Here is a 72,089-nt window from a genome sequence, read left to right on the forward strand (position 1 = left end):
AGAATGAATATACGGCATAATATATAGGATATTTAGAAAACGTAAATATTCTTTAAATAGAATCTGTTTCTGGATCTACACGTACAATGAGAAAAAAGTATGTAAAAATAAAAATTGGTTAATTGTTTATCTAATTAAGTTATTTATTGTCTTTGTAGTAAGGCTTCAATACATGAAAAAATAGTAAAAAATTTCTTGAATACTTTTTTATTTTTGAATATTTCTCATATTATTTTGAAATATAAGGAACCTTCGGCTAAAACCAAAGTGAAACTAAGTATATTTTTTTAATAAAATTAAGAAGAAATCAAAATATTTTATTGCTTTATTTAAAACAGAGGAAATGACAATAAAATACCTTGAAATATATAAATGATAAATAGGTATCATGAAATATGATAATTATTTTGTAGTTTCTAGGGACTTAAAACAATTTTCTATGAAATGGCATGTTTACCCCTAGCACCTCTCTCCCTCTGCTTCCTTCTCCATCCGCCATCGCTTTTCATTATTTTGTCTAATGCTCGAATCTTTACAAGTCATCAGACATTGAGGCTGTAGCCACCGGTGCCGAAAGAAGCTTCCATAAATGACGTGTTGCCGGACGGGGCATTTGTGAAGGAAGGAACGAGAGTGGCGTATTATTTCTTCTTGAAGCTCTTTTTCAAGTCTCTTCATCCTCCCACTTCTTCACTGAATACCCTCAATCTGGCAATAGCAGAGATGCAGCACGAGAAGACAACGAAGAAGGTTGAAAGGCAAAGTCATGAACTACGGAGAAGGAAGCAGAGGGAGAGAAGGAATGGGGACAAATATGTCATTATACAAAAAAAACTGAAATGCTATTCAAGTCCGTAAGGACTACAAAATCATTATCACATTTTGCGGTGCATATTTATCATCTGCATATTTTAAAGTATTTTATTGTCGCTTTTGGTTTAAAATATCTCCATAAATTAATGATTAACCTGGTATTACTTTGTTTTATTTGCATACTTTATTTATTAACACGAAATACAAGATGGAGTCTCATATAGTAAAAATGCACATAAAAACAACAGCAACAAAAATAAAACCAAATATCCGCATACAAGCACATATATATGCAAGCATGTGTCTGATACATCAAGGTAAACGGGTTTTCATTTAAGCCACACACAATCATCTGTACGTACACACGTGTATGTATTATTATACTTCTCCATCCTTGTAAAACACAAACTTTCATCGATGTTTCTCATGATGAATCTTTTTCACCATGAGCCAAATGCTGGTAACAATATCATTATTGTCGGTGAACATGATCACAGCAGCTTCTCGTCCTTTGTTCTGCAGAACCATTGATGGCGTGCCTTTCTTCTTCACAGTTATCGTCGCAAAAGGGATCGCTTTCTGCACTTCCATGGTTGCTTCCTCAACTTTCTTCCCAATCAGCTCATGCCATAGATTCCTCACTGTTTCGATAATCCATACAAAACCACATCATAAAGTGACCAAAATTCTGTTACTTTAATTTTTTTGGACATCCATGAATCAGTTTATTTTAATTAATGACAATATGTAGATACAAATACGTACACACATTAATTTCTCCCAATACTAAATCATTTCTGAGCACTGCTATATATGTTAAATTAAAATATTACAACTTGTGATAATTTGGGTATCATTTGGATTCGTGAATTTGAATTTAGATTTAAAGTCTTCAATTTAAAATCTAACATTAAAATTCATGTATTTAAAATTCATTGTCATTGATTGCCATGTTATTTCACTACTCAAATGTAGAATTTCCTATGCAAAGTTCTTGCATGGTATTGTGAAGCTTTGAGTTGGTGCAGATTTAAAGTTGTTAATTCTTACTTTTTTAAAAAATAAATTCACTTTTAAAAGTAATGACACTTAGAAAGTAGATTACATCTCTATTAGAAATATAAGAATGAAACCAGTGCAGCAGATGGGGATCATTTAAACATAAAGACTCAAGTTTAAGTCTGTGTGAATGTAGAAAACATTTTTAGTAGAGTTGCTACAAGTGGTAGAGCCAGGATCCAAGATCAGGAGGTGTAATATTTTTTTAGAATAAATAATTATATAAAAATTATACACACAAATATATGATTTATAATTTAGAAGGTCTTCCATGATAAATATCTCATATTAATCACAATTTATTATGATTGAAGATTTAATACATCATGTCAAGAAAAATAAAAGATTTCATATATAAATTGTATATGAATATTATTACTTTCACAATAACAGTTTTCTCTTATATTTTAAATACACATATTGTATAAAAGTAGGACAAGTTAGTATTGAGATCTAAAATAACAATGTTCAAATGCTGTTGGATGAAAAGAAAGAACGTACTACTAATTTAAATAATGGTTATTTATTATTCAATATTAAGAATGTTCACGAAAGGGTGCAAATTAAAGGAGAAGCGGGGCATGAGATGAAAATTAATACCTACATATACATAGGTTTTAAAATCTAAGGGGGTGCTTTCACCCCCCCCCTCAATTATACCTACCTCCGCTAGTGGTTGGTACCCCTAATTAGTCCCAGCAATATTCGAATTACATGACCCAATATGTTTTTTTATTCTAGATGTGTTGTTTACAAATGAGTTAAAGTTGAAGAGAGAATCCATACCTTGTATTAGTTTGGAGACCAATTCGTGAGAAGAGAAATAGTCAGTATCATCTGAAAAAGAAGTTGGAGTGATGGAAGAAATAGAATGACCATGCATAATTGTTTGAGGAATAGCGTGCTGCTGGGAAGGAATAGACATTGAATAATGAATAGGAACAGGAAAATAGGGAGGAAGAAGAATAGGAATAGCATCACGGCGAGGGATAGGAGTAGGATCATGGGGAATTTGAAGAGGAAGATAACGGGGAGGGATAGGAATAGGAGAAGGAAGAATTGGCCTACAATGAACTTGAATTGCTAAGAAGGTAAGCATAATCATAATCATCATTTTTACTAAAGCACCACTACCAATCTCCATTATTTTTCCCCCTATAGATTTGGGCTGTTGAATGAATAGCTATGCGAGGCCAGATCCTGATTTATAAAATCTTGATCATTAATTTATTATAATTAAACGTCACATTCAAATATTTTGGTTTAATTAACTTATATTGGACCTTGTATGCAGAGTTTCAAAAGTCTGACTGGATCTTAGATTAGAAAGGTTAAACGATCTAGGTTTTAAATTTTATGGTCTAACTACTTGGACCAATATTAGCTGAATAACCAGTAACATAATAGTTTAATAATAAATTACTAAAAGTTGTTTTATCCCAATAATATATTACAAAATGTATATATAAAATATAAGTATTAAATGCAAAATATGTCTAGTTATTAATAAAATAAAATCACATAACATGATCGCAAATCAATAACATTATGAATTATGATTTTATAACTTCTCAAATATAGGTAGGTTTTGTTAGTTATATCAGATGTTAATAGACTTAGAAATAGATGTCAACATCTTGTCTAAAAGTGGTCTCAAATAATATATTATATAATTATGAAGGGTTTGAAAATTAAGTTGGGCTTTTAGAATAGTCTAGTTTTTAGATTTTTTCTATTCTTCGAGAAGTTTTTAGCCATCTTTTATTACCTACATGTCTCTTTTTATTGAAAATAACTATGTTTGAAACACGGTTAGGCACTAAAAATGAGCACCTTCCTAATAAGAATTCAAATCTTAATTCACCGCATTGCGAGGAACTAGCCCTTTATGTTATATCCAACTCTATAAGAGGTTTAAACTCATTCATTTTTCTAAAAACTGTTTTGGTTTCTGACTTAACTCCAATTGAGTTCTGGCTTAATGAAAACTCTACTCTTGTCCAACTTGACTAAATTGCATGAAAACAATTTCTTACTCTAAATCGAGCCATATTAATGAGTCCGGTTGACGATTTGACCATCTAATCCAATTCTTAAAACAATAACAATGCTTGTAAGTTGTAATTGCAAGTATAGATGAATATCATTATCCTTAAATGTAATCAAGTTGTATATTAATATCGATGAGTGCTAGCTTTAATGGAAGATGTTATAAGTATTTAATCATGGGATCTCGTTTACATGACATGTAAAATCGGGTTAATTACAATGGGTATTATTGATTAGTCTCTTTTTAATGTAACAAATTCCTTAGATAATTATTCATGTAAAAAAAATCTTTGGATAATTATGTTGTTTGTTGTTTTTATAAGAACTTCAAATACATGTAAAGTCCCATTTTACAATATGGGATGCCCCTTCGAACACCTCTAATCTGTAATTTTTTTTAATTATATGTTATGTATGTAATTTTTCTGCTGGATGGGGGGAAAATTAACTAACCGGTTCACATGGCTAGTCAATTTTCGATGAAACATTAATGTTATATAGACAATTTTCCTATTTTAAAAAATAATTTTTTATTAATAAAGATTGATTACATTATTTTGAAATGCAAGCAACCTTCCACTAAAACCGAAGTGAAAGTAAATATATTTTTTTATTAAAAAATAAGTAGAATCCCAAATAATTCATTTCTTTATTTAGAATATCTCCATAAATTAATGATTAACTTGGTCTAACCTGAGGCCATGACCATTGTTTATATGTTGAGAAGAAAAACAAAATTGGTGGGTTAAGTCCGAACAAAAACAGAATAAAGAATATATTATAAAGACAATCAAAAGTTCAAAACTAGTATAAATTATATTGGACCTTGTATGTAATGAATACCCTTAGCTTTAATTTATCTGTAATAAAAGTTGTTTATTCATATAAGTAAATGCTAGCGCTAGTGCATTACCTAAAGAAATGCGAGTTCTAGTGAAGGAGATTATACTCACTTATTCCAAAATAAAGCCTATCAAGTAATTTTTATAATTATTTTTTCAATCACAATCCTATATGTTTATTTATTATTCTTTTTGAAAAAAATGATGTAGTGAAATTTTAGTTATACGTCATTATCAAGGCATTTATACTGGATATTTAAAATGATGAAATAATTACCAATTCCCTATCTGTTATGGTTCAAAGGGAGTAACTATTAAAGTGTGAGATTTGAAGTTTTAGGTCACATTAGATTATTAAAAAAGAATGGAATGGATTGAAAAAATAAAGATAAAAATGAGATGATAAAAAAGGATGATGTAATTTAGTTTATGGAATTAAAAATCATGATTCATGAGATTTTTGGAGGGTATAATGATTCCTACATTTGTAGTATATATTAATGAGTTTTGTTATACTTACTATAAGGGAAAAGGGTGAATTAATTCATTTTTGTATTGATTTTTTTGATTCATTCCATTTTATTCTTTTTTAGTAACCAAATGATATCTTAGTTTATATAATTCAAAATCGGTTAATTCAAGTGTGTTAGCCTCGTTTTCATGTAACAAAAAGTTTAGTAAATTACTAAGTTGTTTATTATTATTTTCTTTACTAACCTTCCAAATCCAATATATTACGCTGTGGGTTGCCCTTTCAACACCTCAATCTGTGATTTGTTTATAAATATGTATAAAAAAACACCACTTAGGGGTTCAAATCGCCAGCCAATTTTCTATGAAACATTAATTAACATTATAAAGACAATTTTTAATTTTAAAAAATAGCATAATATTTCATGAACCTTGTTAAAATGATATGATTTTTTATTTTTAAATATTTCTTATATTATTTTGAAATATAAGCAACCATCTGAAAAAGCCAAATTGAAACTATGCATATTTTTTAAAAAAAATTAGGAAGAAATAAAATAATTTATTCTTTATTTAAAATATCTCCATAAATTAATGATTAATTACAAGGGAGGATCGCATCCAAGGATCTCCCAAAGATCAACAAATTATACCATTAAAAAAAAAACCTCTATTATCATTTAACATCAAACAATTCCATATTAGTTATTATTTGTGAATAATTCTTTTGAGAGATATTTAAATGTAATTCTCCCTAATTACAATCCCACTTCCATGAGCCCATGGCCATTGTTTATATTTTAAAAAGAAAAATGAATTTGGCTTCATGTCAATAAACAACAACATAATAGGGAGAGAGAGAGAGTGTGTGTGTGAGCAATCATCAAAACTAGCAGTATTTCAAAGACCAGATCTGGAATTACGTTTGGTATATTGAAAATATTTAAAAAGAAAGAAAGAAAAATAGAATTGAAAAGAGATTAAAATGAGGATGAGTAATGTATACGAACATACTTCTCCATCCTTGTAAAACACAAACAAACTATCATCAATGTTTCTCACGAATTATTTTCACCCAGGTGGTTGTAACAATGTCATTATTGTCGGTGAACATAATCACTGAAACTTCTCGTCCTTTGTTGTGTAGAACCTTTGACGACGTGCCTTTCTTCTTCACAGTTATCGTTGCAGAAGGGATCGCTTTCTGAACTTCCATGGCTGCTTCCTCAACTTTCTTCCCAATTAGCTCACGCCATGGGTTCCTTATCGCTTTAATATCCCAACAAAACCACATCAACGACTAAAATTCCGTTACTTTAATTTTTTATACTAGATCTATTGTATCAAGTGTTTATTTTTACTAATGATTATATATAGATATTCTAATTTAATTTCTCAATTCCAACATTAATAAATCACTTTTGAGCACTATACTATACTCTCTCTAGTGACTGGTCCTTAATACAAGGGAAAATTAGTATCCTTAAAATTATTGTTTTTCACTTTTACCCTTTGATTATTTAGTATCATTTGAATTTTTAAACAACAATTTCTTATGATCATTGATTGCCAAAAAGAGTAATATTGGAAAATTATATAATTTTTTATAATTTTAAGGATAAGACTATCATTTCTTAATATAATAAGTACCAAATTTGTTAACTTTGCCTTACATTAAAGATCGAAGAGAGTATATATATTAACTTAAAATGTTAGAATTTATAACGAACATCGAATCATTTTAATATATACTGGTAATCTTATTATCATTGATTAAAATGTCATTTCACCACTCCAATATGTAGAATTCCATATGCAATGCTCATGCATGGTATTGATTATTTTTTAAAATAATAAATTCATTTTTAAACGTAATGACACCGTTAATTAGAAAGAAGATTATCCCTGTCTTAAACTCTGCATTTATTTCAAATATAAGAATAAAATTAAATGACTTTAAGTTGAAGATGCACAATATCATTTGTACCTTTAGGGATCCATTTATCCCCAGAGAGAAATGATCACCATAAGCATCTGAAGAAGAGACAGACTGATTACAGGACCAGGATAAGGACGACACACTTTACCATCACTATCGATTGGCTGACAATGAACATGAATTGCTAAAAAGATGAGCAAAATCATAAATATCATTTTTACTTGAAGTCCATGACACTGTCCATTGTTTTTTCTTTCCCCTCTTGATTTTCCCACTCTTTATATTCTGTTGAATGAAGAGCCATGCCAGGCCAAACCCCCAATTTATAAGATCTTGATCATCTTTTATGAAAGTGATGACATCTTGCAATTTTGGTCTCTTTAAAATATTTTGGATCTTGCATGTGAATATCTTTACCTTCATCTGCAGTAAAACTGTTAACAAGTTGAAATAAATATGCTAGTCCTAGTGAAAGGGACACTACTTCAAAAATATGGATGTAAGATACCAACAAAAATAACAGTTAAAAAAATATGGTAGGTTTTTGAAAATACTCATTATATCAGTTTTTGCGATTTAAAAAATTTTAGACTTTATACGACCGGTGTTTAAAACACCCCTCATATAATTTTCAAATTCTGAATATTAAGAAAATAAGAAAAAAACTTCAAATTATGGATATTTGAAACACCTATCATTTATTAAGGATGCTCATCATTTATTCTATTTTAAAACTCTATTTCTGTTTTCATTTTCATTATCATGTTGATAGTCTCACTTCTTCTCTTCTCTTGTCCACTTGCATACAAAATCAAAAAAAAACTCTCACAAAGTCCCTCCATTGTTGTTATTGACCACCATGCATTGCTCTGACATGAAGCTGCCGCCTACATCGTCATTTGCCATCTTGGGTTCGTTCTCTTTAGGTTTCAATCCTTCTTAGTTCAAGGTGACTTTTCTTTCTTTCTTTCTTTCAATATCCATTGATTTCTTTGTTGGGAGAATGATTTATTCGTTGTTTTGGATAGTTTTATTGATTGATTTTACTTGTTTAACTTTTTTCTCATTTGTTGCTTGATTTTGGAATTGTGTGTTGTTAAAAATTGGTAATATTTGATATGTTCTTAACTTGAGAATGCTAATAGATGATATGGGTAGCCTTAATTAGGATGATTATGAGAATGAAAATGAGTAATCAAAATAGATATTTATGATGACTATATTTTTCTATGAATTTTGAATGAATTTTTTTGAATAATTTTTAGTTTAAATTAGAGGGGTAATGGGCACAATGAACCTTAAAGTATTGCATGAAAAGTATTCTAAACCTTAAACTCTTGAAATGTGAAAAATAGATTTTAAACTTTCAAATTCATAGCAAATTAAATCCTATCATTAACTCTTTTTAACATCATTATTGTTCATTTGTTAATTAACACCACAGATTCTAAATTATTACGCTAGTAGTATCTTGGATCCTAAGCTTTGAGATTTCTAGCAAGTTACTCCAATCGTTTATATATAGAACGTTGAATATTATATAGATCGAATTAGCTTCAGCATGGTCCATTGTAGTGAACGCATCATTAGCTATGACGAATGACCCATAATTTTGTTAAATGACATTTTTGCTTCTTTTTTTGCAATATTTTCCAAACGATTGGTATCTCACACTTTTGTATATTCTATAACTCTAATTTAGTCTTATTTTAAATAATGTTTATTTATTTAATAATTAAAACTTGGGATTCCATTGAAAAAAAAATTAAAATATTGAGGATTTTAATTAACCGGTTAATTTGATTTTCAAATTTGTTGAAGAAATCGTTAACTTTTGCATCCATCATCTACAAAATTAGGGTTGAGTCAGAATACAAGGTTGAGTCAGAAGGAAGCCGTAATACATACACTGAAAAATTAATGACAACAGAATATAACCAAACACCCACATACATGCATCTATATGAAGCCACATCGGGTCTTGACCAATCCAAATGGGACAAGTAAAAACGCACACACGCATCTATATATAAATAGGTGTGTGTATTATTCTCCTTCTCCATCCTTGTAAAACACAAACAAACTTCCATCAATGTTTCTCATGAATTTTTTCCACCTAAATGTTTGTAACAATGTGATTATTGTCGGTGGACATCATGACTGCAACTTCTCGTTCTTTGTTGTGTAGAACGATTGACGACACGCCTTTCTTCTTCACAGTTATCGTTGCAGAAGGGATTGAATTGCTTTTTGAACTTCCATGGCTGCTTCCTCAACTTTCTTCCCAACCAGCTCATTCCATGAATTCCTCATTGCTTCAATGTCCCAACAAATTAAACCACATCGATCAATTGGTAAAATTGTGTTTCTTTACATCTTTTTCGAGATCTATATATACATCAGTTTAAATGTAGAAGAATTTCATATGCAATGCTCAATCATGGTATTGATGAAGCTCTGACTTGGAACAGATTTACGGTTTGTTTGGATAGAGAAAAAAGTGAGAGAAAAAAAATAAGGAGCAAAGAAATAAAGTTATTCATTCTTATTTTTTAAAAATGATAAATTCGTTTTTAAAAGTAATGGCACAGTTATTAGAAAGAAGATTATATATGATATCTCTTTCTTAAATTCTACATGTATTACAAATATAAGAATTAAATTGAATAAAATTTGGATCGTCCAAGTAATCCTAATCGGGACGATTCCATTTTTCATTCTAGATAGTTTGTTTACTAATGACTTGAATTAAGTTGAAGACATTTTTCATATCTCTCCATATTGCTTTGGGGGTCCATAACTTTTCATATCTCATCATATCATCCGGAGAAGAGAGCAAGCCGACATTCGGATCAGGGTTTACAGGATCAGAAATATGTTCACGATCACGAGACCTTGGATTTTCATGATGATTAGGATCACGATGATGACTATGATCACGAGACCTTGAATTATGATTTTCAGAAGCAAGAAAGGTAATATTTAAATTGGGCTGACTCACAACAAACTTGAATTATTGCTAAAAAGCTCAGCATGCTCATGATTATCATTTTTACTTGAAGCCCATTCACATTTTATTGCGCTTTAGATTTTCCCACTCTTTGGATTTTGTTGTCGAATAAAGAGCCAAGCGAGGCCAGAATCTAATTTGTAAGATCTTGATCATCCATCATGAAAGTGACATTTTTGTGATTTTGGTTGCTTTGAGTTATATTGGACACCGTCGCTTACATTTATATGTAATAAAGCTGTTAATTAATAGCAATAAATTAAATGCTAGTTCTTACTACCTTTAAATAAATGTTAGTTCTAGTAAAAGAGGCTATAGCTATTTAAACATGAATTTGGGCCTGTTTGATTTATATTCCTATTTTTTGTTTTTTAAAACTTTTTTTGTATAATACAATTTTAAAATTATTTTTCAAAAAAATAAAATAAAATTATGTTTGGTTATATTAATTTTAGATAATGTAACTTTTAATCTCTCAAGTTTGCCTTAATTATTGATTTGATCTCTCAAATCTAATTTCTATTAATTTACTCCCTTATGTTTACTTTGATAATCAATCTAGTCTTTATTGTTTAAAAAATAAATTACATTTTCAAAATTTGCTAACTTGGATGGCATAATATTGATATCAGCCATGTGGATTAATGAAACAAATTATGACTATTTAGGTAAAAAAAAAAAGATACTCTAAAATTTTAAAAACAAGAGAACAAAACACATTATAAGTGATTATATTGATAGAAATTAAACTCATTTGTGGGCTATTGATAAAAATGATTATCTTGTAAGGTTGATCATAAATACTTGATAGGTTCTCCTCTTTACACGTCAATTAAAAAATAGGGTGATAGTGATGGTTGCATGTAGTTAATGATGGTGGTTTATCATAGAAATTGGTTAAGCTATTTATATATTCCAATAATTAAATATAGTATGTTTTGAAAATAAGAAAAATAAAATAAAAATAACTTTAAGATATTTTTATTTTTTATTTTTTTAAAAAATGAGAACAATTTTAAAAATAATTAAATCCAAAACATTATTAAAATGAGTTTTTATTTTTAAAAATAGAAAATAGTTTTTCAAAACAGAAACCAAACAAGCCTGAAATCTCTAGTTTTAGTTTATGCAAATGCAGAAACAAGTTTAGTAGGCATTAGCCTCTTTTTTAATTATGTATATACGAGTATCTTATTATTGTAAATAATTTTTTTGAGATATGGCTATTTACTAAATATAGGTACCTCTCTCACATTTATCTTACAAAAAGTTTAGGAAATTATTAAGTTTTTAATTTTTGTAGGTAGAAAGGTAGTTATTTGTATTTATAATAATTGTTTTTTGTATTCAAAGGAAAAAAATGAAAAAAATATTTGGATAACTGTTTTGAATTTAATTGTTTTCAAAATATTTTCAAATTTTTGTTATTTAAAAACAAAAAAATTGAAACATCTTAAAGCTGTTTTCTTTTCTTTCTTTTTTTTCAAAAGAGTAAGGCTTAGGTACTTAGCCTTATATATTTAATATATATTTATTCAATCAAATCAAGACAAAAAAATTATAATGTGTCAATAATATTAATGACAAGAGCTTGTTATAGAATAAATAATTCATAAGAAATACATATGTTTTAATTTAATTGAAAACAAATACTTTAAATATATAAGGTTAAGTATATAAATTTTTTTTCTTTTTCAAAATACATTATATTTGATTATTGAAAACTGTACACAGTTACATTGACCATTTACCATCATAAACTGCCACCACTAACCATCAACAACCATATCTGTCAGCCAATTTTTAATTATAAAACTTATTTTTAAATCAATACAACCAAACAGATTTTTTTTAATTTTAAAAAGCTATTTAAAAATTATATTACAAAACAACTTTAAAAAAACAAAACAAAACAGAAACCAAACAGGTCCTAAATTGTTTATTCTTTTTGGAATAACTTTATCTGTGACTTGTTTACAATATGCGTATCAATATGCATGTAACCTTTCTCTTCGATAAACACAACTTAATAATGGTTATGGGTTCACATCACTAGCCAAATTTCTATTGAACATTAACATTATAAAGACAATTTGTTCATTTTAAAAAATAGTATAATATTCTTGAGCCTTGTTAAAATGATATAATTTTTTATTTTTAAATATTTATTATATTATTTTGAAATATAAGCAACCTTCTGCTAAAATCAAAGTGAAACTAAGTATATTTTTTTAATAAAATTACGAAGAAATCAAAATAATTTATTCTTTATTTAAAATATTTCCATAGATTAATGACTAACCTGGTAGCATTATATATATATATATATATATATAAAGACGATTATAAGTAGTAGCATTCCAAAGATGATCAGATCTAGAGTTGCGTTTGGTATATTAAAAATATTTAAAATGGAGAGAAAATAGACTTGAAAAGAGAATAAAATGAGAATGTGTATACAGCATAATATATAAGAGATTTAGGGAAAAAATAAAATATTATTTAAATAAAATCAGTAAAATAGAAATAAAAATAAAGATGTATAAATGAGAGAAGACCATACCACTTCTAGAAATAAAGTGAGAATGAATATATTAGGAGCAAAATGTTGTTTAACCAAAAGTTAATTTAAAGTTAATAATTAAAAGTAAATGTCTATTAATAAGACGTGACATTGTAATAATTTTGATGTCTAAGGAGAAATCATATTTTAATTGGTTAAATAGTCTTTTAACTATTCTTTATTGTTCATTTACCTGACTCTTCCTTCATGCCATTTTTTTTAAAGAATAATTATTACATGCAGTCCGTGAAAGTCACTTTACTACAGTTTCCCGTCTCATATAATCGTCTATTCGATGATGTGACATAGAATGACTTTGGTCCTTAATTAATTTTAAAACAATATGTGTGCGGATCAAAATGGTCTTTGCTCAGAAATAATATACAACTTATGTTTTGTGATGTACAAGTTCATTAATAATTATTTATAACTAATTTCTTAGATTTTACTACTCATTAAACAAAAATCTAAAGTAAGGTTTTATAATAACTTGCAACTAATTTTAAAAATCTTTTTTAATAGAAATAAAAAAAGAGACTTGAGATAATTTACAACTCATTTTCATAAATAAACTATTATTTATAACTAACTCTCCCAATTTCAATAAAGAGAGTTTTATTATTTTTTGAATGCAAGATCACGACTAAGTGTTAGTAAAGACACAACAAAACTATATTAGATTCTAATCAGCACAACCAATAATATTAATTTCTCTAAATATGTGATTAAAGGTGATAATCTAATCCTGTATTAAGAGATCTATAATCTTTTTTGATGGAGCTGTAAAGAGAGTGATTTGTAAAAAATTCATTATTTATGGATGAGTGTAAAGTCTCTATCAGATCAGTGAACACATTAATTTTGGAATAATTCTTGCTTGACAAGGTATAAGCCTTTCTTAGACACTTTAAAGTTTTCCATAAGAAATCAAATTACAGAAAAATTTTATGAAATCATAAAATTACTATGAAATTCTAGATCGTTTTTTGAAGTTGACAGTTGGCTATATTGAAATTGTCAACGCTAAATAGTTGTTAATGGATATCAGTTAATAATTAAGCGACAATAATTAACAACTATCCAACAATAATTGACAAATTCAGTAAACAACATGAGATTTTAAAATTTTATAATTTCATGAAAAAATTTTACTATTTAAATTTATGTTTTGACTTTTTTTTGCCAATTATGTTTTGGTACCTCAAAGTATAACAAAGGGTCGCGCATGCATAATGAGAAACGGGGAAGGGAGAAGAGAAGAGAAAGGAGAGAGAAAGAGATCACAGAACAAAAAAGATTAGAGGAAAAAAAATAAAAACTTGAAGAAAAAAGACAATTCAATATTTAATTCATTCAACAGATGTATATCAAGTAAATGAGTTAAAACGCTATTTATATGTTTTAATCTAATTCTAGAATTACGAAAATGTTGATAATAAGAAATTTTCTTATGTTTCTGAGGAATGCATGATGAAGCTTTTCATCAAGGGACCATCTCAATATCCTCGAAAGAGTGGAGGCTCTTCGTCTTCGGACAAGAAAAACGGGTTCAGGGATATGTTTGTTTCTAAATTATTTTCCAAACTATTTCATGAAAATATGAATTTTTTTAAGATTAAATGATAAATTAAACTCTAAATTATAGGTCTAAAAATGTCTAGAATCTTAATTTTTTTTTGATACAATATTTTTCTTTAACTTTGAAAAATGATATCATTAGGTCCCTACCATTAACAAAATTTAATTTTAATTATTAATTGATCAAAAAATGATAAAAAAATTTTAAAAATTACAAAAAATGATTAAAAATTATAATATAAGTTCAAAAGTCATAGAAAAGGACAAAAAATTTCTTGATCCTTTAATGTCATTTTTAGGTCAAAATTACAGTAAGAGTCAAATTAATGAAATATTATATAAAAAAATATTATATAAAAAAAATGAAATAAGAGTCCCCGACGCTCTTGGATACATAATTTGGACTTTGGAGGTCAATTGGCACATTTAGTCATTATTTTAAACTGTTCATCGCATCAACGTCACTTTTTAAGTGTCAAAATCATGGAAACAACTTGCTGGACTAGATTCCTAACAGACATAATTAATAATACTTTATTTAAAATTTGAAAAAAAATTGGCGATTATATTTTGCACCCGTCTCCTGCTCGCGATCAAACTCTAATTATATTCTAGGTACAATATCTTATTATTGTTCACACTTCACACATTTGATTTGAATTAATGATAAAAATAATAATTTACTATTAACATTAACTTATTGGTGTGAGAATCACAGATGAATGATGGAAAAATCACCTTCTACATGTTTAGTTTTTTTCAGCAAACCCGTCATATTTTTATCCACAAAAAGTATGCTTTATTAACGTGAAATACCAGGAGCCACATAGAAGCCAAAATGCACATAACAACAACAGAAAATAAAACCAAACACACACACATACGAACACGCACGTGTATATCCATAACTGTATATCTTCCAACAAAGCCACATTGGACTTCGACTAATTAACGAGATTTATATTTAATCTTATATACTTAATGTAATTGTTTTTAATTACATCAAGACAAGTGAATTTTTTGTAGATTATTTATTCACAAACTCTTATTATTATGATTATTATTATTAACATATTAAAATTTACTTATCTTGATTTAATTGGATAAAAGTATATTAAGTGTGTAATACTAAGTATATAAGTCTTAGTCTTATTCTATTTCTCCATGCCTTTGAAACACCAACAAACTATCATCCATTTTTCTTAGAAATTCTTTTCACCAACACCCTAACGTTAGTAACGATGTCATTGTTGTTGGTGAACATAATCACTGTGGCTTCTCGTCCTTTGTTTTGTAGAACCATTGATTTCTTCTTCACAATTATTGTCGCAGAAGGGATCGCTTTCTGGACTTCCATGGCTGCTTCCTCAACCTTCTTCCCAATCAGCTCATTTTTGACATTGGTTTTTCCTGATGAAAATATTCAGGTTCATATTAATTCAAACCATAAAAATGGTTGCAATTAAATCCACAAACTTGAATAAAGTCCCATATCAATTTAGAAGAATAGAAGAAATTAAATGCTTTTATATGGATTTGGCCCCTTACCAAATTATGAATATTCCTCCAATATCTTTACACATTAATTTCATGACAATTAAACCCCTGAATCTAAGAACTTTAATTTAAACAAATCCCTTTTTTTAGGTTTAATTAAATAATGGCCCCACGTTTTTAATATTTACATATGTGGCTTGATATTTTGAATTTCACTTCCAACATGATATTATTCTTATAAATCCTCACTTCAACAACCTCTATCATTGCACGACCTAATTTCAATCCTTTTTATTCTCTACCAACTCATTTTTATTCCATTGTATTTTATTTCTTTCCAATAACAACACACACACACACAAAAAGGAACACTTAAAGTTGAAGAGAGTACTATTGGTACCTCTCCCTATTACTCTGGCAATCCCTGGGCGAGGAGTGGAATGATCAAAATCATCCGAAGAAGAAATATGAATGAATGCTCCAGGCTGCCGGTGGGTTGGATAAGGATCTTCGACATCTCTAGAAACTTCAATAATAGAATCACGACGACTAGGCGCAGGAAAAGGAGGAATAGGTTTAGGATCCCATGGAGATGGAGGAGGAGGAGGAGGAGGATGAGGATCGGGACGTACTATACCAGAAATATCCAAAGAGAGGGGATTGACTGAAGAAGAAATAGTAATTTCTGCAGATTGGGTCGGCCAGCACAGAGCATGATGAATTGTTAAAAAGGTGATAAGAACAGTCATACTTATCATTTTTACTAGAACACCATTCCCAATGTCCATCTTAGATTTTCCCACTGTTTGGATTATTTTCTTGTTGAATGATGAAGAGCCAAGCCAGGCTAGACCCCAATTTATAAGATTGATCATCCTTCATGAAAACGACATTTTGTGATTTTATCGGTTGATTTAAATTATTTGTGTTGGACCTGTCTGTGAAATGTGAATATCTTTGCTTTTATCTGAAATAATAAAGCTGTTAATTAACAGTGCTAAGTGCTAGTTATAGTGAAAGAAGGCATAACTTTTTAATGAAATCTCCAATTTAAAATCATGTGAGGTAATAGCATTTGAATGGATGGATTTGGGTTTAAATTTAAATTTTAAATTTGAAATATTTTATATTTAAAATTATTTGTTTGAGTAGTTTAAAAAAATTTAAATGAAAAGGAGAGATTAGTAGAGATTCAAAATAATAATGAAAATTTGGAAATAACAAGTTTATTTATATTTTTAATGGACAAGAGATAAGAAAATATATGAGAGTCATGGAGATGTCAATAATAATAAAAAAATAAAATGTTTGAAATAATTATAATTTCAAATAACTAGGATGTATAAAAAATTTAAAATTAGGAAAAATTATGATAACATCCCTCCTTGGGAGGAAATTGTTTTAAAGGACCAAGAGTAATTTAAAAACCAAATGCATAATGGGCCTACAATTTTACATACCAAGCATACAACCTTACACATTAAGCCTATTGGTGCAGGGTGATAATTGGCATGGTGTACAAGGTGATATACCTAGTGTGCTTTTGGTCTTTAAATTGATCTTAGTCTCTCAAAATAATTTTCTTTTGAAAGAGAGATTTTATGGCAATTTTCTTTTGAAATTATAAATGAATTATAATTTAAAATGAATTTAAATCCCTATTAATCTAATTGCACCATGAGTGCAATAACGGGTTAATTAGTGCGTATTAACTTTTTTTAATGTTTGTTGTTTTTGTTTTTGCTTTCGCCGAAAAAATGTTTATTGTTTTTGGAGTAACCTTCCAATGCATGAAAAGTCCCGCTCACATTTTGGGTCTCCCTTTCAAAACCCACACGTATTTATGTACATAACCGTTATATTCGATGAAAAAACACGACTTATGGTTTCTTTCAAACACTAACATTATATAGAAAATTTTATTTTTAGATATCTGTTATATTATTTTGAAATATAACCAACCTTCTGCTAAAGCCAAAGTGAAACCATATCTTTTTAATAAAATTAAGAAGAAATCAAAATAGTTTATTCTTTATTTAAAATATCTCCATAAAGAAAAACAGAAATAAAAAGAGAATAACATAAGAATGAGTATACAACATAATATTTAAGAGATTTAGAAACAATAAAATATTCTTTAAATAACGTGTGTTAAATAAAAATAAAAATAAAAATAAAAATAGTAATGTATAAATGAGAATAGACCATATTAAGATAATAAAAATACATCATGAAATTTTGAAGTTGGTGTATGAAATTGGAATGCGCAGACTTAGAGACATAAAATGATGATGTCATCAAGGGGAATGAAGTGATATTGTTACCAAGGAAAGACTGCGGGGAGTAAATATCATGTTGTACTCTTTTTTTTCTTTCTAAAGTTTTGCCCCATTGAGTTTTCCTAAAAAGGTTTTTAATAAGACAATATTAGTTAATGTTTAAAAATATTGTGTACTCTTTTTCCTTTATTAAGTTTTTATCCTATTGAGTTTTTTCTAGTAAGGTTTTAATGGGGCGTAATATTTGTTATGGACATCCAAGGGGGGTATTATAAATATTATGTTATGGTTGTCCATAACTCATAGCCCTTAACTAGGATTCCTTTACCTTTAATGTCTTCATGGATGATATGGAAAGGAGTTTCTTAGTCTTAATAGCTTATAATCTTCAAATGTTATATAATGTACCATTTATGTCTCATCATATCTTTGTAATATTAAGATAGGACTTGAATGGTTAGAGGCCTATAAATAAAGATTATGTCTAAAGCATATGTACACTAGTAAATGAGAATTCTCCTCCATTATTTTCTCTCCATTTCTTGTATTATCTTGTCCTTTTCTACTTTTCATATTAACTATATTTTATAACAATGACATAGTTTAATAAAAACAAAGTGTCAATTGTTCCATGCTAGGCAAAATAGCGTTTAATCCACAGTTACTTAAAGTTAATGGTTAATGGCTATGTCTGTTAATCAAGAAGTGACGTTGTAACAATTTTAAAATTTGAGGGTTAATATTGTTTCAATGAATAGTTTAAAATAATAAGTACGCTTCAATAAAAAAAATTAACAAAATAACCTCATAAATTAACTAGTTATTTTAATTGGATTATATTGTCAGCATCATAGACTTTTAAATATTTTTTTAATATTCATTTAACTTGACTCTTCCTTCGTACTTTACAAAGGAATAATTATTACATGTACTCCATCAAATGCACTTAACGGTTTACCAGCTTGTTATCATTTATTTAATGCTTGGTTGCATGCATTAAGAGATCTCTGATCTTTTTGATGACGCTATAAAGGGAATAATTCAAGAAGAATTCGTCATGTATGAATATGAAATTCTCCATCAAACTAATAAAGATAATTTTAATTTGAAATAATTCTTCCCTTGACAAAGTATACCATAAACCCTTCCAAGACTCTTAGAAATTCCACTACCATGCTTAGCTGAAATCCAATATGTTTTGTGAAAATTTTCATGATGGCAAGGAGAGAATTATTTTTAAGCAAAGGTCATTTTGGTTTTGGCCCACAAGCATTTTTTTTTAATACTAGTTATAAGGTTTTTCTCTGTTATTTTAATTAGACATATGGATTATAGGGAGTATGAATAATAAATTTCGTTGTTAATAAAAAATGACTCCCGATACAAAGTTTATTTTTATAAATTATCAATGAATGAAGAATAAATTACATATTACTTATGGGTTATAACCATATAATTTTTTATTAGATAAAAGAGTAAATTAACTCATAAAATTCAGCAACTACCGTCGGAACTCCAGGTTGAAGAGTTACATAATTAGAATATTGCCAAGATATCACTATATATCTTTGGTTTCATAATCAAAAATATAATAAGTCAATATATAATCTTTAATGTTAGCTTTGAACCCAACACTTTCTTCAGTTTCTGTTTGTGATGACATAAAACCTTTCCTACAATTCATGAATTAAGAATTCTTACAACAATAAAGTCTACGCAACATGACTTAAGAGTTAATGAAACCTTATATAGGAATCTTTCACAAAATTATCATATCAATTAATTAAAATGGTTTGTTATTAAGCTATGGTATTTAATTTATTAAATACATCATTATTGTATATTATTTCGTATGTATAGCACAACTCAATCTTTGATTTTCTTTTCAAATTTCAAATTTCCTATAGTTATCCCTTTTTTTAACCGAAAAATGTTATTCCATGAATATCTAGACTTTAAATTTATTTTTATGTAACATTATCTTTTACCTTTTAAAAATAATATAATTTGATATTTATTATTAATTAAAATTAAATTTATTAATTAGTTAATTATAAAATGAAAGGAAAAAAAATCTCAAGATTCTTGGATGAAATTATGTTGCTTTTTATCATGATTTTCACGTTTCTAATGTTCCTTTCAAAAATTGCAAAAACAAGAAACGAGAGGCTGTTGCTTTGCCGGCGCGACCCCGTGGGAGAGTAGAACTGTAAAAGTAACAGATTTGTGGTCCCTTCGGCGACATCCCATAAAATTGGAACCATCCAGAGAAGATTAGCGCAAGGAACAAATCAAGAAGGTCATTGAGTCATGGTTGTGGAGGCGCCGACGTGAAGGCCAACGATGGCCGGAAATCTCGTCGGTGGCGGGGAATTCAGGAATAAGCAGGTGCTATTCAAGGAATTTGTCTCTGGTGTTCCAAAGGAGTCCGACAGGCTCATCACCACTTCCTCACTCAATTTGAAGCTTCCAGAAGGTTCCAGTGGTGTCTTAGTGAAGAACCTCTATCTTTCTTGTGATCGCTATTTGCGGAACTGTATGACCAAACAATTACTTGCTTCATCCATTGATTCTTTCCAGCCTGGCTCGGTCCGTACTGTCTCCATTTCACACTCTTCTTTTAAATTGAATCGTTGTTAATTATCCATATGAAATTGAAATTGTTGATTCTAAAACCTCCCAAACTAGTTTTTTTGGGGTAGTAATGGAAAGAAATTCTTAGTTTACTACTCCCTCCATTTCTGGGAGGAGCTAGTTGGCTTGTTTTAAACCTTAAGACCCAATTTTCTTTGTCTTCTATATCTATTATCTTCTCTCATGTAAACTATGCCAATAGTTCTTTAATCCAAATGATTAAAAGGTGGGATTATTTTAGGATAACCAGCACACAGATTTTATAAATAGTTAATTTACCCAATTTTCCCTTGATGTGTGTGAATTAGTTAACTATTTCATATATTTAAGATTATAAAGAGTTTTAATTATTTTTTCCCTGTATGACCGATTATTCATCCTAATTTTTATTTTTTTTTGCTACATACTGCTCAGTTTTCCTTAATCTGTGACTATGCGTATTGTTTTGATATTTCTTAAGCTATGTATTACTGTTCTCTGCATGTTTCCGACATAACATAAGACCATGTTTAGAGTTAAGAGACTTTGAGTGGTCAGTTTTAACTATTAGCCTTTCTTGGTTTAAGTTGCATTCCTGTTAAGTGTAGCTAACGATGCGTCTTTGCGTTTGTGTTCACAGCCGATAAGCGGATTTGGAGTTTCAGAAGTTATTGATTCTAAGAATCAAAACTTTAGCAAAGGTGATCTAGTCTGGGGAGGAACTGGGTGGGAAGAATATAGTGTGATCGATTCACCTGAGTCCCTGTTTAAGATGCAACACACAGATGTACCTCTTTCCTATTGTACTGGTATACTTGGTAAGCCATTTTCTTCATTCTTTTGTATACATTAATCATGAAAATAGATCTTTATATATATATATAGGGGTGGGGCGATTTGTCCAATTGTTACAGAGGTTTGCGACCTCACTGAAATAACTACTATCATCAGTAAGTGTCTTTGTTTGTCATTTGTTTTTGCTTAAAGCTTCATTTGACAAGCACCAACCTAAACATAACATGCAGGTATGCCTGGTATGACTGCTTATGCTGGATTTTATGAGATATGCCCCTAAGAAAGGGGAGACTGTATTTGTATCAGCTGCATCTGGAGCTGTAGGTCAGCTTGTTGGCTAATTCGCTAAGTTGACGGGTTGCTATGTTGTTGGAAGTGCAGGATGCAAAGAAAAGATACGTAGAGATAGTTTTAGCATATGAAGAAAATCTAGATGAGTCAGGTTTACTTTTACCCTATGAATTTAGAGGGAGATTATTCTATGTTGCGGCTGAAGAATGCTTCTAGTGTCTCACTCAAGCGATTAACTTTTGTACTTAACTACAAGGTCTGGCCATTTGTTGCAAAATCACAGAAGCATACTTCTGCAAAAACTGCAACTCTACTGAGATTGAACCACATGGTTTATTCACAATTTTTGTGGTGCTCATTATGTGAGTACATCATGAATATGCATTAGTTGTTAAATATATTTGTTAGTGCAAGTGTTTCCCCTTGATCATCTCTGTAACACAGGTTGACCTTCTCAAGAGCAAGCTTGGATTTGATGAGGCTTTCAACTACAAAGATGAAACTGACTTGGATGCTGCTTTGAAAAGGTTTGTGGTTATCTGTTTTCTTATTAGTACTATTCAAATATTTCTGTCTTTCTTCTTTGTTCTGTTCGCTCTGTGACTCTATAAAAGAGAAATTCAAGAGGTGGTATTCTTTTCTCTACTGGAGAATTTCTGGGGGTGGAGGAAGAGAAAAGGTGGGACATACAGTCCCACTAACCCTCTCTTTCAAAAGTCCTATCCCAAAGATTCTATGGTTAAGATTCAAGGGTGAGTTCAGATGGAAGATTATAGTTTGCATTTTACGTTTTTCAAAGCCTTCTCTTATAATTCTGTCCCATCATTGATTAAGTTATTGACATGTACTCCTTATTTTTGCTTCTCGATTGTGTTCTTAAATGAAAATAATAAAAATATTCCTACGATCAAGCAATGATATTTGGACTATGATATTGTATACCTTATTTTTATGCAAAAGAAGAGAATGCTTATTTTATTTGCTAACCAAACAGGACAAGTTTCTACAATCTTGGAAAAATAGGAGAGACTATTTATTTACGATTATTTAAATTTCTTTTTGAACTTCCAATATAGAGAAAGTTAGCCACTTTAATGAATCAGTTTCTTTCATTTTCCCTTATATTAATATCCATTCATTTTCTTGTATGCTTAAGCATCCAAATAGCCATTGAACTTAAGCAGAAATAGCTAAGCAAGGGAGAAGACATATTGTTATCTTATTATGTTTTAATTTGGCAGGTATTTCCCAGAGGGCATTGATATATACTTTGACAACGTTGGAGGGAAGATGCTGGATGCAGTGTTACTCAACATGAGGATCCATGGCAGAATCGCGGCATGTGGAATGATTTCACAGTACATCCTTGATGAGCATGAAGGTGTGCACAATCTGATGCATCTTGTGTACAAACGCATTCGAAGGGAAGCGTTCCTGCCTTTTGACTATTATCATCTTTACACGAAGTTCTTAGATATGGTGATTCCGCTGATCAAAGAGGGCAAGATTGTTTATGTGGAAGACATTGCTCAAGGCCTGGAGAGTGGCCCTTCAGCCCTCATTGGCCTCTTCTCTGGCCGTAATGTTGGCAAACAAGTTATAGCAGTTGCTCGACAATGACTCTGCATCCTCTATCAAATAATTCGTTGTACGTAGTGTTTTGAGGAAGAGAAACAGGGGGGGGGGGGGATTAGATGTGTGTAAAATCCTTTGTAGTAAATAGTTTCATGCATATAGTGTTGTGAGGAAGAAACAGAGTCCATAGTAACATACTAAATTTTCACTAAGTTAGACATGCACGTGATTAGGAGCCTGCTTTGTTATATGACCTCCAAAGTGAGGCGGATATTTGGCTTGTTTTTTGTAATATGTTTTAAAACAAGAAGATTCTGATTTATTATGATTTGTTGATTAAGATTCTGATTAATGCATTGATTAGTATTGTTAGTCAAAAGAAAGTGTGAAATTAGTTAAAAATACTTTATAATATTGGATACATGGAGTATCTTGAAAGTAATTAGACTTACGTTGTACAAAGTATGGACGGTAAACTACCCTGTTGTAATATAATTTGTTGTGAATTTTGTCTTATAAATTAAATTGATGAATAATTATGGAAATATTAATATTAAATTGGGAAAATTAATTAATTGATCTTTATAGTTTGATTGAGTTATCAACTCAGTTTCTAAATTTAAAATACATAACTTGGTTGTTATAGTTTTAAAATATATGCAACTCAGGCTTTTAACTAATCTACCATGCATGTAATAACTAAAAGGTTAGAAGAGTGCTGACATTGAAACCACATCACTACCAAGCATGACTAAAATGCCACATCACGTTGCTTCCCTGTCATCCTTGCCGTGCTCAATTTGCAGATAAATAAGTACAAAATCAGTTTCATCAAATGTACAAGATAAAGTTCTGTTGCTGGAACTTCTTGTAAATAGAAAAACATGACGCTTGATATCTTCATGCTAAAAGCAAGGCATACAAATTTTTTTCTTTTTTATCTTTAATTGTTTTAAAAATAATATGAATTAAATGAGCCAACACTAACCCATCAAAGTTAACCTATATGATTTATAAGTTATATGATCCGAGTCAGAAAAATTCATTTTTATTTTGGTTAAGCTTTTTCCAACCCAACTTGACCTTTATTATTAATTATTCAGGCCAACCCATATAACCCGACCTATTCCTAACTCTAAAATTGAGTGCCAAGAAATTGGAGACAAGCCCATAATTTTCATTTTTTACGAGAGTAAAAGGTATAGCATGGTGCGGTGAAGATAACTAACAAAGCCACCAGCTAATATTCCGCTTGGAAAACAAATGGAGGGTGCGGACAAAAAGATTAGAAACAGAGTGCCTTGGGATTAATGTGAAGCATGATTAAATCTGGGCTAGGCAAGGGTGACATGGAACAGGGTGATGTGGCATTTTAATCTTACTTGGCAATGATGTGGTTCCATGTAAATGCTCTTTTAACTCCTTAAGGGGTGATTGAAGGAGAATAAAAGAAAAAATGCCTCATTGTAATGTTTTATGTATATTCAAATAGAGCCCATTATCTCTTGAGTTAACCTCCATTCCATCAGTACAGTCAGTAAACCATGAAAATGAGTTCATTTATTGGGAATGGATTTTTGGGTGACCGAATTCTCTTTGATTATGAAAATTTTGGGCAACCTACCATTTCTCACTTTGCCCTAATTTTGACTTTTTTTCACTCTGAGCTCAACTTCTCTCCCTAATCTTGTGCTTAGGACTATGTGTTCACTATTGCTAGTCCTCACTTGTCATTGTTCATCCATGACAAAATGTGTTTTAAAAAATTATCGGGAGAATATCAATGAAAAATTTTGAAAGCAATTTAATTTCATAAAATAATTATTAACAAAAAAATATTAATAATTAATAAGTGAAGTTTTTATTTTAACAAATATCTGATTTATTTAAATTCTTATCAGATATTAAATTTTTTTTAAGCCTTTCATTGATATTCTCTCAAACTCATTCTCATTCATTTCATTTTCATTTTCATGAAAAATCATTTCACCATAATAAACAAGCCTTCATGACATGAAAGATGAGTTAAGGACTGCTTTTAGCAAGGGAGCAAGAAGGCTCCCCCCACACTTAAATCTTCCTTTAGCAAAAGGTAAAACTTTTTCTTGAAAAAGTCTTTAAAATAGATTTTGCCCCCTATTCCATATTTTATTTTCAAGTAAATCCCCTATTCATTAACTTTTTTTTTGATACACCTGTTCATTAACGTCTAGATCTGTCTTTGGAATTGCATGTTTTAAAATACAAGGATTAGTTAATAATAATTTGATTTAATTTAATTTAGTTTAATAACTCAATTATAAGTATTAATTAATTAATTTCATAACACACGTGCGCGTGTTGGTGATAGTTAAGTTATATGTTGCCTTTTATAGTGATTTTTGACGTTTCTATAAACGAGGCGAGAGCGAGAGGCTATTGATGTGCCAGCGTGACCAGGTGAGAGAAAGGGAAAGTAAAGTAACACAACGTTTATGGTTCGTGACTGTGATACTCTCAGTGTGGGTGTGGAACTGTGGATAGCTCAGAGTTGTAGTGGCGCCGGCGAGAAGGTGAACGATGGCAGCGAATGTCATCGACGGCGGGCAAGTCAGGAATAAGCAGGTGTTACTCAAGGACTTCGTCACTGGCTTTCCCAAGGAGTCCGACATGCTCTTCACCACTTCCTCTGTCAATATGAAGCTTCCCGAAGATTCCAATGGCGTCTTAGTGAAGAATCTCTATCTTTCTTGCGATCCCTACATGCGAATCCGTATGTCCAAACTATTGCGTCCTTCGTACATTGATTCATTCCAGCCTGGTTCGGTTGGTACTCTCTAAATTTCACACTCCTGTTTTAATTTGAATTATTGTCTGTTATCCATATGAAATTGACATTGTTTATCCCAAAACCCTCGTATAGTAGCTTTTTTGGGGAAATAATGGAAAGAAATTCGTAGTTTATTACATTTAGGTTTGTTTTAAACCCAAATGTAAGAGCCAATCCCTGTATGTTGAAAGCTTTTCCCCTCCTTAATGCTAATAAGTTAGAGTAATTAATTATTTTTTAATTTTTAATATAATTATTATTTGCAAAATGGGGCAAAATTTAAAAAGTTAAATAGTCCTTCCCTTGCAATTTATTAGACATTTTTAAATATAATCCGTGTTGATAAAAATAAGGTTTTCTTAGTTATAATTATTCTAATATTAATCCTCATTATTTCACTGCTCAAATAATTTTTTCCCTCACTCTTATCAATAAATGTTATTTTTGAAAGTTTATAGAAATATTAAGGTTGTAATGTATACTACGTTTAATGAACTTTATTAATATGTGTAATTTTGTAAGAAAATGTTTTATTATAAATTGGAATGGAGTTAGTATTTTTTAAAGAAATTTAAAGATATAAATATGATTTCTTAATGAGCATTAAATTGGTTAAGGTTGCTTTATATTAAGGACCAGGAGAATTATTATTGTTTTTTTTTTTCCTAAACTACTGGATTCTTGCATGTAAGCTTTGTTAATAATTCTCCAAAGTAAATGATGAGGGATAATGAGCCCACATTTTTACAAATAACTAATTTACCTAATTTTTCACAATATATGTGAATTAATTAACTAGCCGAGTCATTTAAGATTAATTATTGTTTCCCCCCTGTATGGACCGATGATCTATCCTACTTTTTGCTACGTACTGCTCAGTTTTCCTGAATCTGTGCGTATCGTTTTGATATTCCTGAAGCCATGTATTACTCTTATCTGCATGCTTTCCTATCAAGAGTAGCTAATGATATACTATCATATACATATATATATTTGTGTAATTTCACAGCCGATAAATGGAATGGGGGTTTCAGAAGTTATTGATTCTAAGTATCAAAACTTGAGCAAAGGTGATCTAGTTTGCGGAAGAACTAGGTGGGAAGAATATAGTGTGATCAATTCACCTGAGTCCCTGTTTAAGATACAACACAAAGATATCCCTCTTTCCTATTATATTGGCATACTTGGTAACCTATTTTCTTCATTCGTTTTTGTACACTTGCTAAGTTTTAACCATAGCTATGTCATTCCCAAAAAAAAAAATTGATTATGCTGGCCTTTCTATATATATATATATATATATGTCATTGATATTTGTATTGCTGGGATCTTGGGAAGCCCAAGAATGGTTTCCAATCTTAAAATCAATTTTTCTGATAGCATTTGATAAAACAAAGGATCAGACTTAGATGCAATTTTTTTCTTCTAATGCATTTGTTATGGGGTTCTTCAATAAAATTATAAGAGTAAACAAAGGACTAGACTTGTTATTAGATTCCTTGAAAAAATTATATTGTGTGTAAAGTTATTTGAAAAATCCCAACCATGTGATGTTGATCTGTGAAAACTTAAAATCGGCATGTCAATTGATAGAAATTTGTATACTTGCCATGGTTAATTTGTGAAAAATTTATAAAAAAGTATAAGTTTTTTTCCCAGCCACAACTAATTAATTTAACATAAAAAATTACTGTCACACACCCTTCACATACAGAGGTTTGTGACCTCGCTCAAATTACTATAACCATCCATAATTATCTTTGTTTTTCATTTGTTTTTGCTTAAAACTTTATTTGTAAAGTACCGACCAACATGAACATAACATGTTGGTATGCCTGGTTTGACTGCATATGCGGGATTTCATGAGATTTGTGCCCCTAAGAAAGGGGAGACTGTATTTGTATCAGCTGCATCTGGAGCTGTAGGTCAACTTGTTGGTCAGTTTGCTAAGTTGATGGGTTGCTATGTTGTCGGAAGTGCCGGAAGCAAAGAAAAGGTATGTAAAGATAATTTCAGCATATGCAGCAAATCTAGTTGAGTGAGGTTTACTTTGTGCCCTCTGTATTTCCAGGCGATTAGTCTTTGCTGACACTGATGAATGCTCCTAGTCTCTCACTAAAAAAAAGATCACTCGTATGATTAAATTTTGTATATTGCTTTTCGCTCTGGTATTTTATGTTGAATCTGAATATCTCAATTCATTTGTATAATAAAATATGATAGAATAAAGTAATTCATGCGTACCTGAAGAATTCATGAATGCTAGAGAAATCTTGATTACCTCGAGTGTAGGCAGATATACAACCCATTGGTCCCCAGAGCCTTCAGAGAGTTCAGAGATAATGAAAGTAGAGAAATGAGTTGTGTGTTTGCGGTTACCGACTAATCGTCTTATATAGATCAGTTCGGTAACTGCCTTATTAAATAATTAAATAATTATATTATCTATTATCTCTGACTCAGTCAGTTAAGAGATAGGAAATAACTGACGGCTACTGGGTTGTGGGTTGGGCCTCTACCCATTGGGCTCACTTGTGTGGTCCACCTATCACGGTCCACACAAGATCATAAGGACCAATTTATTGGGCTTATTAATTAATGCTAATTCATAAATAATATTCCAACAATCTCCCACTTGGATTGCATTAATTAAGCAAGTTGTATAAACATGCCACAAACAAATTCAGAAAATGAAACTCTACAAAATCACTGAATCTTATGGGGAAACAAGTGATATGATATCTCATAATTTGAGTAAAACATGAAATTTTATTTCAAACACAGCTCAGTAAGATAACAACATAAATCACTGATTCCTATGGGGAAACAAGTGACATGCATAGTGTACCATAACAGAATCATTGAATCCTATAGGGATACAAATGATATAGACGCATCTAACTGAACTGAACATAATTCACAGAAGAAAACAAAGCCTAAAGAGAAATTGCAACATAAAAGGTTCTCAAATTCCCACTAAACTAGGGCATCAAAGGAATTCACAATACCCATACAAGTTACATGATTTTGAAAAACTTCTACAGGTAAGCCCTTAGTCAGTGGATCTGCAAGCATCTGCGTGCCAGGAATGTGTACCACACGGGTTTGAGACTCAGTAATTTTCTCTTTCACAAACATAAGTTTGATATCAAAATGCTTTGTACGATTGGAATTTCTGTGATTGTTAGCATAGTATAATGTAGATTTGTTATCACAATAAATGGTTAGAGGACGTGATATTGACTCAACTAGGTGCATGCCAAATATCAACTTCCTCAGCCATATAGCGTGACATGTAGTCTCAAAGCAAGCAATATACTCAGCTTCCATAGATGAAACTGCCGTAAGTGTCTGTTTCACACTCTTCCAAGAGACAGCTCCTCCGGACAACATGAAAATATAGCCAGTCGTGGATCTACGATCATCCAGACAAGAGGCAAAATCTGAATCTGAAAAGCCAACAATCTCAAGATTTTCTGATCCCTTAAAGTCATAATCAGAATACCCAACAACCTCAAGAGAATTTGACCTTCTGTAAGTCAACATATGATCTTTTGTACCTTGAAGATACCTCATAACTTTCTTAGCAGCCTTCCAATGATCCAGACCTGGATCATTTAAATATCGACCCAACACTCCAATGGCAAAGGCTATATCTGGTCGAGTACACACTTGAACATACATAAGGCTGCCAATAGCGGAAGCGTATGGTATCTTTCTCATTTCAGCCCTCTTCTTATCATCCTTGGGACACTGTGACTTTGACAACAGCTCACCTTTCTGTACAGGAGCAGGTGAAGGAGAACATGAATCCATTTTGAATCTCTTAAGTACCCGCTCAATGTAAGTGGCCTGTGATAAACCAAGAATACCACGAAATCTATCACGATGAATTTGTATCCCAAGAACAAAGGAGGCTTCACCCATATCCTTCATGTCAAAATGGCAAGACAATAGGTGCTTTATCTCATTGAGAAAATTTATTGAATTGCTGGCTAATAAGATATCATCAACATAGAGAACAAGAATGGCAAAATTGTTCCCATCAAACTTTTGATAGATGCACTGATCTGAGACATTCTCAACAAAACCGAGAGAGGTGATAACTTCATCAAATTTCAAATACCACTGCTTAGAGGCTTGTTTTAGCCCATAGATGGATCTCTTTAATCTGCACACTAGATGTTCTTTACCGGATTCAACAAAACCATCAGGTTGTGTCATGTAGACTTCTTCATACAAATCGCCATTCAAGAACGCAGTCTTGACATCCATCTGGTGAAGATTAAGATCAAGCTGTGCAACTAAAGCCATTACCACTCTAAAAGCATCTTTGGTGGATACCGGAGAGAAGGTTTCTGTGTAATCAATACCTTCTTTTTGGTTGTAGCCTTTAGCTACAAGTCTGGCTTTATATCTATCAATTTCACCCCTAGCTCCTCGTTTTATTTTAAAGACCCACTTGCAACCCACTGGTTTAAACCCCTTTGGTAGCTCTACTAGCTCCCATACGTGATTGCGGTAAATAGAGGCAATTTCTTCACTCATAGCCTCTAACCATTCAGAAGAATGCGAGCTAGAAATAGCCTCCTGGTAACACATTGGGTCTAAGCTATCAATAGCATCTGAATCAAATTCCTGCAAATATACCATGTAATCATCTGGAATAGTAGACCTGCGAACCCTTTGGGACCGTCTCGGTTCAACAACCATGTCCCTATCATCCTCTAAAGGTGGTTCATCTTGAGCTTCATTCTGATCCACGGCATTATTTCTGTCAACATGAGGAGTTGTCAAGATAGGCATAGGCAAAATGCTACTTTCGTCATGCAAGGTAATATGCCTAGGCACAGAGCTCCCACTGTCTAAGGCATCTTTAAAGAAGTAAGCTCGGTCAGATTCAATTACCCTAGTAGTGTGATTTGGACAATAGAATCTGTACCCACGAGATTCGATGTAATAGCCAATAAAGAAACCATCAACAGTTTTAGCATCAAGCTTCATCTGTTGTGGATTGTAAGGTTTTACCTGTGCTTTACAACCCCAAACTCGCATATGCTTCAGCGCAGGAGTCCTTTCAAAATACAACTCATATGGAGTCTTTGGAACTGACTTGCTGGGAACTTGATTCAAAATATAAACAGCAGTTTTGAGTGCATCACCCCACAAGAATTCCGGCAGTGAGGAGTGACTTATCATGCTCCTAACCATATCCATGAGAGTACGATTTCGCCTTTCTGCAACCCCATTTTGCTGCGGGGTGCCAGGCATAGTATACTGAGCTTCAATGCCATGCTCTTGAAGGTACAAAGCAAATGGCCCAGGGTTCCTACCAGTCTCAGTATATCTCCCATAAAATTCTCCTCCTCTATCAGATCTCACACACTTGATCAACTTGCCAGATTTCAATTCGATTGCTGCTTTAAAGGTCTTGAATGCATTAAGGGACTCGCCCTTTTCACGCAAGAGTTCAATCCATCCAAGACGAGAGTAATCATCCGTGAAGGTGATGAAATATCTGAAACCACCCATAGCCGGAGGCGTGATAGGTCCACAGATATCAGTATGGATTAGGTCTAAAGTATTTTCAGACCTCTTTGCCCCTTTGGTTCTAGCTCTAGCAGGGAATTTTTCCTTTATACAGTCAACACAAGTCTCAAAATCTGAGAAATTAAGGTCTCGTAAGACGCCTTGCTTGATCATGCGTTCCAATCTCTCTCTAGAGATATGACCCAAACGACGATGCCATAACATAGAGGAATTATCATTGGGCCTTTGACGTTTATGCCCAATAGCAGCATTGACATGAAGATTAGGAAGTTCAAGTGACCAATTATTCAATCGATATAAACCATATATCAAGGAAGCGACACCAACATTAATGGAATCAAAATAAATGTCAATTTTCCCATTTCCTTGGAAGAATGAATAGCCACAAATATCTAATGCAGAAGTTGAAATTAAATTCCTCTTCGCAGAAGGTACATAAACAACATTGTTCAAATGTAAAACATGACCAGAATTTAAATACAAAGAAATAGTTCCAATGCATTCAACCGATGCCTTGCTCCTTGCTATGCCAAAGACTGACCTCTGTACCTCACTTGGAACCTTCTGGTTTCTTAGCCCCTGTAGAGAATTCACAACATGTACAGTGGCACCAGAATCCAGCCACTATGAGTCAAAGGAAGTTTCAATGGTGTTAGATTCAAAACAAACTAGAGCTAGAGGGGCAGTTTGAAGAGTTGTACCTTCACTTTCTTGTTTATTCTTCAATTTGAAGCAATTAGCTTTAATGTGACCCGGTTTCTTGCAATAATTGCATAACCCTTTAAAGGGTTTCTTCCTCGACTTCTCACTCTTATCACCATCCTTCTTAAAGGTTGGATTATTAGGCTTTGAGGCATCATGCTTCTTCCCCTTTTTTCTTATATGACCCTCCAGTTTTGCTGTTAAAGCCATGAGAAACATAGTTTATTGAGTGAGAGGAATTCTTCTTTATAGCTTCCTCTTCTTGAGTGACTATCAATATCATCTGGTCAACAGACCATTCAACTTCTTGTGAGTTGTATGAAGTCCTCAAGAATGCGTACTCTGGTGGTAGTGATTGAAGAACATAGTAAACTAAGGTACTTTCATCCAAATCAATCCCATATGACTTAAGCTTGTTATAGTAAGGAACAAACTTCAGAATGTGCTCCTTGACACCAGAAACTCCGTCATATCGAGTATTGGCAAGAAGTGATAGATAGTAGTTCTTTTGAGTCTTGTCAAGCTTCTTGTATTTGTTACCAATAGCCTTCAAGTACTCCACTGCAGTATCATTTTCAGGAATGCTGTCCTTAATTCCCTTTTCAATTGTGTACTTGATGATCGCTAGACAGATCCGGTTGGACTCACTCCATTATTTATGGAAGGCTATTTCAGAAGCACTAGACTCGAAAGAGAGATCCGCAGGCTTGGGCTCTCTCAGAGCTAAATCTTTCTCAGAAATGGTCAGATACATATTGAGGGACTCTTTCCAGTCATCATAGTTAGTCCCATTAAGAGCCTTCACAAAGGATAGTTGCGTAAAAGCAGAAACTGAAATCGTAAAACATAAAATGGGAAATATTAATTATGCGTGCACAATATAATTATAAAACAGAATTCCCAACAAGCGATTATCAATTATGCAACTATAACCATGCACCAAGAAGGCTCATATACCATAAAGATTTAGCTCACACAAAAGTCCATACAAAATAATGCATTAAACATTTCCATACCTATAGGGTACAATAAATATCTAATACATTAAATGAGTGCTATTAGCCTATTCTTAAAGCCAACCATCAAAATCACATTAATAATGTCACACCTATGGGGTATGTCCATTATCTATGCTACAAGATCCTAAGCATCATCAATAATTCATAAAGTCACAAATTTTATGACCTTAGGACAAAACAACATAATTTTAAAACTCCTTAGGGTCTTTTGGGAATTAGAAAACGAATCCAATACTTAAGTGAAATTTTAAAAGGTAATCAGGGGCAAATAAGTAATTCTGGAAGAGATTTGGGTTAAAATTGCAATTCTGGAAGTTAAGGGACTATACTGTAATTTACAGAAACATCATGGGCCTAATTCGTAAATTCAATAAATTTTAGGCCAAAGGATGTAATTAAAACTGGGGCCGAAACGCAATTAACAGAAATAATTTTTTTTTTAATAATGAATCTGGGCCCAAACAAAATATCGGCCCATTACCTAGGAAACCGGATCCCTAGGATCCGGTTTCTGACCCTGTCTCCTGGGTCTGTGGCTGCCACGCAAGAGGAACGAGGAAGAAGGGGCGCCGGCGTTCATGGCTGTTCCACCCTTACGACACCGACGTCCATGGAGCGGCAGCCACCCACCACGATGCCGGCACCTTCACGGTGGCTATTCATTAGGCGAGACGTGTGTGACTGCCGCGCAAGAAGGAACGAGGAAGAAGGGGCGAAGTCGCCGGCGTGTAGGAGTTCTAGCTGCTGGAGAGGATAACGCCGTCGGGAGGGGAACCGGTGGCAGCTGTGGCAGAAACAAAAAAAAAACGTACGGCGACTGCCCAGTGCCATGAACCAGCCAGCATATCTCGTGAAAAAGGAATAGGAAGATGCCGCGATCCCTGTCCAACAATACGTGAACCACGAAGGGAGGAAATCTCCAGCGAGCTCCTTTTTTTTGTGTGTGCTTTCATCATAAATATGACAGGATTTGAAAAAAAAAATTTCATATTCAAATCTTATATTCATACTCATTTTTTTTTGAATAATATGAATATAAGAAATTATCAGTATAAGATAAATTTCTATCAATATATGTCATTAGAAGAATTGAGATATATAAATTTAAAATTCGTTACCAAGGCTCTGATGCCACGTGTTGAATCTGAATATCTCAATTCATTTGTATAATAAAATATGATAGAATAAAGTAATTCATGCGTACCTGAAGAATTCATGAATGCTAGAGAAATCTTGATTACCTCGAGTGTAGGCAGATATTTTAGGCATTTGACCAAGACTAATCTGGCTGGCAACTTGTAGGCACCTCTTTGAAGGATATACCTCTAATTGTTGCGCACTCAGACTTGAATTCGAGACCTCTGTTTAAGCTAGACTAATCTCCTAGCTAGTTGATCCAAATACCTAGTGGTCAAATTCTATAATTATTTAGGAGCAGTCTACCCACCTATTGAAAACTCTCAAAAGCTTACTTCTGCAAAAACTGCATTCTACCGAGATTTCAAATCACATGGTTTATTCACAATTTTGGTGGTACTCATTACCATGCATTATTTGTTAGATATATTTGTTAGTGTCCATTCCTTGATCACCTCTGTAACACAGGTTGACCTGCTTAAGAGCAAGCTTGGATTTGATGAGGCTTTCAACTACAAAGAGGAAACTGACTTGGATGCTGCTTTGAAAAGGTTTGTGGTTATCTGTTTTCTTATGATATAGATTGTGTTTCATTTGGCATCAGTTTAGACTCCATTTCTATTAGAATTGCATCAATACTACTCAAATCTTGCTATAAGCACAAGTAATGATGTGATATTCTTTTTGGTGAAGGAGAAATTCAAGAGGTGATATTTTTTTTTAATGCTATGAGCATAAGTCTAAAGAAAGAGCCATCCCAAAATACTAGTTTGTTGAGTGAGAGCAATGGCAGAACTGCGTCTTACTTGGAGGGGGCTATGGCCCCCCTTAAAGTTCTACCACTTCAATATGTATATATGGGAAATTGCAAGACATATTCTATTAGAAATAATAATTTCCAGGTTTCCCTTCACCTATTCACATATAATATTATACAATTATGGAAAGTTGTATTTGATGGTTAATGTGGCATTGCAATAAGGTATTGTTGATGTGGTACTTAAAGGGTAATAAGGTATGAACTTTACTTTAGAATAAGATTGGATAAAACTTGTAAACTTAGCCTTATATACTTAGTGTGTGTTTGGTTTTCAATTTGCCAAAAGTCTATTTGTTGAAAGTTTATTTGACAAGAGTCAATTTAGTGAAAGTTAGTTGTTATAATGAAATTTATATTTAGATATTGTTTTTTGAATGTCAGTTTAGTAAATTGAAAATTGTTTGAATTATAATAATGAAATGTGTTTTTGAATATATAATTACTAAAAAGACATTGATTTATAATTATTTATATTTTTTATTATACAAATGTAATATATTTAAAATATTTAAAAAATATGATAAAAATTTTAAATACCATAAAATTTAATATGTTAAATAGTAAAAATAAAAAATATAAAGTTTGATATATTGAAAAAAATTATGTAATAAATAGTTCAACATATATTAATATTGGAAATTAACATGATTAAAAAGATATATATGATAAATTTTTTCATTCAAAAAAATATTTAACTAATTGGACAAACATTTGTTGGTTAATAAAAAATCTAAATAACATAAAAATTGATATATAAATTAATAATAGTATAAAATATAATATTTGATGTATTGGACAAAAAATATATAAATAGTTGAATATACATCAACGCTAAAAATTGACAAAATTAATTATTTAATATATAATGCTAAAAACTTTATCTCTAATGATAATTATTATTTAATTGATAATTATATTTTTAATAAATTAACAATATGTTTTAAATAAAAGAATAATATATTAAAAGGGTAATATGGTCAAATAATATCTCACTTTTCAAATCCTAGTTCAAGTTACTTTCGCACATCTACATTCAAATCACTTAAGGAAGTACTTTCCGAAAGCGCATTTTTTCAATCATTTGATACCTAAATAGCTTTTCACATCTCAGATGTTAGAAAGTTCTTCCTAAATGTGAAATGTGGTTTACCCAAACACACCTTTAATATAATTGTTTCCAATTAAATTAAGGCATGTCTTTTATGGATTATTTATACTGTAATGAATTTTTATTATTAATTTAGTTAATTAGTTAACATAATAAGATCCACTAATCATGATTTGACTAGATATAAATATATTAACTAAGTATATATAAGGCTAAGTATATGAGTCTTTTCAAAACTACAAATTTTTAATAAGAGTGTTGCCTATCATATTTTGTATGTCTTGTAATCGTATTTATAACTTTAAAAAGAGAAGAATTTTTTGTTTCTATTTACAAGGTATATCATCGACTTTTTGTTATATCCTTTTACCCTTATTAAATGTTAGCATGTTTAATAAAAGAAAAATTGAAAGTTATTAAATTTTTAAACCAAGTTAATAAATTTTAAGATTTCCATAGAATTTGATGAAATATACTAAAAATGAATTATAAATAAAATTGGAAGGAACATATAATTGCACTTTATCATTTTTTTTTAATTTTCTTCATATACTATATGATTATATGTAAATTATTTTCTATTACATTTTTTTGGCCTCCCTTAATATTGATGCTAGTTTTGCCATTAGCTGGGAGAATCCCTTAAATTTACAAATCTCACTGTACTTGTGAGGCTCCTAATGTGGAACTCATAACATTGAATAAGAGAATTTGTGGAGAGAGCGAAGAGATGGAACATGCATGGGTCAATGTCAATGGGTCCCACTACTTCCTCTCTTTCGAGCCGGTGATTAGTAGTGGACGGAGCTAATGGTTCAGCAGTCAGCCAATGAACGACACTAGCTCCCGTTCGAAGATTTTTTTTTTTAAATAAGAGCATTTTGGTCAATATACACTAAAACTTATTTGCAATTAATCCCTATAGGACTTAGGTTTCGTTTGGTTATTAAAAAAGAATGAAATAGAATAGATTGAAAAAACAAAGGTAAAAATAAGGTGATCAAAAGGGATGACCATGTTCATAAAGGAGAGGGTTACTTTAGTTTATAGGGTTGAAAATCATGATTCATAACATGTTTGGAAGGTGATATGACTTCCACTTATATAGTATATATTAATGAGTTTTATCATTCTTACCATGCGAGAAAAGGAAGATTTAGTTCATTTTTGTTTTGATTTTTTTTTAATCTATTTCATTCCATTCATTTCTAGTAACCACATTAGAACTATTTTTACATTTCATTGGACATTTTGGTAATTAGAATTCTTTTAAGGGAATCAACTAGGTGTAGTACAAATAGTAGCGGTCTAAGCCTCTTAAGCATTATTTTAGGGTTTGATTTATGGAGATGTGTATGGAAAAACATCACTCAAAAGAGGATAACACCTTGAATGGCGTTCAGATTCCTCGAAAGATTAGTCTCATGATTGCTGACTGTAGAGATATTTTGGAAGATAAAAAAAAAATCTTTTGAGGGATCTCTGTGTAATTTTCCCTTTTATTTATATTTGTTCATTTTCTTGTATGTTCAAACATCCAAATAGCCATTGAACTTAAGCAGAAATAGCTAAATAAGGGAGAAGACATATCGTTATCTTATGACGCTTTAATTTTTACCACATTATGTGTTAATTTGGCGGGCATTTTCCCGGGGGAATTGATATATACTTTGAGAATGTTGGAGGGAAGATGCTGGATGCAGTGTTACTCAACATGAGGATCCATGGCAGAATCGCTGTGTGTGGAATGATTTCACAGTACAACCTTGAAGAGCCTCAAGGTGTACACAGTCTGATGAATCTTGTGTACAAACGGATTCGAATGGAAGGGTTGCTGTCTTTCGACTATTACCATCTTTACACAAAGTTCTTAGAGATGATGATTCCACAGATCAAAGAGGGCAAGATTGTTTATGTGGAAGACATTGCTCAAGGCCTTGAGAGTGGCCCTTCAGCCCTCGTTGGCCTCTTCTCTGGCCGTAATGTCGGCAAACAAGTTATAGCGGTTGCTCCACAATGACTCTGCATCCTCTATATCAAATATTTCATGGTAAGCAGTATATTAAGAGAAGGAAGTAGAAAAAAATAAGGTGTGTAAAATCCTCTAGAAAATAGTTTTGGGCCTCTAGTGTTGTAAGAAAGAAACAGGGTCCAGATTTAATTTTTCAGAAGTTAGACAAGCTTGTGATTGGGAGCCTGCTTTGTCATCTTGCATCAGAAGTGAGGCAGATATCTGGCTTGGTTTATAATGAGAAGCTTTTGATTTATTTTGATGTCTTGATATAAGATCTCGTCTAACGAATTAAACTCGTACTGTTAGGTACTATACGACTATTTTTACATGATTGCATTGCAAATGGTGGTAGATATAACTGCAAAAGTTACATAAGCTAAATACAAAATAGAAAGATAGCATTCAGATTTTGTTCAAGCAACGGTAAAGAACTTATGAAGCCGGTTAGAAGTAGCAGAGCTAGTAAATGGGCTGGTTGTTTGTAGTGGCGTCATCTGCGATAATGATGGAACTAGATTAAAGTGTTCTTCAAACATCTTTGTTACTATCTTAGCATAGCAACAGAACTCCTGCATATCTTGAAAGGCTATGATCTTTGTTATAACAATAAACTTATAAAAATCAATGTCTACTCTTACTACGCGGAAACTTCGCTGCTTATTTAGTACAGTTTCTTTGATAATCATCCCTTCTCAAAAACTATAAGGAAAATTAGAAATTTTGTTATGAGAATTGGATGATCACATTTTACTACATGTTCAAAGAAACTAACAGCTGCACTAACCTATTTACTCACCAATCATCTGGCAAAAACTATGATTTTACAATATTTAATAATCCTCCTTTAGGGTGTTGAAACCCTATGTAGTTTCTAACATGATGTGAGCCCTTTTATCTCTTTGCATGATTATTCATGGCCTTATACTACAAAAAGTGCAACGCAAAACTAAAGAAACAAACATGAGAACTAAAGACGGTTATAATTACAAGTTAACGTGACTTTAGACATCTTTGCATATGAGGATATTTGTGATGTGAGGTTTATTTATTAGTTCATTTACATCTTACATACGCTATAGGGCGTTGGTGCATATTTGGGGTTGCTTCACCTTCACCCTCAAGGGACTCAATTTGAACTTAATCAAGGCATAAGACATCCCCGTTGTGTTGATGTAACAGAATCTATATTCTCTGAATTTTGCCTCTAAACTCTATTGAAATAAGTTTTTTGAACTACTTTCCTATGAATTTCTATGAAGTTCTTCTTAGTTTTTTTTCTCATTTTGTTATAAAATATATAATCTTTTTTCCCCCCTTTAAAAAAACAAACTTCAACAAACTTCATATAAATTTACAAATCATTATTAGTTCAGAATTAGTTTTAGTACTCGTCTGTGTGATGAGTATTGAGAGCTCATCACCTCTGAATCATTTAAGTTAATTTTCATGATCTAAATTTACAGTTTTTCAACTGGCGGTTTTTAATTTTTTTAAAAAAAACTGACAATTAAAAAACTTTTATTTTAAATTTTGTATCTATTAAAATAATTTTTTAAAGAAATAAAAGTAAAAAAAGAAATAAATCTAGACCACTCAGATTAGATTTGTACTGTCCAAAGGCGATGAGCTCTTAATGCTCATCTATATGATAAGCATTGAAACTAATTTTCTGTTAGCTCTTATGTTCTCATATAATTTCACCAAATTCAATAATAAACAATATTTATTAAAGTTTGTGATATTTAACAAATGTTTCTCTCATTTTTTTATATGTTTATTTAATTGGATTAGACTCGAGCATTATCCATCTCAATTAGACTAATTATTTCAAAAATATTTTCTGCATTTATGTAAACTCGGACTCAAAATCTCAAGTTTAAGCGGCCTTTTTTCGTTTGTTTGTCTTTTTTTTTTTTTTTTTACCAACAGAATCCCTTTCACTAGGATGGTAATGTTTCTCTTATTTTGTTGTTTATATAAGGTAAAGGATTTAGATTTTTAAAATAAAATATTAAATTAGAATAATTAAAATTAAAAAGAAAGTACGTCATTTAACGTCCATGCATTTTGCATTTGCCAAGCCACGCGATCGCGAAAAGAAGAGGTAACGGAAAGCTCCAGAATCTGTTGCTTTGTGACAGTTATTCCCGAAAAGCTCATCGCAGCGAGGGCGGCGACGACGGTCAGATGCTCACGTTGGCGGGTTTCGACACCGGAAGAATCCGGAACAAGAAGGTGCTACTCAAGGACTTCGTCTCTGGCACTCTCGAGGAGACCGACATGCTCGTTGAAACTTCCTCTGTCAAATTGAAGCTTCCCGAAGATTCCAATGGCGTTTTAGTGAAGAATATCTATCTTTCTTGTGATCCCTACATGCGAGGCCGTATGTCCAAACCATTATTTCGCTCTTACATTGATTCCTTTCAGCCTGGTTCGGTGGGCACTCTCTCCATTCCACTCTTCTTTCGTGTTTGGATTATTGTCAATTTTTCGCATTAAATTGTAACGTCTCATTAAACAATCGATCAGAATGTCATATTAAATTTTTTTATTATAATCATTAATACGACTTCCTGATCAGTTTTCATTCGTCGGAATTCAGCGATATTCCCTAAGATAGATAAAGGAGACGAACCGGTATTGTGTCGAATTTGTACTATTGTATAGTACATTTTGAGACTTTTTCAAATCTTCGTGCTGTAAATCAAAATGAGGATTGCCATTTACTTTGCATTGAAGCCTCCAAATTAATTTTGTTTGATGCTTTTATTGATAAACCTGTTACGAATGTCTCATTTTATGGGTATCTCACTTATCGTGTTATATAAAACATATACCGTACTATTTCTATGCATGTTTGTCACTTTCTACGGTTCGATTTCTTGAATCAAGACTGATATAGTACATAACTATTTTGGATATGTCATTGTCAATTTTGATAATTCGAAAGTTTATGTTTAGAATAGACGATTACAGTGTACAGTCTTCTCATTTCAAGTTGTTTTCGTGTTTAGTCTAACTAACGATATTTGTTGTTATAACTTCCACAGCTCATGAGCGGATTTGGAGTTTCAAAGGTTATTGATTCTAGGCATGACAACTTCAGAGAAGGTGATCTGGTCTGGGGAATTATTGGGTGGGAAGAATATAGTGTGATCAGTTCGCCGGAGTCCCTGTTTAAGATAGAACATACAGATCTTCCTCTTTCATATTATACTGGGATACTTGGTGAGCTGTTTTCCCATTTGTCTGTGTACATGGGGTAAGGTCAGAGGGGAGTAGAACTATGTTTTCCAGATGAGTACTAGTTCGCCTAGGCTACACAAAAAATAGGTAGTGATCTAACTTATTTTCCATTGATATCTGTGCTTCTGCTGGAGATTGGACATCAATATCCAACAGAATAACAGACAACCCCAGAATGCTTTTCTATAATTTATGCTTAAATCAATTTTGCCGATAGTAAGGTAGAAAGCAAAGCATTAGACTTAGATGCGGCTTTATATATTGTTATTAGGTTCTTGAATAAGGTTATAACTTTCGAAAAAAGTTTGAAAAATCAATTATGATGACACGGACTTCTAAACATCATATACCTGTTGACAAAAATCACACATATTAAATCTCTGATGGTTTCTATTATATGCATATCACTTACCTACCTCTTTTATATTGTTTCATATTAATCTATTTTTGATAAAGGAAGAAGTGGAATAGGCATGTATATATTGGTGTGTGAAGAGAAGTTATGTTTCTTTTTTGTTTGATTCTTCTTGTTTCTTGAAGCTCCACCAAGTACCAACAACATAATCATTACGTGCAGGTATGCCTGGGTTGACTGCTTATGCTGGATTCTATGAGATTTGTGCCCCTAAGAAAGGAGAGAAAGTATTTGTATCATCTGCATCTGGAGCGGTAGGTCAGCTTGTTGGACAGTTCGCTAAGCTGATGGGTTGCTATGTTGTTGGAAGTGCAGGAAGCCGAGATAAGGTAAGATGACTTGAATCTTAAAAGTTTTGTAGTTAATTGCAAGGTAGTCTAACCAGTGTTTGCAAAATCACAAAAGCATACTTTTGTAAAATGTGCAAATGAAGTTTCAAACTACATGATTTATTCTCAATTTGTGTGGAACTCATGGAATTGCATCATCATTATTTATTTCTTCTTTAAATTTATTCGTTATAGTTCAATCTCTTGATCGATTCTGTAATACAGGTTGACTTGCTAAAGAGCAAGTTTGGGTTTGATGACGCTTTCAACTACAAAACAGAATTCTACTTGAATGGTACTTTGAAAAGGTTAGTGGTTAAATATTTTCTCATAACACATGCTGTGTTGCATTACGGAAGGTTTGGGTTCCATTTGACTTTGAGTTGAATCAGTTCTGTTCAAAACATTGCTGTCATAGGCGTCCCGGTGGCTTGAACTCTGAAATCCTTCATCTTGAATTATAGCCGCTATTTTTTGACTATGGCCTGTCTACCCCATAAGGGAAAATTAGATAAATAATAAACCATATAAATAAGTCAGGTTAGAGTCTTATCAAATTCGAGCATAGCAAAATGTACCTGACTACACACACAAGTTTAGAGTACTAAAGTTTAAATTATAGTACACAGTAGATGCATCGAAGAGAAGAGAGGGAGATGAAGAGTGAACTAGAGAACTGTTAACTCTAAGATGCTTCTACCTTTAGCCCCTGAGCATTATTTATAGTGAAGGGAGGTCTCTGTATAAAAGGAAGATCCAGTGAGTATTAATTCGCCTTATAATGTAGGAAATATGTTGATTAAAATAATTGTTATTATAATGAGGAAGTGTTTTCCTTTTAAGTTATCTACCAGAAATTAATATTAGATTTCGGTCAACTCATTATAACCAGAATTATTGCAAATCCCACTTATTACTCATCATGGGCGGAAATTATACAAATTCAAAATTCGAACACCCGAGAATCCCACAATGACTTAATTCCAGAAAAATCTGTTGGTATATTCATTTAAATCATTCATGCTTTTGGGGAGATTTTAACAAGTTATGTTGGAATGGAATATGAATGATAATCTAGACTCAATTCATATAAGTAATCCATTATCTCATATCTCATGTTTATCTCTCAGGTATTTCCCAGAGGGTATTGATATATACTTTGATAACGTTGGAGGGAAGATGCTGGATGCAGCGTTGCGCAACATGAAGACCCATGGCAGAATTGCAGTGTGTGGAATGATTTCACAGTACAACCGTGAAGAGCCTGAAGGCTTGAACCATCTGATGAATCTTGTGACCAAACAAGTCCGCATGGAAGGGTTTCTGGTGAATGATCATTACCACCTCTACCCCAAGTTCTTAGAGATGATGATTCCTCTCATCAGAGAGGGCAAGATTGTGTACGTGGAAGATATTATTGAAGGCATTCAGTACGCCCCTTCCGCACTCGCTGGCCTCTTTCATGGCATCAATGTTGGAAAACAAGTGGTGAAGGTCCAACGAACGAAATTGTATGACTCATATGCATACGAGTATGAGTCATTATATACATAGGACTCAACATGATCAGGGGCTTTTGCTTGGAAGGAACTCATTTTGTTGAATTTTGCATACAAGTTTTTTAGTCAAGAAAGGGAAAAGAAGGGAGAAGTCTCCTTAACTGTTTGAATTTGATACATATAGTGATTTTAAAGAATTAGTGCCTCTCTCTTTCCATTTCCTCAAAATGGTTTTCAGACTTGATCTAGAGGTTTTCGGCTAATTGGTTGAGATGTGTTTCCAGTATTTCATTTTTTAATTTCAAAATGTTTACTAATTAATTTTTTAAATAATATTCTTCCTCTATAATTTTTTTAATTGTATTCTTGTTTTTTAATTTGAAATAATTATTTTAATTTTTTTTTGTTATTATTGTTGTCTTTCTTGTTCAAAACAGTTAATAGTATGATTAAGAATACATAATTTGATTACGACGGCAGATTCAAAGAGAATTGAACAGAGTCTGAATAACCAGGAATTAGCATTTAATTTGATCGGTTTTATGGCCAATCCTATTTTTCGTATTTTGGTTTCATATTGAACATTTTTACATTTGAATTATTTTAAGATACAAATTTGGAAAGTATATTTCACATTTTACATTTGAAAAGTACTTCTTAACATTTGAGATGTAGAAAGTTATTTAAATACCAAATAGTAGAACTGTCAATTAGAACCGGCTCTCGACGGGTTAGGGTCTAAATGGGCTGACCTTAATAAATTCAATCATGCTTCAAGGTTTTTTTTTATAAGGCCCAACCCTAGCTTTTAAAGCTGAAAGGCCGGCCCTAGGGCCTCAACCCTTTTTTTTATTTTTTTAATTTAAAATTTTAAAAAACATATTTATAATCCTAAAAAAAGCTATTATACATAAAATTAAGTTTAAAAAATAAATTTAAATCAACTTACACCACAATAAATAAAAAAAATTAAACATTCAAGTCTAATATTAAATAGCAACATCAAAATTAATACCAATAAAAATTAGACTTGGCTAATATTATTAGTTAAATCTTAATGAATGAATGAAGGAATGACAAATGAGTCTAATATGTTTATTTCTTTTAGTTATATATTTAATTTTTTATTTTTTTAATTATAATTTTTTAAAAAAATAAAAGGGCTTAAAAGGATTGGCTCTTTTAAGCTCGAATTACAATTTTTTCTTTCAAAATAGAGGCTCAGCCCTAGTTATTTTTGAACTTAAAAAAGCTGGCCCTACGGGTTTGACACTAATTGATAACTCTACCAAATAAGAGAGGGGAAATGCACTTTTGTAAAGTACTTCCTAAAATGATTTGAATGTAAATTTGTAAAAGTAACTTGAGAAAATATTTTAAAAATAGATTTAAAAAGTCAAATGTTGGGCCTGCTTAGTTTTCCATTAGCCAAAAGTTAAAAATTTGTGTTTAAATATATTTTTAAAAAAAATTAATTTATTAAAACAAAAATTATTTGGATTATATAATGTAAAATTCTTTTAAATGTATAATTACTAAAAAAAGATTGATTTTCATGATTTGTAATTTGTTAAATTTCATATTAAAATGTTTAAAAAATATATGCAATAAAAATTTAAACAAAATGAAATTTGACATGGTAAGTAACAAGAATAAAAAAATATATAAAGTTTATATATATAACAATTATGTATATAAATTATGTGCACATTTATTCTCCCCATTAAATATATATAACATCAATTTTCAGTTTTAAAAGTTGCAGATTTTTTCATTGATCAAATTCACTTTCAGCCTCATTTGAATATGCTTTTGCATAAGTCAATTTGAATAATAATTGATACCCAAACAACATCTCACTTTTTAAAAGGAAGAAAGCACTTTCTCAATATAAAAAGTTGTAAAACCAAGCGGGCACATTATTTGACCATGTTATCCCTTTAATATATTATTCTTATATTTTAAAAATATTGTTAATTTATTAAAACTATAATCATAATTGAAATAGTAATAATAATAATTAGATATCACATTTTTAGCATTATAAATTGAATAACTAGTCATGTTAATTTTTAACATTGATGTATTCAATTATTTATATAATTTTTGTCCAATATATCAAATTTTATGGCATGAGAATATTGAAGCTTGCATTCATATATCCAGATATTTTGATAATTAAAACATACATATGGGAGTAAAGTAATTAAGAATTTTATTATTTAAAGATTATTACAACAACATACTTCAAACCAAACAGCTCCTAAATTATTCTCCAACCAAACAAAAGTTCATATGAAATCATGATGCAGTGCACCACAATTTTCACAAAAACAACTCAATTTAATACATCATCAACAAATACTTGAGTATGATTTTGAGCTATATCACTACGAAGGTATTGAAGGAGCTTTACTACTTAGAGATGTTTATCCATTTTTCATAACATTATATATATAATTTATAAAATATTTTTTGTCGCAATTTATAGAATATTAAATCTTATCAATTCAAATTTAATTCAATGGATGCTTGTTGAGACGAAAAATGAAAAGAAAATGAAAAGTAAAGGAATAGGAGATAATGCCACTTAAAATAGGTACTCCCTGCTATATAATGCAAGACATTACTACAAGTTTTTATTTTTTTTTAAAATATAAGATACTTTGTACACTCAGCTTTTGAGAAATATTTTTTTTTTCAATTTTATTCTTATTTTAGTTAATTTGCACTGAATAATTATCTATAAAAAATTATGAGTGTTAATTTTGAATAAGCATTTAATCACATTATTGTCTGCAATTAAAAATTCTTTTATAGGTCAAAATAATAATAAAAGACTATTTTTATATGTTAAAAAATAAAATTCGGAATTAAAATAATATTAAATTTCAGACTAATTAAAATATACCTTTAATCTTTTAGCTTTACCCAATATTTTATTCTAATCATTTAATTTTATAAAGTGCCTTCCAATCATTTCAATATAACATTGTTAGTTTCATTAAAAAAATTCATATATAAAACTTTTAAATATTTATAAAATATTCTCAACAAATGGGTGTAATACAAACGACAAACATTATTTTAGAATTTGATTACTGAAGGTGTATATAGAGAATATTGTTTTAGAGAGAATAACTCCTCAAATAATTTCAAATTTTTTAAGAAATTAATCTCATGAATATCTCGGTTGTGGAAGTATCTTGAAAATTCAAATAAAAAAAAATTCAAATATGAACATGTTTAAGTTTACTTTTTTAAAATAATAATTATCGGTAAAATAAATAATCATTTAAATCAAAATTAATATTAGTAATATTAAAATTAAAAGACTGAAAATATATTTCATGAAAGTACGGAATAAAACCAAAACCTTTTAAAAATCTCCAAAATTTTATTATCGACGTCATTTTGAAAGTCCACGCGTTATGTATGCATTTAGTGGCTTGCCTCACGACGGAAGAGATTATAACGGAAAGCTCCAGCATCTGTGGCCTGTGGTTGTAAAATAGCCTGTTTCTCTGTTCGAAGGCTCGTTGCAGCGAGGGCGATTCAGAAGGTCGCGATGGCGAACAATGTCCAAAACAAGCAGGTGATACTCAAGGACTTCGTCTCTGGCTTTCCCAGCGAGTCCGACATGCTCTTCACCACTTCCTCTATCAAATTGAAGCTTCCAGAAGGTTCCAATGGCGTCTTGGTGAAGAATCTCTACCTTTCTTGCGACCCCTACATGCGTGGCCGTATGTCCAAACCATTAATTCGATCTTACGTTGATTCCTTCCAGCCTGGTTCGGTGGGCTCTCTACCCATTTCTCTCTCCTTTCCTCTTTGGATTATGTTTAATTATTCGTATGGAATTGAAATGGTTGATCGTAAAACAATCGAACACTAGTTCCTCTTCGTGGGCCTGGTAATGGAACGAAGCTCATAGTTTTTTTTCCTCACTAATTTGTTATCATTTTGAACTGTTGATTTATCCTAGGAATTCAGTGATATTCGTTAGGAATTTCCCCCCTCTAATGTCTTATACATTTTGAGACACATTAAAATCTTAGTACTGTAAATAAAAATGAGGATCTTTGTTTACTTTCAGTGAAAACTCTAAGTCAGCATTTAGATCATTAAATTTGAATTTGGATTTTAGATTTTAAATCTGGCATTCAAAATTCTTTCTTTGAATAGTATAAAAAATTTCAAAGGAAGAAGAGAGACGAAGTGCAAATAGATAAAAGATTGAGAATGGTGAACTAACATTTATTTTTTCAATCAGTGAGAGACAAAAACGGAAAATGAGGGAAGATGTGAAAATGATTGACATTAAAAGTGAAAATACAAAAAGAGCAAAGAAAGTTGGAGTGATTGGAATTTCAAATAATTAGGTGCAGGAAATTTGAAATTATAAAAGAATTATAATAAGAAATGAATTTAGATTTGAATCAATCTATAGAAATTCAAATGAAAGATTTGGCTCAAATCAAGATGCAAAATACAAGTCTTCATTAATTCAAACACAACATAAGTTAGTTTAGTTTAATGCTTTTATAAATAATTTGTCATGGATATTTTATTGTATGTTTAAAATTTTGTTTAAAAATTAATTGCTTTGTATTATGCAGAAAGTTTTAAACAAATGGCGTTGTATATAACATATACCGTACTGTTCAATGCATGTTTGTGACTTTATCCAGTTCGATTTCTTGAATCGGGATAATAGACAGTAGATAACTATTTTAGACAAGTGATTGTCAGATTTGATGGCTTGAAAGCTTATATTTAGAATGGATGGTTAAAGTTTATAGGCTACCCTGTTTAGTGTAACTACTGATGTTTTTGTTATAACTTCACAGCCAATAAGCGGATTTGGAGTTTCAAAAGTTATTGATTCTGGGCATCAAAACTTCAGAGAAGGTGATTTAGTCTGGGGAATAACTGGGTGGGAAGAATATAGTGTGATCAGTTCACCAGAGTCTCTGTTTAAGATACAGCACACAGATCTGCCTCTTTCCTATTATACTGGCATACTTGGTAAGCTGTTTTTCCCCTTTGTGTGTGCCATGCGTGTACATCGTTTTCCAGATGAGTGCTGTTGCTATTTCGACTAGGCACCACGAAATAACTAAATAATCATGGTGACTGTTACGTATAGTCATTTCAATGCCATTGTGACTGTAACTTCACAAACAAGGTAGAGTATTTTTGCAAGGCATGGTTCATTTTCTTGCATGCCATTGTGACTGTTACTTTGTTTGAATGCGTTGGTTTGACCAAAATGAATCATGACCAATTGTATCTTTTACTCAGCCATTTTTTTCACCTTTTTTGGGGGTGAAGGAAGCCCATTTGCGCATTCAAGTACTTGGGTGTTTTTGCCGGGGTGCTCTTGGATATCTGAAGTTCTTTTAAAGAATCAGGGACTTGAACTGCATCCATATAATCTTTTTACTTGTTGAGAACATACATATCTAGTAATCTCTGCTGATTTCTATCATGTGCGCACCACTTACCCCTTTTATTGTTTCATATTAAATCTATATTTGATGGAGGGAGTTGAAGTAGAATAGGAGTATATTTATTGATGGGAAAGAACAATTTATCTATGTTTTACGTTTGATTCTGCTTATTTCTTGTGGCTTCACTGAGTAACAACATAAGAATTAAATGCAGGTATGCCTGGTGTGACTGCTTATGCTGGATTTTATGAGATTTGTGCCCCAAAGAAAGGGGAGACTGTATTTGTATCAGCTGCATCTGGAGCTGTAGGTCAGCTTGTTGGGCAATTCGCTAAGTTGATGGGTTGTTATGTTGTTGGAAGTGCAGGAAGCAAAGAAAAGGCAAGTAAAGATAACTTGAAAGCTTTGTACTTAATTGTAATGTAGTCTAGCCACTGAATGCAAAAGCATATACTTTTGTAAAATGCGAGACTAATCAATTTTCAAACTGCTTCATATATTCTCAATTTGTGTAGAACTCAGTAAGTGCATCACTAATATGTATTACCTTTCTAAAGTTACTTGTTATTGTTCCATCCCTTGATCAATTTTGCCAAACAGGTTGACTTGCTCAAGAGCAAGTTTGGATTTGATGATGCTTTCAACTACAAAGAAGAAACCAACTTGGATACTGCTTTGAAAAGGTTTGTGGTTATCTGTTTTCTCATCATAGCAGTTGCGATTTGCTCAAAAATCAGAATGTTAGTGGTTATCTTGTTTAAGTGAAGGTTTGGGATCCATTTGAGTTTGAGTTGAATCAGTACTGTTCAAATCTTACTGTCATTGGCGTCCCTGTGGCTTGAGATTCTGGAATTTCCCTCTTCTTGAGTTGCACCTGGTTTTCGTATAATTGCCAGTTACCCTGTTCTTTTTTGTCCTGCTTCCTGTCCCCCACATTCACTATGTAAAACAGAAAATAAAGGGTGAGATTTAATGGAAGATCATGAAGTTACACCCAACTGACTAGTAATTCGATTTGTCTCATTCCATTCCATTCAGATTAAATAAATTAATGACTGGTTGGAGTTTGTATAAAGTTAATAAAAATTGATTTATACAATCTGGGTGTGCGAAAAGGCCCAGGTTGGATAAATCCTAAGCCGTGCACGTAGTAGAGCTTGTTCCATATTTTTATATACATAAATCTACAAAATTTTCAACTATACCATGTTTAATCTATTCATCTAACATTAAAAGATAAACACATGAAATTTTGTTAATGTTAACATTTCTTTATTTTATTTGTTGATTTTACCATAAATCATTATTTTATCACGTGCTTATCTCTCAGGCATTTCCCAGAGGGTATTGATATATACTTTGATAACGTTGGAGGGAAGATGCTGGATGCAGTGTTACTGAACATGAAGATCCATGGCAGAATCGCAGTTTGCGGAATGATTTCACAGTACAACCTTGAAGAGCCTGAAGGTGTACACAATCTGATGCATCTTGTGATCAAACGGATTCGGATGGTGGGTTTCGTGGTATTTGATCATTACCATCTTTACCCAAAGTTCTTGGAGATGGTGATTCCATTGATCAAAGAGGGCAAGATTGTTTATGTGGAAGACGTTGTTGAAGGCATTGAGAAAGCCCCTTCAGCCCTGGTTGGTCTCTTCCGTGGCCGTAACGTTGGAAAACAAGTTGTGGTGGTCGATCGTCAATGATAGGGGCTTGTGATTGGAGGAATATCGCTAATTTGGAACACGTTGTCTACATATTGCAATTGAGCCTTGACCGGTTTGGTGGATATTTGTGATGTCTTCAAAACGAGACAACTTATGGCATGGTGGAAGCATTCATGATTCATGAATGAACATAGTTTATACAATATGTAATAATTGTTGTGAGAATCATGAATAATAGAAAGATCACCTTCTACGTGTTTGGTTTTTCTCAGTAAATCCATCATTCTTTTAGCCACAATAAGTATATTAATATGAAATACCGGGAGCCACATAGAAGCCAAAATACAGACCAACAACAACCCCCCCCCCAACACACGAACGTATATATCCATAACTGTATATCTTCCAACTAAGCCACATTGGACTCTGACTAATTAATGTTATTAACATACTAAAATTCACTTGTCTTTATTTAATTGAATAAAAGTATATTAGATGTATAATTCTAGGTATATAAGTTTTATAGCCTTATTCTATTTCTCCATCCCCTTAAAACACAAACAGACTATGATCAATTTTTTTTTAGGAATTCTTTTCACCAACACCCAAACGCTAGTAACAATGTCATTGTTGTCGGTGAACAAAATCACTGTGGCCTCTCGACCTTTGTCTTGTAGAACCATTGATTTCTTCTTCACAATTATTGTCGCAGAAGGGATCGCTTTCTGAACTTCCATGGCTGCTTCCTCAACCTTCTTCCCAATCACCTCATTATTGAAATTTGTTGTTCCTGATCAAATATTCAAGCTCACATTAATTCAAACCATGAAAATGGTTGCAATTAGATCTATAAACTTGAATAAAGTCCCATATCAATTCAGAAGAATAGAAGAAACTGAATGCTTTTATGTAGATTGAAGCTTGTGATATTTACAATTGGCTCTCAAATAAAGTCCCATATGATTCTATAAGTCTGTTTATAGATAACTTAATTAAGAGTCAGGACTCATTTGATTATTGAAAAGAAAAGGAATGGAATGGAATGAGTTGACAGAGAACAAATTGTCCTAAAATAAGATCATGGAGGGATGGAGAGATTGGATTAATGGGGGGTTAATTGATGACATTATTCTTATAAATCCTCATTTCAACCTCTCTATCATTCCATGACCTTATTTTAATCTTTTTTATTCTCTGTGAACTCATTATTATTCCATCCTATTTCATTTCTTTCCAACAACCAAACGTGCACTTAAAGTTGAAGAGAGTACTATTGGTACCTCTCCTTATTGCTCTGGCGATCCCTTGGCGAGAAGTGGAATGATCAACATCATCCGAAGAAGAAATATGAATGAATGCTTCAGGCTGCAGGTGTGCTGGATAAGGAGCTTCGACATCTTTAGAAACTTCAACAACAGGATCAGGAAGAGGAAGCGAGGGAAAACGAGGAATAGGAACACGAGGACGCCATATGGGAGGAGGCGTAGGGTTAGGTTTACAAGGAGGACGCCATGGAGGAAGACGAGGAAGAATAGGAATATGAGTAGGTTTAGGATTCCATGGAAGTTGTGGAGGAGGTGGATGTACCATACCAGAAAGATCCGAAGAGAGGGGATTGACTGAAGAAGAAATAGGAATTTCTGCAGATTGGGCCGGCCAACACTGAACTTGATGAATTGTTAAAAAGGTAATAAGCACAGTCATACTAATCATTTTTACTTAAACACCATTCCCAATGTCCATCTTAGATTTTCCCACTCTTTGGATTATTTTCTTGTTGAATGATTAAGAGCCAAGCCAGGCCAGACCTCAATTTATAAGATTGATCATCCTTCATGAAAATGACATTTTGTGATTTTATTGGTTGGTTTAAATTATATATGTTGGAACTTGTTTGTGAAATATGAATATCTTTACTTTTATCTGAAATAAAGATGGTAATTAATAGCAATAAGAAGTCATAACAATTTAATGGAATCTCAAATTTAAAATTATGTGAGTTAATGTTTGGATGAATGGATTGATATTTGGATTTATATTTGGATTTTAGATTTGAAATCTTTCATTTTAAATTTCACTATTTAAGATTATTTATTTGAGTTATTTAAAAAATTTTAAATGAAGAAAAGAGATTAGTTGAAATTTAAAATGAAAATAAAAAATTAAAAATAATAAGTTTATTTATTGTTTTAAATCAACAAGTGATGACAAAAAAAAATAGGATAGTCAATCATAGAAGTATGAATGGTAAAAAACATAAAAAGACTCATGTGTTTCAAATAATGAGAATTTCAAATGATTAAGGTATAAAAGAAATTTAAAATGAATTTAGATTTAACAAATCCAAATTCTCATTAATTTAAACGCACCATGATTGCGAACGGGTTAATTAGTGGGTATTAACCTCTTTTTAATGTTTATTATTTTCGGAGTAACATTCCAATGCATGAAAAGTCCTGCTTACATTGTGGGTTGCCCTTTCTTTTCTTTTCTTTTTTCTTTGTTCTTTTTTTTTTTTACCCGAGTGGGTTACCCTTTTAAATGCCTGAATTTGCGATTTTTTTTTATATTACACGTGTATTTATGAATATAACCGTTATATTCGATGAAAAAACATAACTTATGGCTTCTGTGAAACATTAACATTATATAGAAAATTTTATTTTTAAATATTTGTGTTATTATTATAAAATATAAGGCACCTTCTGCTAAAACCAAAGTGAAACCATAATTTTTTAATAAAATTAAGAAGAAATCAAAATAATTTATTCTTTATTTGAAATATCTCCATAAAGAAAAAATAGAAACAAAAAGAGAATAAAATAAGAATGAGTATACAACATAATATTTAAGAGATTTAGAAACAATAAAATATTCTTTAAATAATATGCGTAAAATAAAAAAATAGTAATGTATAAATGAGAAGAGACCATATTGCTTCTAGAAATTGGAAAAAGAAAACATCACGAAATCTCACACACACAGACACAAGTCATGAATGATTTCTGCCCTTACTACTTATTTGGAACAATTTTGACATTTTAATAGAAAATATAATAGCTTTTTCTAACGCCATATTTTGTAAAATGATAATACTATATTTAAAAGCACTTTTCAATATATATAATCTAAATATTTTTTATTAAATTTTTTTGAAAATATGTATTCAAGTACAATTTTTATTATAATAGCTGATTTTTGTCAAATAAATCTTTAATAAATAAATTTTTTGCTAATGGAAGACTTAACATACACCACGTATATCCTTCCAAATAAATTGCTAGTTATCATCATTTCATTTTTTCCCCATTCTTTATCATTCCATTTTTGTTTCCTATTACCTTCTTTTTCACAAACTAAGTAGCTCCTAAATTATTCTCCAACAAAATCAAAGGTTATAAAAAATCACGATGCAGACCACTACAATTTTTACAAAAACAACCAATATAGTGCGTCATTAACAAATACTTGTGTCGTAAAATTTAAAGTGATGTGTCAAAATGACAAGTCCCACATTGTTTAAGAGAAGAGAGCTCTTGGTATATATATATATATATATATTAAGAAATGAAATAGATTAATAAAATAGGTTTGAAAAAGAAGTGGATTCGTATGTATGAGATAAATTTATGCATTTCAATTGTAGTTGAAAATAATTGATTCCCCCCCTTACATGTGAGTTAAAGAGACATTGGGTTCTTTGTATCAAATTATTTCTGTGAAAAATAAATAATTACTTAGGGAAGTACTTAATGCAAGTTTATTCCTTTGTAACCAGTGCTTTATAGTGGATTAATTTGAGCCTTGCTTGTTAGTAGGACAAGCTTGTTTAATCTTAAAAAGTTGAGCCTTGCTTGTTAGTAGGACAAGCTTGTTTAATCTTAAAAAGTTGCCGGTCTATCATATCAATGTGCCGAAATAGTTCTTAAAAATAGTATCCTTTGACACTAATCAAGCTTAAGTTTCCTACCTATGGCCAACAACTTGAGTATGATTTTGACCTATATCAATACATCAAGGTATTGAAGGAACTTTACTGCTCAGAGATGTTTATCCATTTTCGATAGTATTATAAATATATTTTTATAATGTATTTTTTCTGGCCACAATTTATAAAATATTAAACCTTATCAATTCAACTTTTTTTTTATAAAAAGATCAATAATAACAGTAAGAAACAATATTTTACAATACATGAGTAGTTAAAAAGTTGGGAAACATAATCATTAATTCATATAGTTTTATTAGGTTTTGTTTCTAGTCTCTATAGTTTTTTTTTTTTTTAGTATTTTCAGTTCTTAGTTTCAGAAAGATTAGGTGACCTTTGTTTTTGAAATCTTAATAGTTTTAACTTTTTTTAGTATTTTTAGTTCTTATAAGGACTGAAAATATTAGAAAAAAAATTATAGGGATTAAAAACAAAAGCCAATGAAACTATAAGAATTAAAGATTATGTTTTCCTTAAAAAGTATAAAGAACAATGAGGCAGGAAAAGAGGAAGATCGTGAGAAATATTAAACTTAATTGTGCCTAATGAATGGACGAGCTTGTTGATGCCATGCACTAGAAGTTGGAGCATATAACGTTCTGATGAAAATAAATGGATGAAGATGCTACTATGCACAGAGGGAGTGTCATGAAGATAACCCTTGATCTATGTTAAAATAGCCCGAATACAAAGCAAGTTGAAGCATTGGGAATGTGTGGGGAACGAAAGTTTCCACTTGATGCTGTGCAAAAGTTCAAAATTGCAATAAAACAAAACTAATCAAAGAGCAATTCCATTAGATTTATATCTCCTCATTCTAACATTCCAAACCAAAGGTTATTCCAGCACCATCATTTAGTGAGAAGGAGGATGTTGTGGTTTATCTTGATGGGACCACTGACGAACATTTAACAAATAAAAATAGGTCTGATGAAACTCTTTTATCAACTCCACAGGAGGTGATATGATGCCCTCAGAAAAGCTAGATTTCTTTTCCCCCACATTAGATTAAGTAAAATAATTATACCTCCTAGTTGAAGGTTTAAATCATCATTATGCAGCTGCAAAAGAGTGGAGACGATCCACCTATAGACAAACCTACTTCTTCAAAGAAAGAAAGAAGATTGAATAGACAAGGCTTTATATCAAATAGATTTCACATAACTGCATCCATCAAAAAGATGAGATATAGATTCAGAGTCCATAAAACCAAAAGAGCATTGAGATTGCACCTTTAGGTGATGATGTTGGTGGACATCGCCTAGAGAAAGGGCTGAGTGAATCAATTTCCAAATAAACAAGAGTTATTTTTGAGGCAAATGAATCTTCCAAAAAGAATTATCTGCTTCAGTTGACTATGGCCTTAACCTTTGAAGAAAACCACTTTTAACAAGATAAGAACCATATGAATTGCCTTTCCAAATTAGTTTATCAATATCATGGAATAATGGAAAAGGAATCTTTTGAATAGCTTGAGCATCATTGATGCTATAAATATGAAAAAGAAGCTTTTCATTCCAACATCTAGATGACCCGGCAAATGAGGAATGAGTCACAAAGTCTGAAACTCATTTGATTTAGGGATGCTGTGCTACAGCCCCATTAATAGCCTTCCACCAAAATTTATGGTGAAGAGGTATGCTGGAACCAGAACCAACTTGCCAAGACAGCTGGTTGAGAATGATGTCTTTGGATTCTACAATTCCTTTCCAAAACCAAGATGCATTGTGTGGCTTTTTGAGATAGCATTTGCTTGATGAGTCAAAGCACCTGAGCGTCAAAGTGTTGGCCAACAAAGAACTTGTATCAGTGGATATTATCTGCCAACTTTGCTTTAATCTCAGAAGTTGATTAATGCCAAGACCTCCTCGATCTAATGGAGTAAAAGCAAATTCTTTTTTGTAAGATGTATTTTTTTTTTTCCCTGTCAATGCCAAAACCCCAAAAGAAATCTGTAAGTTTAGCATCAATTGTGCAACAAAGTTTTTTTTTTTTTTGGCAACCTAATGCAAGAGGGGTAGATAAAAATTAGAAGCAAATAGAACAAAATTAAAGTGAGCCTATAGGCTTGAGAGAGCAATTTGGCTTTCCATGAAGTGATTCTTCAATCCATAGATTCCAAAATCTATCCATAAAGGATACGCTTATCACTCCTAACATCCATTTATGTTCCAAGGTATTTGCCAAGTGAATCAGATACCTTATCAATTCAAATTTAATTCAATGGATAATTGTTGAGACGAAAAATGAAAAGAAAATGAAGAGTCAAGGAAAAGGAGATAATTTCAAAGTGCCACTTAAAATAGGTACTCCCTCCTTTATAATGCAAGACATTATTACAAGTTATTATTTTTCTAAAATATAAGATATTTTGCACTTTCAGCTTTTTAGAATTTTCTTTTTCAATTTTATTCTTATTTTAGTTAATATGCACTGAATAATTATCTATAAAAAATTATGAGTGTTATGCATAAGCATTTGATCACATTGTGTGCAACTTAAAATTTTTTTAGGTCAAGACTCAAAGTAATAATATAAGACTATTTTATTTATTTTAAAAATAAATTTTGAATTAAAATAATATTAAATTTTAGGCTAATGAAAGTATACTTTTAATCTTTAGAACTTTTGCAGATATAGTCATGTTATAAAATCAAACCAAACAAACAACTTAAGATTTATTATATTTTGTACTATGGTTAGTTTATTATATTTGTCTGTATCAATGATAAATTTTTTATAAATTTTTAATAATAAACTGTCATATAATAAGGATAAATCCCTCATATATCAATAATAATTCCTTATATATCAATATGAACTAGTTACACTCCTAAATTTTAAAAAATTCAGTCTATGTTTTTTGGATATAAAATTATTTTAGCCGATGGAACCAATTTATCCTTAATCTTTTAGCTTTATGCAAGATTTTATTCTAATAATTTACTTTTATAATGTGTCTTTCAATCTTTTCAATATAACACCATTAGTTTCATGAAAAAAATTTCATAAAAAAACTTTTAAATATTAATAAAATATTCTCACTGTGTGGGTGTGATATAAATAATAACATTCTGAGTCTTTAAAACATCATTTTAAAGTTTGATCATTGAAGATGTGTGTGGAGAACATTATTTGAGAGATAACAATTTCTTAAATGGCCCTTAAATTTCTCAAAGGATTAGTCTCATAGATGTTAACTATGGAAATACCTTTGGAAATCCAATAAAATTTTCAAATATTGACACATTTAAGTTTAGTTTCTAAAATAATAATTAATAGTAAAAAAATTATTTAAAATGATATTAGACTTAGGTGACTGAAGATATATTTTATAAAAAGGTTAAGTTGCAAAAATACTCACTAAATGATTTTTCAAGAGTATCCAATAGTATAAAGTGAAAAAAATGGCAAAAACACTCATTACATTATTAAAGTTAATGTAAAAGTGATCAGATCATTAACTTGTCCTAATATCAATAGTTTCCAATGTTAAATGTTGACTATGGTTGCCATGTATCAATCTTTGCTAACGTGGATTGAAAGAGAGAAAATACCTACAAAGTTATCAGCTAGAAGTATCCAATAATTAAAGTGAGAAAAAAGACAAAGAGGGCTCATAACATACCAAAATTAATGCAAAAGTGATCAATTTATCAAATCCTTTAAATGTTAATCATTTAGTTGACATATAAGCAGAAGTTAATCATTTTTTGGCTTAAGGTTGTGCCAATATTCTTAAAATAGGTCGCGTAGGAGGTGTACGTAGTCACGAAGGTATTATGAGCAGAGGCAACATCCTTCATAAAGTGTTTGCGTTCTTTATAATGAGCCACATCCTTTTGATTCTCAATTTTCAATTGTGCATAACTATAATCTATTTTATTGTGTTGAATCTCAAGTTTTGTATATAAGAAAAATGAGTGGAAAGGGAAAAGGGGTTAGAATACGTAGCTATGAAAAGAAACCACGTAACAAGTATTTTGATAGATTAGTCTATATTACACTTATTAAAGTAATTAACATTATAGTGCTCATATAATGATCGATCAACCTTCATAAAATTTTACTTGAAAATATTTTTTATCCACATTAACAAAAAATTAGTCAACTTCTACTTAATATTAGCTAAACGGTCAACATTTAAGAGATTTGATAGATTACTCACTTTTGCACCAACTTTGATAATGTTATTAGTATTTTTATTATTTTTCTCACTTTAAAGGTACTGGATGCTTTTGACCAACAACTTCATAAGTATTTTTATTTTTTTTAGTTTACGTTAGCAAAGATTGACACGTAGAAAATATAGTCAGCATTTAACACTGAAAACAAATAGCATTAGAGTAAGTTAACGATTTATTCACTTTTACATTATGTTTTTTATGTTATAGATATTTTTATTTATTTCTCACTTTATAATATTGGATACTTTGATTAACTACTTCCCTTTAACTTTTTATAAAAATAAGGAATAAAGCCAAAATTTTATAAATTTTTCCAACATTTTATTATCCACGTCATTTTCGAAGTCCATGCGTTATGCATTCATTTATTAGCTTGCCACGCGACGGGAAGAGATTATAACGGAAAGCTCCAGAATCTGTGACCTTTGATAGTAAAGTAGTCTGTTTCTCTGTTAGAAGCTCGTTGCAGCGAGGGCGATTCAGAAGGTCACGATGGCGAACAACGTCCAAAACAAGCAGGTGATACTCAAGGACTTCGTCTCTGGCTTCCCCAGCGAGTCCGACATGCTCTTCACCACTTCCTCTATCAAATTGAAGCTTCCAGAAGGTTCCAATGGCGTCTTGGTGAAGAATCTCTACCTTTCTTGCGACCCCTACATGCGTGGCCGTATGTCCAAGCCATTAATTCGCTCTTACGTTGATTCCTTCCAGCCTGGTTCGGTGGGCTCTCTCTCCACTTCACTCTTCTTTCCTCTTTGGATTTTTTTGGATCATTCGTATGAAATTGAAATGGTTGATCGTAAAACAATCGAACAGTAGTTCCTCTTCAGGTGGCCAATAATGGAACGGAGCTCATAGTTTTTTAAACTACTTTTTTTTTAATCATTTTTAACTGTTGATTTATCCTAGGAATTCAGTGATAATCGCTAGGAAGCACCGATTCTTAAAATAATAAATAAATAATGGAGACGAACTGGCATTGTATCAGATATGTACATGATGCGATAATGGCAATGTAATCACTTTACCGTAGGCCTTTTCCCCCTCCAGTGTCTTGTACATTTTGAGATGTATTGAAACCTTAGTAGTTAGTGCTGTAAATAAATTAAAAATGAGGATCTTCATTTACTTTCAAAACTCTAATATCTTGTTTAATGCTTTTATCAATAATTTGTTATGAATATCTTATTTTATGCTCAGATTTTTGTTTAAAAATAAATTGCTTTTGTGTTAAGCAGAAAATTTTAAAATTATGGTATCTGGCATGTTGTTTTGTATATAACGTATACGGTACTGTTCAATGCATGTTTGTGACTTTCTTGAATCAGGATGATTAGATAGTAGATAACTATTTTGTATAAGTCATTGTCAGATTTGATGGCTTGAAAACTTATGTTTAGAATGGATAGTTAAAGTTTATAGACTACCCTGTTAAGTGTAACTAATGATAATGATTTTATGTTATAACTTCACAGCCAATAAGCGGATTTGGAGTTTCAAGAGTTATTGATTCTGGGCATCAAAACTTCAGAGAAGGTGATCTAGTCTGGGGAATAACGGGGTGGGAAGAATATAGTGTGATCAGTTCACCAGAGTCTCTGTTTAAGATACAACACACAGATCTCCCTCTTTCCTATTACACTGGCATACTCGGTAAGCTGTTTTCCCCATTTGGATGTGCCATGTGATGTAATGTTGGAAGGGAGAGGGAATACGTTTTCCAGATGAGTAATAATTCGACCAGGCACCACAAAAGAAGTAAATAACCACGGTGACTGTTAGTTATATTTAGCTCAATACCACTGTCAAACAAGGTGGAATATTTTTACTAGGCATGGTTCAATTTTCTTTCATGACATTGTGACTGTTACTTTGCTTGAATGCTTTGGCCTGACCAAAAATGAACGATAACAAATTGTATCTTTTAATCATCTTTTTTTTTTTTTTGGGCCTCTGTGGGGTGAAGGAAGTCAATCTGCACATTCAATTACTTAGGTGTTGTTGCCATTGTGCTCTGGGATATCTAAAGTTGTTTTAAAGAATCAGGGACTTGAACTGCATTCATATAATCTTTTTATTTGTTGACATGCATATCTAGTAATCTCTGCTGATTTCTAACACATGCGCCCCACTTACCCCTTTTGCTGTTCCATATTAAATCTATTTTTGATGGAGGAAGTAGAAGTAGAATAAGAGTATATTTATTGCTGGGCAAAGAATTCTTAGCTTTGTTTTAGATTTTGCTTGTTTCTTGTGGCTTCACTGAGTACCAACATAAGAATTAAATGCAGGTATGCCTGGCATGACTGCTTATGCTGGATTTTATGAGATTTGTGCCCCAAAGAAAGGGGAGACTGTATTTGTATCAGCTGCATCTGGAGCTGTAGGTCAGCTTGTTGGGCAATTCGCTAAGTTGATGGGTTGCTATGTTGTTGGAAGTGCAGGAAGCAAAGAAAAGGCAAGTAAAGATAACTTGAAAGCTTTGTAGTTAATTGTAATGTAGTCTAGCCACTGATTGCAAAATCACAAAGCCATATACTTTTGTAAAATGTGTGAGACTAATGAATTTTTTAACTGCTTGATATATTCTCAATTTGTGTAGAACTCAGTATGTGCATTACTAATATGTATTACCTTTCTAAAGTTACTTGTTATTGTTCCATCCCTTGATCAATTTTGCCAAACAGGTTGACTTGCTCAAGAGCAAGTTTGGATTTGATGATGCTTTCAACTACAAGGAAGAAACCAACTTAGATGCTGCTTTGAAAAGGTTAGTCCGTTAGTGGTTATCTATTTTCTCGTCATACAAGCTGTGACTTGCTCAAGAGTCAGAAAGTGAAGGCTTGGGATCCATTTGAGTTTGAGTTGAATACGTACTGTTCAAATCTTACTGTCGTTGGCGTCCATGGCTTGAAATTCTGTAACTTCCCTCTTCTTGAGTTGTACCTCTTTTTCGTAAAATTGCCAGTTACTCTGTTTTTCTTTGTCCTGTTTCCTGTCCCCCACTGTCACAATGTAAAACAGAAAATAAAGGGTGAGATTGAACAGAAGATTGTGAAGTTAGACCCAGGTAGGATAATCATTAGGATCTGTTTGGTTAGAAGAGAGGGGAGGGAGGGATTTTGCTCCCCTTCCTTTATTTGGTTTGCAAAAATTGAGGGGGGGGGGAGATTTTAAACCCCTCCTCCAAATTGGAAGGATTGGGAGAAGACCAGTATAATTTTGTTATATAATGACTAATATACTTCTTATTTTAATTGTTACTCTTCATCTTTTTAACCAAGCTCAACAATGATAGATTTTTAATAATATATTTAATAATGATAATTACTCTATATATTTATAATTACATGTTAAAAACATTTATAACTATATTTTATTAAAAAAACAATTTAAATAATATAAAAGTAAAGTTGCCTATATATTATTATTTTTCCTTTCCACCTCTCTTGAATCAAATAAGGTAACATTAAAATCCTATTCCTTTCTTCGTTCAAACTAAACAGACCCTTAATCCTAACCCATGCACGTGGTAGAGCTTGTTCCGTATTTTTAAATACATAAAATGTACAAAATTTTCAACAATACCATGTTTAATCTATTCATCTAACATTAAAAGATAAACACATGGAATTTTGTAAATGTTAACATTTTTTTTCTTTCATTTGTTGATTTTACCATAAATCATCATTTTATCATGTGTCTATCTCTCAGGTATTTCCCAGAGGGTATTGATATATACTTTGATAACGTTGGAGGGAAGATGCTGGACGCAGTGTTGCTGAACATGAAGATCCATGGCAGAATCGCAGTGTGTGGAATGATTTCACAGTACAACCTTGAAGAGCCTGACGGTGTACACAATCTGATGCATCTTGTGATCAAACGGATTCGGATGGTGGGTTTTCTGGTGAATGATCATTACCATCTTTACCCAAAGTTCTTGGAGATGGTGATTCCATTGATCAAAGAGGGCAAGATTGTTTATGTGGAAGACATTGTTGAAGGCATCGAGAAAGCCCCTTCAGCCCTGATTGGCCTCTTCCATGGCCGCAATGTTGGAAAACAAGTGGTGGTGATCGATCGTCAAATTAGAGGAACTCGTTAATTTGGAACATTTTGTCTACAAATTGCAATTGAGGCCGGTTTGACTGGTTTGGTGAATGCTTGTGATCTCTTTCAAAATGAGACAATTTATGGTATGGGTGGAAGCATTCATGAATGAGCATAGATGATACGATATATAATAATTTGTGATTGCTTTCTTATTAATTTCATATTTTTTTTATTATGACATGTGGGAAATAGTTTTAAATTGGAAAAAATAAAAAGTACTCATGAATTAAAATGGAAATGTGTTTAACTTATGTGAATTAGGATTAACAAGAAGGATTAGTTCTTTAAAACATGCTGAATGAAGGTATGAATTTCTGCTAAGAGAAAGTCTAATTTATATCATGTTTGATTGGAATTAAAGTTTGAATTCTCATTAAAAAAAGTATTCATATTTATATTGTGTTTGATTGAAGTAGAGGAAGAGGGGGAATCCTCCAATTTGGAGGGGGGGAGTTGAGAGGGCATCCAACTAAATACGTACTTAAATACTGTTTGGTTATTAAAATATAATAGAATGAAATTGATTTAAAAAACTAAAATAGAAATAAATTAAATCACCATTCTCTTTATAATAAGCATGATAAATGTTATTATTATATATTATAAATATAAATGTGAGAATTATTATACCTTATAAAAATTTATGAATCAAGATTTTCAATCCTCATGAATTAAATTATTTTTTCCCTTGTAAATGTGCTTACTTCTCTCATTTGATCATTTTATTTTATTTTTTATTTTTTTCAATCCATCTCATTGTATTCCGTTTTAGTAAGCAAAGAGACTTTAGTGTTTTATTGTATTTTAAATAGGACTGGCTTCAATAAAAAGTATTTTGAGAAAAAAAAATAGAAGTGTTTAATATCCAACTATTGATGTTTATCCACTTTTTGCCCGGCTTGATACTTCCCTTCTTTAGCTCCTCTGTTATTTGTATTGTTTAATTAAAAAAATTATCAATTCACTCTCACTAAATCTATTATTTTTAAAAAAATTATTTTATATGTAACATATTATCCTATATATCCATGAAGAATCGTTATGTAAAATGATTTATAAAAACAATGATCAATTTTTGAAGGAAAAAAATAATAAAATTCTTTTGAATTATATAAATGCAATCGAGTCGCTCACTAAAGTCCTTAAAGACTTTTGTTTCATAATTTTTAAAGTCAAAAGATTATTTTACTTTTATTAAAAATAACAAGTTTCAATTATAACTTTTATTTAACAAATAACAATTTTTTTGTGAATTGCAAGAATTGAACAAGAAATTATAAGCCTATTTAGTAACCTCTTTTAGGAATAGTTTTCTATTCTCCAAAATAAAAAATAAAAAATTATATTTGATAATGTGTTTTTAAAAAGTGTTTTGAAGAACAAAAAAATAAAATATTATTCTAAAAAATAGAAAAATAAAAACATCTTTTAGGTGTTCTAGAACTATTGTCCTAGAAAATAAAAAAATAAAAAAAATACATATTTTTATTATTTTTTATTTTTAAAATATGTTTTACAAAATACTAATTCTCAAAATAATAGAACAAAAATAATTTCAAACAAGCCCTATAACTTGTCAAGTGTAATTTTGTCTCAAAATAACAAGCTCAATTACAACTTTTATTTAAAGAATAATAACTTTTGTTTTGTTAATAGCAAGAGTTGAACAAGAAATTACCACCTACTAATAAAAGTAAAATAATCTTCTTAATTTAAAATTTATTGATGCAAAAGTCTTTAACGACTTAATAAAATAATAATATTTTAAGGAATTAGATTCTTATGAAATTTTATTATCATTTTTATATTTTAATAAAAAGTATGGGTGTTCAGCTTGTACCTATCGTAATTGGCTCAGTATCATTCCAATCATATAGAGATGGGTCTCATCCTGGCTCAAAAATAATTAGTACAAGATTTTGTGCGATAGGATAAGAAAGAGGTTCGGTATGGAACAAAACGGGACACAAGATTATCATCAGAACATCCCGTCCCGTCCAAAATATTATATATATTATTTTTATTTTAAAAATATACATTAAATATATTAAGTATATTAATATAATTTATACTCATATTAATTATAATTTCAAGACTTGTAATTCTTATATAAAACTAAAGTTTTTTATATTGATAATTTTAATGGAATAGAGTAAACATGATGATATCTTTCTTTATAGTATATTAATTATATTAATACAATATATTCTTATATTTTTTTATTTAATAACTTTTATTTATATCATATTTCTTGTTTTATTTTTGAAAGAGTAATTAATTTAGCACATCTCAATTAAAGTAGAAGAATAATGATTTGATATTGTACTTGGCTTGCCTATTATTGTTACTCTTTTAACCTAAAAATTACTTATAATCACCATCATAATATGTAATTATAATTAATGTAATTCAATAATTGACTTTAAATTGTTGTGATTTATGTATTTGTGTTGTTTTAATTTTAAAGTTAATAAATTATATGATTTAAATTTTAATAAATGTTACTATTTAGATATTTATTTGACATTGTTCGATTTATCTAGACAATAAGACATTTTGATCTCATTCTAATTTCATCTTAATTTTTAATGGGATGAAATGACTTTTAAAATAGAATGAAACAGAATACTAAAATTCAATCTCATTTTTTTTTTTAAAACGGGATACGAGACAAGGTATCCCGATCTCATAACACCCTGCTAAAAAGGAAATTGCATATGAGACGGAGTATACATGCACCATCGGGCAGGTTCCTTTGGTCAAAGGAAATCATTCTCAAACAGTACCCACACAATTCTGCCCCTTCATCCACACCTTTGGTCAAATGAAATCATTCTGAAACAGGACACACAAGTTCCTCCACTTCATCCACACGACAATTCCAGCAAATGGTTGTTTACAACGGCGTGTTCATTAGGTCAAGAGTTAATTATGAATTATGAACCCTTCAAATTATTTTAAGATAATTTTTATTATTTATTGTAAATTAATTCTTAAATATTTTTAATATTGTATTTATTGATATACAAATTTATAAAAATTACAAAAAAATTAATATTAAATATTTACTGTTGATAAGCATTAGATTAGTCATTCCCATGAAATTTAAACTATTCATATTTAATTTTTATCAAAATTAATTTTTTATTTAATTTGTACTGACTAATTTAATATTAAAATTATTTTAATTTTTTAAATTAACTATTCAAATATCTTTTGGATAGTACATATATAATTTGGATGATCTAATTTAATATTATAATTTTTATAATTTTTATAAATTCACTATCTAAACATACTATGAACAGTATAAATTTAATATTATTTTACTATAAATTTTATAACTTTATTTTAATAAATATAATGTTCAAAAATTAATTTATAATAAATAATAGAAATTATTTTGAGAGAAATTAAAGGACCAGATCAATCCTTCGGTTGATGAGTGCACTCATCAGTGAGTGAACGCCAAATGTGAACGCTTACCAATGCCATGTGCCAACCCCCAAGCATAATTTAATTTATTTTATTTTATTTTTTTACTCTTTTTTTCCCTCCGTGATTGCCCTCAGACCTTCGGTCTTGTCTCCTTTTTTGTCGTTTTTCGGTCGCCGCAAAAGTTCGTGGAGGTTTGTAGAAGAGTCATGAAGATTGCTGCGGTCCTCAATTAACGTGTCATTTAAGGAAAGAGTCAACAACTTACTAAATTAATTTCCCGCTCATCATATATATGAATATTAAAATCTCATATCCATAAACTTACAATTTTTTAATTTTTACTTTTAAAAAACTTATTTTTTAAAAGGAATTAACAGTTAAGGGATTTTTTATTTTGAATTATATATTCATTAAATAATTTCGAAAAATAAAGTAAAAACTGTAAATCTAAACCTTTTAAATTAAATTTAAACAATTCAAAGACGATGAGATTTCAGTATTTATATGTATGATTATCACTAAAATTGATTCCAAAAACTTACACCTAATCTTTTGTCCATCGGTATCTCAACAATTTCAAATATTTTTAAAACACTATTAAATTATATTCCCTCCATTAAAAAATATAAAATATAAAATATTTTTTAAGGAGTTGGATATTTAAAAATATAAAATATTTTTAATCTTTTAAGATGTAATTATTGATTTTTCTTTAAAAGTATCCCTATTGATGAATGATTTTATATTTATTGTAGGATGTTTAATAGAGGTAAATATAAAAAAATTAAGTTAGTTTAAAAATAAGTAACTACTTTATTGGGAATGAGATTCAAATAAAAATGTCTTACATTTTTTAATGAATAGAGTATGAGTTAATATCTGTTTACATTGGTGGATTTGAATTAAAATTTAAAATTTAAAATCTCACAACTTTAAAATTCATACATTTAAAATTTTATTATTTGAATAGTATAAAAAATTTTAAATATTAAAAAAAGATGAGTTAAGATTTAAAATAGATAGAAAATTGAGACCGACAAGTTTATCTTTATTCTTTAATTAATGAGAGATAGAAAGGAGTGAGGAGAGGTAATAATAATAGAGACGTGAATAGCATGGACCAACCACATAATTGATAGAAAGATATTTTATTTTTCATTAATTAATTCACTAACTCTTTTATTTGTTGAAAGAATTAGAGAAGTAATTTAATTCATATTTTTAGTTTAAAATTAATGAAAGATAAAAACTTATATTCTTAACCTTATATACTTAAAATGTTTGTTTTTAATTAAATCAAAATATGAGCATTTATTATAGATTATTTATTCTATAAGAAATTTTTATTATTAATATTATTAACATATTAAAATTCACATGTTTTAATTTAATTCAATAAAAATATATTAAATATATAAAAATAAGTATATAAGTCTTGCTCTTAATGAAATTCACACGTTTTTTTCTGTATGCCAATTCAAACTTGAGATCTAGGTGACCAACTACAAATCTTCATGGCTCACATATTTTTATGATCACGCGAGCAACTACTATACATGTTTTCGATGAGGAGGACAAATATATCTTTTGACTTTTGCACCTCCGTGCGAAATCAAATTTAAATTATTATTCTAGCCCAAAAAAAAATTGAATTATTATTATAATTAAGTAATTTCGGACTTGTGATCGTCTCTTCCTATTTAAGTATTTATCTTCGGCAAGAGAGAACACGCAAGACAAGCAAAAATGGCGTCAACACAGTGCAAAAAGCATTTTATTCTGGTGCATGGTTCTTGCCATGGCGCTTGGTGCTGGTACAAGCTCAAGCCACGTCTGGAATCCGCCGGCCACCGTATCTCAGTGGTGGACCTGGCGGCTTCCGGCATCCACCCCGCCAAAATCGAAGACCTACATTCGTTGTCGGATTACTCTGAGCCTCTGTTGAAGCTGTTGGCCTCCCTCCCCGCCGGCGATGAGAAGGTGGTTCTCGTCGGACACAGCTATGGAGGCATGAACTTAGCCCTCGCCACCGACCTCTTCCCGGAGAAAGTAGCCGTTGCCGTTTTCTTAACCGCCTTTCTTCCAGATACCCATCACAGACCATCCCATGTCTTAGAAAAGGTACACTTCTCAGTCGTAAATTTATCATTATATAAATCATGTTAATTTGGTTAATTATGATTCATCATTATATATAGATTTGGATTCGGTGAGCTAGGCCACTCAATTAATGATATCTTATATGACATGATTACAATACTTCGATCTAATTAAATAGTTATTATAAATTTTATCATATAATATTAAAAAAATATTAAATCTTGCGTTTTGGTAGGGATCAATCGTGATTGTTCTAGTCATGATGATGATATTGGTTTGGATTATTGTGGGGAAATGTATCTTAATACTTTTTAAATATTAATAAAATCTAATTATTTTTCATTTAATCAATTTAAAAATAAAAGTAATTTTTTTCTCAATTTTCCTGATAACAAACCAAAGCAAATAATCATACTATAACATTTCATTACACTTCATTGCATTGCATTGAAAAAGATGATGTATAATTAAACCAAATGGACATTATATGTCTTTTTATGCTGTGGCTGTGCTATATCATTTAATATAAGTGGATGTTATGTTTATTTGATATAAAATAGGGAGAATGAAAAAGAGATCCTAAAAGAATTAATTAATTTAAGTTAGGTCTCAAGTTAAATTCTAATAATTTTGCAAATCTATCTCTCAATTTTGTAACTCTGTTATAATGAATTTACAACTTGTATTTCAAATTTTAATAAGAAAAATAAAGTTATTTATTCTTCAACTATGTTAAAATTTAAAAAATAAATTATAAATTAATTACAATGAAATTAAACAATTGAGAGATAGACTTGCAAATTATTGAAGTGTGGCACTTAAAAACTAACTTGAATTAATTAATCCTTTTAAGATCTTTCTATTATTCTTCCTATAAAATATTATATGGCATGAGCCATTATCTATACTTAAAAAAAAAATATTCTGACGTGAATTCTTGGAATTGAAACAGTTTCTAGAGAACATTCCAAATGATGCATGGTTAGACACAGAGCTCTCTGATGGTGGGATTATGTTGTTAGGTCCCAAGTTCTTGTCCTCTTATCTTTATCAACTCTGCTCCCAAGAGGTATTGGTTTGGGCTCGTTGAATTTAGAGTAATTCAATTCTAACTAATTTTTACATTTTAAGAACCTCATCAAAAATGACAATTATTTCTAGTTATAATGTTCTTATTAATGTTACATGTTGTCTTACATTTTTTTTTTTGGTAAAAATTTTGTCTTACATTTTTTAAACAAGTTATAATACTTCTAGAAGTTGATTCGTATTTACTGTATTTAGGCATGAAGGAAGTTTTCTTTTTGTCCACTTTCTATCTTGCTCACATATGAGAAGGGCTTTTTCACTAAAGTAGGACTTTTTGAAATACTTTGACGTTAGAAAAATAAAAGTAAAATAAAAATAGGAAAAAAAGAATACTAGAAAAAGAAAACTTTAAAAAATAATTTAAAAAATTGATGTTTTTCAGAGTACGTTTTTTTTTTTTGGAGTATTCCCTCATATTTTCTATTTTTTCTTCATCCAAATTTAGTTTAAGTGTTTATTTAATTGTTAGAAAGAAATGAAATTGGTTAATATAAAATAAAATAATATCATGGTCAATGCAATAGAAAGACAAGATTAGAGTCATAAAATGACACAGAAGTGAGAACTGGATTGACAATACTCTAACATCACTTGTAGTGATTCTCTTTTCTCTATCATTCATAATCTTTATCAATACTTAATTAACTTGTTTTAGTCCATTTATTTTTTATGGATCTATTTCATTCTACTCCGTTCATCTCAAATTATAAAGTATTTTAAATAAAATTTTACATATTAATAAACTTCATTAAATATACCTACAATCTTATATTTTAAAAAAAATATAAACTTTTAAAAATACCCATAATTCAATATATTGAAAAAAAAGGGATGAAAATTAATTATAGAAAAAGAAAAGATAATATTAAAATTTATACATTTAATGAAATTTTGATCTACCCAAAGTATCTTAAATTTTGAAATGAAAAACTCTTTCAAAAGCATCTTATAGTTTGAGGCGAAAGGAGTATTTCTTTTCAAAAATCACCAAAAATTAATTAAGATATGTCTGCAACCCATTTGTACATGATTCACATACATGTGTAGAGATATGATTCACCACCACAATCTCTTACTACAAAAAATGGTTGGAAAAAATAATTGAATATACATTTGCAGGATGTGGAATTGGCAAAGACATTGATGAGGCCATCATCGTACTTTGTAGAAGACTTGTCTAAAGCGAAAAAGTTCAGTGAAGAGGGATATGGATCAGTCCCGCGAGTTTTCATGATCTGCAATCAGGATCTGGGAATCACAATGGAATTTCAGCTATGGATGATCCAAAATGCTGGTGTTAATGAAGTCTTAGAACTCAAAGACGCAGATCATATGGCTATGCTTTCTAAGCCTCAAGAGCTTTGCGAACTTCTCCTCCAAGTTGTTTCTAAGTTCGCTTAAATCCAATGTTGCTGTGTTGCGTTTCTCTTTCGTTTCTGTTTACAATGGATTGGACAGATCAAGAGACAGAAACATCAATAAATTGGATTTCCCTGCAACTGTGCACATGCATGAGCATATTGTGTGTTTTTAGTTTACAGCTTTGTCAAAAAAGAAAAAAAAAACTATTATAAATATTATATCATGAATGTCCATAACTCATAACCCTTAAGATTCTTTTATCTTTAATGTCCTCATTAATAGCGTAGAAGGAGTTTTTTAGTCTTAATAGCTTATAACCTTCAAAAGTTACATAATGCACCATTATATGTCTCATTATATCTTTATAACATTAAGATAGAACTTGAATGGTTGGAAGTCTATAAATAAAAATCATGTCTAAAGCATATGTACATTAATGAATAAGAATTCTTTTTCATTATTTTCTCTCCATTTTTTGTATTGTCTTGCCCTTCTCTACTATTTATATTTACTATATTTTATAACAAAAACATACTTTTGTTGGGTTATTCACTCCGAGCCATTATGCCTGAAATATAAGCCCAACTATAAAATGAGGTTTTATTAGAATATGGAAAAGCCTGGGGTATGAGGTGTAATAAGAATGTGATTTTAAATGCAATAT

At 30.8% G+C, this 72,089-nt stretch overlaps 6 protein-coding genes and 1 pseudogene across 9 annotated transcripts; 6 read left to right on the forward strand and 1 right to left on the reverse strand.

Moving 5' to 3' along the window:
• The first annotated feature begins 20,309 nt into the window (after positions 1 to 20,309).
• On the forward strand, positions 20,310 to 23,726 carry LOC129317730 (2-alkenal reductase (NADP(+)-dependent)-like; annotated as a pseudogene).
• A 2,070-nt stretch (positions 23,727 to 25,796) lies between these two features.
• On the forward strand, positions 25,797 to 38,858 carry LOC129317103 (2-alkenal reductase (NADP(+)-dependent)-like). 4 transcript variants are annotated; one of them, XM_054961445.1, is made up of 5 exons: positions 25,797 to 26,179; positions 27,193 to 27,367; positions 28,010 to 28,179; positions 35,060 to 35,141; positions 38,160 to 38,858. In XM_054961445.1, the coding sequence occupies exons 1-5, from the start codon at positions 25,934 to 25,936 to the stop codon at positions 38,537 to 38,539; spliced, it is 1,053 nt and encodes a 350-aa protein (XP_054817420.1). In that variant the 5' UTR covers positions 25,797 to 25,933; the 3' UTR covers positions 38,540 to 38,858. The 4 variants fall into 4 exon arrangements, with proteins under 4 accessions (XP_054817420.1, XP_054817417.1, XP_054817419.1 ...); XM_054961442.1 differs by having other exon boundaries at positions 27,193 to 27,370; positions 28,091 to 28,179; positions 38,160 to 38,857; XM_054961444.1 differs by lacking the exon at positions 27,193 to 27,367 and having other exon boundaries at positions 25,798 to 26,126; positions 28,091 to 28,179; positions 38,160 to 38,857.
• Positions 38,859 to 40,631: 1,773 nt separating this feature from the next.
• Positions 40,632 to 44,190, forward strand: LOC129318904 (2-alkenal reductase (NADP(+)-dependent)-like). Its single transcript, XM_054963905.1, has 5 exons — positions 40,632 to 40,969; positions 41,584 to 41,761; positions 42,357 to 42,523; positions 42,749 to 42,831; positions 43,654 to 44,190. The coding sequence occupies exons 1-5, from the start codon at positions 40,721 to 40,723 to the stop codon at positions 44,075 to 44,077; spliced, it is 1,101 nt and encodes a 366-aa protein (XP_054819880.1). The 5' UTR covers positions 40,632 to 40,720; the 3' UTR covers positions 44,078 to 44,190.
• A 3,299-nt stretch (positions 44,191 to 47,489) lies between these two features.
• On the forward strand, positions 47,490 to 51,400 carry LOC129318755 (2-alkenal reductase (NADP(+)-dependent)-like). Its single transcript, XM_054963691.1, has 5 exons — positions 47,490 to 47,818; positions 48,873 to 49,050; positions 49,690 to 49,856; positions 50,076 to 50,158; positions 50,806 to 51,400. Exons 1-5 carry the CDS (start codon positions 47,591 to 47,593, stop codon positions 51,182 to 51,184), a joined length of 1,035 nt encoding a protein of 344 aa, XP_054819666.1. The 5' UTR covers positions 47,490 to 47,590; the 3' UTR covers positions 51,185 to 51,400.
• A 194-nt stretch (positions 51,401 to 51,594) lies between these two features.
• LOC129318756 (uncharacterized) lies at positions 51,595 to 52,940 on the reverse strand. Its single transcript, XM_054963692.1, has 2 exons — positions 52,426 to 52,940; positions 51,595 to 51,935 (listed from the first exon to the last, which is right to left on the reverse strand). The coding sequence occupies exons 1-2, from the start codon at positions 52,856 to 52,858 to the stop codon at positions 51,679 to 51,681; spliced, it is 690 nt and encodes a 229-aa protein (XP_054819667.1). The 5' UTR covers positions 52,859 to 52,940; the 3' UTR covers positions 51,595 to 51,678.
• Positions 52,941 to 59,726: 6,786 nt separating this feature from the next.
• On the forward strand, positions 59,727 to 63,595 carry LOC129318505 (2-alkenal reductase (NADP(+)-dependent)-like). The gene is made up of 5 exons (XM_054963323.1): positions 59,727 to 60,040; positions 60,796 to 60,973; positions 61,612 to 61,778; positions 62,008 to 62,090; positions 63,035 to 63,595. The coding sequence occupies exons 1-5, from the start codon at positions 59,813 to 59,815 to the stop codon at positions 63,426 to 63,428; spliced, it is 1,050 nt and encodes a 349-aa protein (XP_054819298.1). The 5' UTR covers positions 59,727 to 59,812; the 3' UTR covers positions 63,429 to 63,595.
• A 4,975-nt stretch (positions 63,596 to 68,570) lies between these two features.
• Positions 68,571 to 71,827, forward strand: LOC129318970 (methylesterase 1-like). The gene is made up of 3 exons (XM_054963995.1): positions 68,571 to 68,995; positions 69,927 to 70,043; positions 71,183 to 71,827. The coding sequence occupies exons 1-3, from the start codon at positions 68,621 to 68,623 to the stop codon at positions 71,462 to 71,464; spliced, it is 774 nt and encodes a 257-aa protein (XP_054819970.1). The 5' UTR covers positions 68,571 to 68,620; the 3' UTR covers positions 71,465 to 71,827.
• The last annotated feature ends 262 nt before the right edge of the window (positions 71,828 to 72,089 follow it).

Source organism: Prosopis cineraria, unplaced genomic scaffold (genome assembly GCF_029017545.1).
Source record: "Prosopis cineraria cultivar Desert tree isolate PC_DT_omini unplaced genomic scaffold, ASM2901754v1 PC8, whole genome shotgun sequence".
Lineage (NCBI taxonomy): Eukaryota > Viridiplantae > Streptophyta > Magnoliopsida > Fabales > Fabaceae > Prosopis > Prosopis cineraria.

What these genes read in the sequence shown, in the direction of transcription:
- LOC129317103 (XM_054961445.1), top strand. Translation starts at nt 25,934, where the DNA reads ATGGCAGCGAATGTCATCGACGGCGGGCAAGTCAGGAATAAGCAGGTG. An exon ending in TTCCTATTATATTGGCATAC is followed by an intron (nt 27,368 to 28,009) that starts TTGGTAACCTAT and finishes GAACATAACATG; the next exon opens with TTGGTATGCCTGGTTTGACT. An exon ending in CTTGGATGCTGCTTTGAAAA is followed by an intron (nt 35,142 to 38,159) that starts GGTTTGTGGTTA and finishes GTTAATTTGGCG; the next exon opens with GGCATTTTCCCGGGGGAATT.
- LOC129318904 (XM_054963905.1), top strand. Translation starts at nt 40,721, where the DNA reads ATGCTCACGTTGGCGGGTTTCGACACCGGAAGAATCCGGAACAAGAAG. An exon ending in ATATTATACTGGGATACTTG is followed by an intron (nt 41,762 to 42,356) that starts GTGAGCTGTTTT and finishes CATTACGTGCAG; the next exon opens with GTATGCCTGGGTTGACTGCT. An exon ending in TTGAATGGTACTTTGAAAAG is followed by an intron (nt 42,832 to 43,653) that starts GTTAGTGGTTAA and finishes TTTATCTCTCAG; the next exon opens with GTATTTCCCAGAGGGTATTG.
- LOC129318755 (XM_054963691.1), top strand. Translation starts at nt 47,591, where the DNA reads ATGGCGAACAATGTCCAAAACAAGCAGGTGATACTCAAGGACTTCGTC. An exon ending in ATTCCTTCCAGCCTGGTTCG is followed by an intron (nt 47,819 to 48,872) that starts GTGGGCTCTCTA and finishes ATAACTTCACAG; the next exon opens with CCAATAAGCGGATTTGGAGT. An exon ending in GTGCAGGAAGCAAAGAAAAG is followed by an intron (nt 49,857 to 50,075) that starts GCAAGTAAAGAT and finishes TTTGCCAAACAG; the next exon opens with GTTGACTTGCTCAAGAGCAA.
- LOC129318756 (XM_054963692.1), bottom strand. Translation starts at nt 52,858, where the DNA reads ATGATTAGTATGACTGTGCTTATTACCTTTTTAACAATTCATCAAGTT. An exon ending in CGCCAGAGCAATAAGGAGAG is followed by an intron (nt 51,936 to 52,425) that starts GTACCAATAGTA and finishes ATATTTGATCAG; the next exon opens with GAACAACAAATTTCAATAAT.
- LOC129318505 (XM_054963323.1), top strand. Translation starts at nt 59,813, where the DNA reads ATGGCGAACAACGTCCAAAACAAGCAGGTGATACTCAAGGACTTCGTC. An exon ending in CTATTACACTGGCATACTCG is followed by an intron (nt 60,974 to 61,611) that starts GTAAGCTGTTTT and finishes AATTAAATGCAG; the next exon opens with GTATGCCTGGCATGACTGCT. An exon ending in TTAGATGCTGCTTTGAAAAG is followed by an intron (nt 62,091 to 63,034) that starts GTTAGTCCGTTA and finishes TCTATCTCTCAG; the next exon opens with GTATTTCCCAGAGGGTATTG.
- LOC129318970 (XM_054963995.1), top strand. Translation starts at nt 68,621, where the DNA reads ATGGCGTCAACACAGTGCAAAAAGCATTTTATTCTGGTGCATGGTTCT. An exon ending in CATCCCATGTCTTAGAAAAG is followed by an intron (nt 68,996 to 69,926) that starts GTACACTTCTCA and finishes GAATTGAAACAG; the next exon opens with TTTCTAGAGAACATTCCAAA. An exon ending in ATCAACTCTGCTCCCAAGAG is followed by an intron (nt 70,044 to 71,182) that starts GTATTGGTTTGG and finishes ATACATTTGCAG; the next exon opens with GATGTGGAATTGGCAAAGAC.